Source organism: Tenrec ecaudatus, chromosome 2 (assembly GCF_050624435.1).
Source record: "Tenrec ecaudatus isolate mTenEca1 chromosome 2, mTenEca1.hap1, whole genome shotgun sequence".
Classification (NCBI taxonomy): domain Eukaryota; kingdom Metazoa; phylum Chordata; class Mammalia; order Afrosoricida; family Tenrecidae; genus Tenrec; species Tenrec ecaudatus.
The window spans coordinates 190583999-190654915 of NC_134531.1; the positions used below are offsets into that span (position 1 = coordinate 190583999).

Here is a 70917-nt window from a genome sequence, read left to right on the forward strand (position 1 = left end):
AGAGTTGCCCAATGCAATGCATCCTAGATAGCTTGACTCCTGCTTCCCTGGCCATTGATTGTGAAGCCACACAAAATGAACTTGACAATTTCAGGCTGTTCTCTGCTTTTCATGGTACTGTCTATTTGTCCAGTGGGAGGATTTTTTTTCTTGTTTATGTTGAGGTGTAATCCATTGTGAAGGCTGTCGAGTTGGGGTGTCCCCCCCCCTTCTTCATCAGTAAGTGCTTCAAGTTCACTTTCAGCAAGCAAGGTTGTATCATCTGCATATTGCAAGTTGTTAATGAATCTTCCTCCGGTCCTGATGCCGCGTCCTCCTTCCTATAACCTAGCCCCTGAGTTCATTTGTTCCGTCTATAGATTGAGTAGTATATGGGGGAGCATACAAACCTGGCAGTCTCCCTTCATTTCTGTTCTAGTAAAAGTGCCTGTGGGTCTAGATCCAGGTGCCCCGTGAGCACAATTTGGTGTTCTGGAATTCCCACTCTTCACAATAGTACCCACAATGTTTGACAATCCACACTGTCAAATGCCTTTTCCTAGTCAATAAAACAGATGAACGTCTTCCTGGTATTCTCCTGAACAGCTAGAGGACACAGACCTGGGGCCCAGAGCAGGCTCAGCCTCCGGGAGCTCAACTTCAGCATGCCTTCCCTGGTGTCCGTGTGCATGCTTACCTGCTGGTTGTAGCTAGTCATACTGGTTTCCCCCTTTAATTAGCAATAAGGAGTTCCTTGTTAAAGAAGTGCAAGGAAGGGTTTTATATTTGCAAGTGAGTGAAATTAGGGGGATGTTAAGTAAACAGAATAGGTGTGGAGGACACAGCCACGGATGAGGTGCTACTCCAATGAAGGAAGCCAGGGAAATGCAGGCACCTCACCTCTGAGCCCAGGAGCTGGCACCCCTCATCTGACAACACTGCTGGGAGCTGCTACAACCCCAAGGAACACAGCTCCAAAGTGCCCCTTGGGAAAATCTGTCCCTGACTCTCCCCCTCCTCTTTTGCATTTTTCCCACCACTTATCACAGCCCAGAGCCTCTGGGTGGCACCAAGTTTCACCCGCTCACGGCGAGATGAAAGGTGGGAGGTTCCAGGCACCCCAGAAGAAACATCTGCTGATTGATCTGCTTCATGACGGCAACTGGTTTGGTCTAGAACTCCCGGACTCCACCCTGACTCCCCTCCTTTGGGCACATGCTGGGCATGGGATCCTGTCTGTTTCTGGGCTCCAGCACAGGCTTGCTGATAAACGCATTTCTACTGCCCACTGGGGAGTAAGGGAAGGGTCCTTGAGGTCACTCCGGTCCTGCAAGGGGAAGTTGGGAATCCTAAAAGGCAGTAGTGCAAAGTAAGTAGCTGTCCACACCCGGTCCTTCTTCCATGGCGTCCAAGTTCAACTCCTCCTTGGAAAGACTGATGGTGAAGGAAACGCTCTGGGACCAGAGAACAGGAGCTCAAATGCAGAGCAATCTTGAGTGAGTGGGTGCACTCTCCCGCCCAGTGTCCCCATTGAGGGCGGGATCATAACAGTGCCCCGCTTTGGGGGTGGTTGAGTAGGTTGTATGAGCTCATGCTGGGGAGAGGTCGCAGCAGTCCTGGCACACGGCCCACACTCCATACACAGTTCCTGCTACCTTGGGGCAACACTGGCAAGGTCATTTCAGGCATTTCTTCAAACCTGTCATCAGCCTTGCAAAATGGGCTCAGAGAGGGTCATTGCCCAGTTGCAGGTCACACAGGACGACAGTGGCTGGGCCAGCCAAAGAGCTCAGTTTCTTGTAGTACGTGTCCAGTGTGCCTGCCTCTTCCCTGGCACCTGAGAGTCATGCTCTGTTCTCCTCGCAAATCTTATGCCCTAGACTTCACGGTGAGAACCACTGCCTTTCAGCAGGGGTCTGCCATGCCTATGTCTACAGGGGCAACCCCATGGCTCCCCTCAGCCTGGTGGCTCATCTTGCTGCCTTCCAACCTGGCCTAGCATCCCCCCTGGAAGTCTCTTCAAGAATAAGGACTCTATCGATTGCACGAGACCGGAGGCCCAGCTCAAAGTAGCTAGGCAAACAAGCTTGTGGTTCAGTGCCGCTGAGCCAGTGCCAACTCATAGTGCCCCTGGGCACAACAGAACAACCCTGCCTGGTCCTGTGCCATCCTTACCAGCTTTGCTGTGTTTGAACCCATTGTCGTAGCTACTGTGTCAGCTCCTCTGGAGCGGAGTCAATCCGGGGGCCAGGCTGCTGTGGCTGCGGTTATTAGTTGCCAGGACTCCAGAAAGGCTGTGACCTTCCCAAAGCCAGATGAAATGCTGTCCATTCCTGTGCCATCTTCATGATCAGAAACATACAAACGCAGTTGATGTGAGGATGACATGAAGCAATGGAAGCAAACTGTGATGTCTGTGCTTTGAAGATAAGCAGTGTTGTTATTCGTGTAATTCGTGGTGCTGATATCATTAGTGTGAATTAAGGGATGCGGCCAATCACTACCCCTTCTTAAAGAATTCACTGTCTCCCTAATGCTGTTGGGTTTGCTGCTGCTGTTAGAGGCCCTCCGGTCGGTTCTGACCCGGAGCGGCACCACGCACGACAGAAGGCAACGGCCCGGTCGGTCGTATTTGAGCCGACCCTGAGGCAGCCGCGATGTCAGTTCAACTTGTCGAGGCCCTTCCTCTTGTTTGCTGCCCTGCTACGTTACCCAGCGTGACCCCCTTCTCCAGGAACCAATCTCTCCTGACCACGTGTCCAAAATTTGTCAGACCACGTCTCACCATTCTTGCCTCTAAGGAGCATTCTGGCTGGCCTTCTTCCAGGCAGATGGGCTTGTTCTTCCGGCAGTCCACAGTACTTCCTATATCCCTCGCCAGCATCACAAGTCACATACGTCTCCCTCCCTAACAGGGAGCCATGCGCGAGCTGCCGTGTCATAGATTCTGACACCTAGCCACCCTGGAGTGTCACAGGAGAACTGGGTTCCATCGGGCTTTGGGTTACTGATTGTTTTCAAGGAAGCCACTGGGTCTTTATTCTGGGGCATCTCTGGAGGGATCCAAATCTCCAAACTTCCAGTTAGCACCTGAGCCCAGGAGCCACTTGCACCACCCAGAGACTCCTGTGAAACCACTGCTATGATTGTGAGTTGCCACCAAAGCAATTCTGACACTCGGGGGGCGCACACGTTCAGAGCAGCGCTGCACCCCATCAGCTGTGCAAGGCTGGTCACCAAGCCCTTCTCTGCTTGGACTTGACCCCCAGCCTTCCCATCCATGGCCCAGCACTTAGTCATTTGCATGACCAGACACTCTATAGACCTGGCGTCTGATCCTAGCCCTACCCTACTACCAAGCCTTGAGGCCCTAATCAGTTCCATAGACCTCCTGCAGCCTTGTGGCATGTATCAAAAGGAAGGACCCAGCATGGCAGCCACCCTACCACCCAGTGGAACACAGCTGAGTCCGCAGCCGCAGCTTCACAGCGCCACGACGCTGCAGTCACGCGGGTGTGCAGCCAGCCAGTGCCACGGCGGGAGGGAAGCCCGAGCGCGGTTCAATTTAGTCAGCAAACACGTTCCAGGCGTCCTCCACGGGCCAGGCGTCAGGGCGATGCGAATAGACGGACCATGTCCTCTCTGCCTCCATTCCCCAGACTCCCAGGCAGCAAAGGAGACACACGTGGAGCAAATAACCACTGCTGTACCCCCGGGCTGCCCTAGAAAGACTGTGCGCTGGGGACAGACCCTACTCTGCAGGGGGGCTGGGGCGGGCACCCCGAGGAAGGGAGGTGGGTGCAGGGGGCAGCAGGTGGGTGGGGAGTCAGAGTTACCCACACTAAGTGGGTGGCCAAATAAGAAAGAGTGGTGGCTTGGCCCTGAATCAAGGCTGACAGTTTGATGGAGCTGTTGGCTTCAAGCAGGCGCCTAAAGAAATGTCTTCCTATGGTCTGTTGGCCATTTCAGAACTTGGAAATGTAATGGTCAATTCATTAGAAAGAAACATCTGAAAAAAAAAAAAAAAAGAAAGAGTGGTGGCGGTGTCGTCTGAAGTCAAGAATGCCTGGGATCAAGATGGCCAGTCTCGCAGCACTTCAGTCACCCGGCCTGTGGAACAGGCACAGTGTCCACGGACGGCCTCCCTGGACTAAATGAAACTGCATAAATGACTAGCACACTGCCCGAGACACAGCTCAGGCACTTCACTGCCTTCCTAGTCGGTACCATGTTAGGTGTAGGTGACAAAATCCATCAGAATGGACTCAGGGGAAAATGGAATTGCATTAGTTCATGGCACTGAAAGGGAAAAAAATCAAGTTCATATGTTTGGATTTCAGGAAGAGTTTAATCCAGGAGCCTTCCCCTCTTGAGAAGGTTCCCTCCACACTGTGACCCTGAAGCTCCAAGCTCACACCTTCCCGGCTTAGAGACTCCACCAGAAAGGAAAGTGACTTTTGTCTAGCTAAACCGTCTTGGGCCATGCGCCCATCCCTGAATCCTGGCCTAGGCGGTGGACCACCCCTGGGAGCCTGAGGGAGGAGGATTCAAAGTCCTCGAGACAGCGTGGTCAGAGAAGAGGGAGAAGATGGTTCCCAAAGGAGTATTCAGGAGCCGGACAGAGAAAAAGCTATGAACCACCAGGGTAGTGTGTGCCTGGGACAGCAGTGGTACAGAGACACAGGGTGTGTGGGCTGACACAGCCAGTGGCAGCGTGGTGCAGTGGGGCCAGCACGCACTGACCCTGCTGGAGAATCAGACGGTGCCCCGTCCCCCGGCATCTTTGATGGTGCAGAGTTGTACCACGACTGGTGCCATGTGTCTCTGTGCAATACTCAACACCAACAGTGGTCCAGGAGGTTCACGGGGGTGGGGGGTGGGGGGCGAGCAAAGCAAAGCCATCCCCAGAGTCCCACTGTCTGGGAAGAGCAAACACTTAGCCATCCCAACTCCCCCTGGTCATCCAGGAACAGAGGGCTCACTGGGCAGGCTTCAGGGCCAGACAGCCTAGGCACAAGTCTTTCTTGGCAGCTTCTAGCTTGTGCTGGCATCTCGCCAAGTTTCCTGTCCTCTCGGCCGCTTTTATATTTAAATGAAAAGGATTCACAAGACCCTGATTTTTGCCCCTTCTAAAAAAAAAAGTAAATAAATAAAACAAGCAACTCTATAGGAAACAGACATGTGGGAATGATTGAAGGAAAAGCTGGCTCTGTAAACCTTCATTTGGGTCACAATAAAAGGTTTAAAAAAATTAAAATGAGGAGAACCTTACCCTGTGGGTGGACCTACACTCCCCCAACAAACTCTGCCTCCCCCAACCACTCCCAGTCACCAGCCTGCCATCAGGGCCACCGGCATGGGTAGACACTGCCCACTCCCTCCAAACTGGGGAATGGCACTGATAAGAAGCGGAGAAAAAAAAATTTTTTTGTTTTTAAAATTTTTTTAATTAAAAAATATTTTTTAGTTAAAAAAAAATTTTTAAACAAAAAAATATTTGTTTAAAAAGAAGCGGAGAAAAGAGAGTGGAGGCTGAGGGAAGGAAGACAAAGAAACTCTTCTCACACACACCCCTGTGTTCCGCTCGGATGGAGAATCCCTGGATGGCACAACTGGTGACTGCACCTTGGCTGCTCATTTTAAAGCTTGTAGGCTGGACCGGTGGGGTGCCTCGGAAGAAAGGCATGAAGATCTACTTGCCCAGAAATCAGCCATTGAAATCTCATGGAGGACAGTTCTCCCCTGATACACCGGGGGTCGCTGTGCACCCGGGGTCCACTGGTACTCTAGCCTCATTGAGCACTTAGACAGGGCTGGCATCTCCTTCGTGGGTTTAAGTGATGACACGTCTGATCTTCCAGAGCAGAAGGGACTTGCCTAAGGTCTCCTAAGGAGTGAAAGGCGGGCCTTCACCAAGCCCAGTCTCCTCGTCGTGCCCCTGGCTGAGCCGTGCTGGGAATCTACAGCGCAGGCAGCTCAAGCCACGGAGGAGGAGGGGGAGACCGAGGTGTTGGGAACACACAGCTATTTGCAGGATGCTGTGCTGCTGCGTGTGTTGGTGCGGGAGGGGAGCCAGTCCCGAGGTGAGGAGAGTGTGGGCGATGCTGCGCTTCCATTTCCTGGTCTATCAAGAGAAGCTGGCGCCAACCTGACAGGGAGACCGAGCCAGGGCCCAGCAGGTTTGGGAGTGAGAGTTGGGCGAGTCTTTGTCGGGCTGTTGGGGCCTGCCAATGGACTCCAGTGACTGTGAACCTCGGCTGAGATTCAGAGAGCTGGACAGAGCCTGCATGGATCCAGAATAGAGGTCCTCCGGTCTACAAAAATGATAACGGTACTCAAAAAGTTGACGGGAGAGGGAAGTCAGAAACCTTGGACTTGGGACAGGAGAATTCAGCCCGGGACTCACTGTAGGTTAACCTCCCCCTGGCCCCCACCTCGGCCCAATGATACTCAGGCCTCTCACCAAGGCTGACAAGGTCCCTCTGACCATCCCCTGCCTCTGATCTCCTACCAATGTCCCATGGCCCCATCTGTCCTGGGAACAACCCCCAGTTACCCCTATCTCAGAGCTGTCCTCAGGCTACCCTTCTCCCCCAGGGCTGCACGGTGCTTCTTCAGGTCAAGCTCAAATGTCCCTTCCAGGTGGCCTTCCCAAGACCATGCCTCTGCCCAACCTGACTCCCTCACATCAAAAGGAATAAATAAAAGACACAGAAACGCCTTGTCATGAAGGCCACACAGGTCATGGCCAGCCCCCATCTGTCAGAGCAGGGCTGTGCTTACTCTGAGTCTCAGCTGCCACCCACCAGGCCTTTCTCTGAGGGCGGGGGTGGGTCTGGCACCCCTCGGGGGCTGGGGGTGGGGGCGGGGGCGGGTTGGCACCGCCACCGCTGTGGTAGCAGCTGAGCGCATTAACCATCCACACCACCACTCGGGGCCATACTGTTCCCAAGAACAGCATTGGTGGGAATTATTGCCCCCTGTTAGGAATTGAATAGTTCCCCCCAAAAAACAAAGTCCTAGCCCCCTTGTAACTGGGGACTTAAGCTTGTTAGGAGATGGCATCTTTGAAGATGTTATCAGTTAGCCTGCAGTGATATCAATATTAGTGGTGTTCTTATAAATGAGGGAGAGAGACACACAGGGAAGATGAAGGCTATGTGACGATGGAGCCAGAGAGGGGATTATACTGCCGCTGCCAGCCAAGGAATGCCCGGAGCCACCAGAAACTGGGCAAGACAGGAAGGATCTTCCCTTAGAGCCGTGGTTCTCAACCTGTGGGTGGAGACCCCCTTGGGGGTCGAGTAACCCTTTCACGGGGGTTACCCATTTCATAACAGTAACAAAATTACAGTTAGGAAGTAGCAACGAAAGTAATTTTATAGTTGGGGGGGTCACCACAATGTGAGGAACTGTATGAAAGGGTCAGAGCATGAGGAACTGTATGAAAGGGTCAGAGCATGAGGAAGGTTAAGAACCACTTTCTTAGAGGCTTAGTGAGAACAGCCCTACAGATTCCCCGGACCTGGGAGGCAACAGCTTCCTGCTCTTATAAGTCACCTCACTTGTGGCATTAGGTTATGATGGCCTGGCTGCCTAACGTCCCACTTCTGGGCCTGAAGGACAATAGAGGGAGAGGTCGCCAGCGCTCAAGAGGGTCCTGCAGGGAAAGAGCTGAGCAGCAGGAGCTGTGGCCTTCAGCCGAGGGACACGCTCACCTCATGTTCCTCCCCATCTCCAGGCCCGGCAGGACCTCCCACTAGTAACCCCCAGCTCAAACCCCCAGGGCAAGAAGAGCCTCTGAATGGCCCCTTAGGGTCAGCCTCCTGGACACAGGGCGGGGGACACCAGGAGAGCATTGACATGTCCCTACAAGATCCTTTCCCAGCTGGCTCCCACAGAGAGCCTCAGCAATACTCCAGCCCCCTCACTACCACAGCGACCCTGAACATCACATGCTGACGGGAGGGGGTCACGAGCTGGTGGCATCTCCAAGAGTCCCCCACCTTGCAGCCTCACACAGAGCCTCCTGCTCCAGCCACTCCACAGCATGATCTGAGCATGACATTGAGAAGGGGACCAGAAACAAAGCCACAAGCTAAACAGAGAACTCTGAGAAGCTGTCACGAGAGGGGGTGGGGGGAGGGAGGCATCTCTCAGAATATTTTTAAAAACCAAGGACTGAACATCAGGAGGCCCACCCAGGGCAGTCCAAAGACTCTGAGAAGGTCCCCTTGCCAAGCACTGTGGAGTCAAGAAGTCTTTCAAACCCATCAAATGAAGAGGCCAGAGAAGGAACAGGGAGATGCTTACAGACCATGGGGTGGTGGTGGGGGGGGGGGCGGGTAGCACAAAGATAGAAAAGAGAGATTAGACAGGCCCGGACAGATGAAGAGCTTGGGGGATCCCTGCTCTCAGCTCATGTGTTGGACGTTGAGGTGCCAACGGTACTGCTCTGCTGGGTTCTGCTCTGTCTGCAGTTGACAAACTAGATGCTGACAAATGACCAGGAAGCAATTGCTCCGGCCCAAGAACATGGGTGCCAATCAAGAGTGAAATTGTGGAGCCGTTGGCCAGAAATATGTGCTGCTTTGAGGGGATATAGACACATCTGTAGGTGTGATGTTTGTGGCTTTGGCAGAACGTTGAACGAGGAGCCAGGTCGTGGCTCCTTCTCTAAGTTAATACCCCATGAGGACCACACTGCAGCAGGTGAGGGGGCCGTTTAGAGACAAGGAATGGAAACAAGGAGGAACAACTCCTTTGGTGGATCTTCCTGGAGTCACCCAGGGGTGGCAGAGGTTCTCCTGTCGAATGCTCACCGCCCATGGGGGAGAGCAGGTCGATTCTTGGCCAGTGCACTTCCTGGGCAGCCCCCATCCATCTACCAGTGGAGTCTTGTGTGTTGCTCTGAGGCTGACCAGTGGCGCTTCCAAGCCCAGAGGGAGGAAGAAAGGCCTGGCAAAAATCAGACCGGGGAAACCCTAGTGATGACAATGGGTGGAGCCATAGCTGCTCATGGGACTGGTGCAGGGCCAGGCAGCATTGCGTGCATCGGAGTCCCCAGGAGTTAGAGGCCCACTCGACAACAGCTTACAACTGCAGGGTCAGTGGGTGCTTAGTTAGCAGTTTGATGGAGGAGGAGACAACAGGTCTCCCCCAGATGGCAGAAACCTACTTACATGGGAGGATGACGCTTACCGCTCACCTAACTGAAAGGGCATGGGTAGGTGAAGCTGGAAGGTCCGTCGGGATCTGAGCACGGGAAGTCTGTCTAGAATATGTCTCCCATCCTCCTCTGGGCTCTGAGCTTCTGCGTGGGCACCACCTCTGGGCAGGCTCTGCCCGGGTATTGGCAAAGTATTTACCAGCAATTGACTCGGCAAATCCCTAGGAAAGACAACCTTATTTCCCCCTTGGTTCCTGATACTATCCCAAGGCTGACTTTCAATGGCCAAGCTTGTGTCATCTAACATCCCTGAACCAATTCACTAATGGCCAGTGCTCTGATTAGTGCCTCTAGATGGAATGGCCATCCATAGAAATGGGGCAGCGAGTCAGCCTCACTCAAACCACAAGGACTGAGGGTGGGGGAGGAGAGACTTCAAAGAGGTACTGGGCATTCCAAGAGTGTTTATCACCACAGCAAATGACACCAAATGTGTCCCCATGCCAAAATGCCACAGGGATTGGGCCACACCATGGAAGCCAATCATGGGGGGGGGGTGGTTGTAAGCTGGAGGAAAAAAAGCTCTGGTCCATGGTCAAGAAAGGGCCTAGGGTCCACAAGTCTCCTCCTGCTGCTGGGGACCCTGAGACCCATGGGCCAGAACAAGCTACTTCAAACCCATGCAGGCGGTGCTGGAAATGCCCGTAGGGAACTCACAGTAGAAATGTTCCTGCTTTTGATGTTGGGGATTCGGTGTTGCGCATGACCAACAGCTTAGGAGACAAAGGCAGGCGACAAGCCATGGCTGTGAGTGACACAGGAGTAGCAGAGGTGTGGATGTTCTGCAGCCGGGGGTGCACGTAGGAGCAGAGTCGTAGCAAATGCTCCACGGGCAAAGGAGGCAGATGGCAGCTTATGGGAGGCCCTGGTGGGTTTGGGCTGGTGCTGGAGGCAATGTGAGTCATCAGGCTTTTGAGCCCAGGAGTGGCAGGAGCCAACGAAACTCTGGTGCCTTAATGGAGCCGGCTCAGGCCCAGTGGAGAGTCACAGAGGAGATCAAAGGCCTGTCAAGGGAGCAGGGAGCTTGGGGCTCCTTCATTCTGGGAGGATGAAGGCCAGATGAGCCATGATCAAAGCCAGGCAGGGCTCCCAGACGGCTTAGTACTTCCTACCGCTGGGCCAAGAGGGGCGGGGCCAGGCTGCGCCATCAAGTCAAAGAGGATTTTTCTTTGTTCACCTCCCATCAGGAATGGTGAGTGGTGTGTCTCATACACACACACACACACACACACACACGTCCCACTTATATGACTTACGATTGCCCATCGGCAGGAAATGGGGAGCCATGACTACCAAAGAGGCCCAGGTGGAAGCAAGGGAGACAGTTGTGACAAAAGTCTCAGGGGTACCGCAGTGTTTGGGGTCACTCTTTGGATCAGTCCTTCATTTCCTGAGTCCAGAGACATGAGCAGAGATCTCCTCATCTTACTGGCCCACAGCCCTGTCACCTTCTGAAAGGACCCTGTGCTGGTGAGGGTTTGCTCCAGCAAGGTGGCTCCCCTTACTAGATGTGCAACTTCACCGCTGCAGTCCCAGACCCCAGAAGAGTCCAGGGTCAGGACGTTTCGTTTGAGTGAATCAATGAAGGAACCTCCATCCGCAAAGAGCTCGTCATCTAGAGGGACAGAGGTCATCGTGAAGGAGAAGCCTGAGCGGGTGCCGCAATGAGAGGTCCACACAGGAAGCAGCAAGGCACAGAGGTGACCCTCACTCAGTCCCACCTGTTTGCTGGAAGAGCTTTCTTATGCATCCACCGAGCCATGGTGGCCACAGTCACGCCTGTCAGGTGAACAGAGTCGGAAAGGGCACTCCACTGGGAGCCGCCACCCCATGGGCAACGGCCCTGAACCGTGAGTCCAGGGACAGCAAGAGGCACCTGGTGCTGAAGGAACCCAGGTGGTCGGGCGGGTCTTGAGAGTCATTTCATGTGTTAGGCCTTTACTGCGAAGGTGCTGGGCCCTTCACCAGCGGAGCTCCTTCTGGGGACAAGTAAGAGGTAAAAGCAACGTGGAGTAGCTTTCACAAAAACAAAAAGAAGGAGGGGGAGGGGCGGGGCGTTACTAGATCATAAAAATGGTGAGGTCCTAGGACAGCTTCAGGCACAGCTTCATCCAGCCTTGCGACAATGATGTCGCTAGGTTCGTATTCCCCTCTCCTTTTCTCGGCCCTGCCTGCTCTGAACGGGGTCGGTGCCTGTTCTGTGTGGTGGCTCGAGGGACCCCAACCCTCATCACTATGAAGCCAAGCGAAATCGGGGGAGCTTCTGCCTTCGCTCAAGCAGACATCCCAGAATCCTCTCCCTGCTGCTGCTGGTTTGGGGGATGCGCCTGTCCCTGAGCCAATCGTTGGGGCCAGGGGGGTGGGCGGGGATGACAGAGCCCTTGGTGCACCAGCAGGTCTAAGTCAAACACTCAGTTTGGCTCCTCCCAGCCTCAGGTTGCTGCCCAGGGGAGGAGCGGAGTGAGGTGGCAGAAATAATTGGATGATGCAATCAAGCCTGTGTGTTTGAAAGCAAAGGAGAAGACAGGGATGGAGGCAGGGAAAATCTGATAGATGGCAGGTAGTCAGCCAGGCTGAGCCAACTGAGCAAACATGACAGAGGGCCACCCCGGAGGTAGAAGTTCTGCTTTATTCCTCCGGCCCTGACCTATCGTCCCCTTCCCTGCTGATCACCCCAGGCTGGAGCACTCAGACCCCGTAAGGACCAGTGCATGGCAAAGCCCCCTTACCTGTTCTCATTTCTTCCAGCTGCTAGAAATCTCATTAGTGAGCCAGTGGCTTTACAGAACAGAGATGGCCTTTTCTCACCATTCTGGAAGGTAGACGTCTAACCCCAAGGTGTGGGTCTAGAGGGAGGTCTTTATCTATCTATTTCGCATTCTGGTAGGTGGCAATCTTTGGCGTTCCTGGACTAGTAGGTGCTTCTGTCTCCATCGCTGTCAGAGAGAGTCCTTCTTCCTCTCATGTCTGCTGGCCTCTGTGTCTAAGCTCAGATGTGATGGAGGTTAGGATGTGTCCTACACGGACATGGTTTCTTTAACATAACGGAGAAAATGCTATGACATCCTGTAGGATGACATCCCCAGCGATAAGGGGAAGGATTCCAGCACATTCCTAGCAAGGGCATCCAAGCTTCAAGGGCCAGTTTCCCTGAAGCAATAGACTCCAGAGTGGCTTCTAGAAGCCCACCCACTGCCCCTCTGGGGACTTGGCCACAAGCTGGGTTCAAATGCTGACTCTACTGCTTTTGTGGCTGCATTCCCCTGAACACGGCCCTTCACCTCTCCGAGTCAGACTATCCCGGTCTAGAAAGGACAAGTCATGACATTTAAGGCAATGGAGGTGCTGGTGTGGGAATAAAGTCAGATAAAGATTATAAATCACCTACTGCAGTGAGAGGCTCAGTCAATGGAAAGGTCTCCCCTCTTTAGCCCTTCCAGCTCTTTCCTGACTTTCTCTCCCCAAGACCTCTCGAACCCTTTGCTTGTCTGCCAAATTAAGGTGGGGTTGGGGCGCTTTGTTTTTTCTGTCTGAGAGAAGTAACTGGAGGCTGCATGGCATAGAGCAATCATTTTTAGATTTGTGGGTGGAAAATCCCTCCTGCTCTTGTGTCAGGAAGCTAACCCCCCTGTGGACTCCCTTCAGGCATTTCCCACTTGGGAACATAATATCCCAGTCCTTGGTGTGCTGGGGAGGAAGGAAGGAAGTAAAAAAAGGGGTGGAGGGGGGCAAAGGACTAAGAAAGAAACATCTCCCAAATTTCCTCTAAACTTGGAAAGCTCTCCTCTCTCATTCCAACTAGAACAAGCTCAGGGACACCTCAATGCAGAGTTCTTTGACCCGAAAGGTCACAAAAGGAGGCTTGATCTGTGGGAAACCCTGCTCTAGCCTGCGGAAGCAAAGAGCTAGCCGCCTTGATCAGATGTGAGAGAAAGATCAGTGATTCGTGTTCGCTGAGGCTGGGCCCCGGTTTCCTAGGCAGCCCTGTTGGCATAGTGATTCAACGCTAACTACAAGGTCTGCAGTTTGAAACCACCAGTCGCTCCACAGGAGAACGAGGAGGTTTTCTACTCTACAAAGCGCGGCAGTCTGTTCCACGGGGCAGTTCCACCCTTTCCTACAGGGTCCCTGTGAGTCGGCATCGACTGCTGGCAGGGAGTGTGGTTTTCAGTCACAACCACATGGCCTTGTTTCACTGAGGCAATAGCTGAGTCTCAGAGAAAAGCCACTCGCCCTGGTCACAGAGTCAGGAAGGGGCAGAGGGCTGAGGTTGAAATCGACATGGCCGGGGTCTCTATGTGGTGCAGAGAGTTAACAACCTGGGGTGCTCATCACAAGGTGGGAGGTCCAAGCCTGCCCAGAGGTACCTCAGAGGAGAGACCTGGCCGTCCAGTTGTGACCAATCAGCCACCGAGGACCCTCCGGAGCGTGATTCTATTGTGACACACATGACCAGCCAGAACTCGGGGTCAACTAGCTGGTCGGCAGGCACAGAGTCCACGAGGTCTTCTCCAAGGCAAGGTGCCTCTTCCATGACCTGGGTGGCCCTCATGTGGTCAGCCCTGCCCGCCCCTCCGTGGGGCAGCCAGTCCCACCTGGCTGGCAAGCTTCTCCTCCTCGGCGCTCGCTCGCTCCCTCTTCACTAGGACAGTGTGTGCACAGGGGTGCTGTGTGGTCGTCAGTGGTTTGAAGGCATTGCCCCCCTCCACCCCCCACCCCACTCTCCCACCCCCGCTCGCTGCCACGAGCTCGCTGGCATCTGAGTGATTACTCAGGGCCTTCGTAGACACCCTGATCTGCCTAGCAGAGGGCCTGGCAGGTCATGCCTGATGAACAGATGCCCAAATGAAAGCTGCCGACTGGGTAGACTTGCCGTGTGACCAGAGGGACTGACACCTCCAGCATCCTGAGCATGATTCAGGGGTTCAGAAACTCGCAGTTTCCTGAGGACCACGGTTGAAAGAAGGGTTAACTTGGGGCTGCGGCAATGCCCAGTTCCCTAACTTGCCCTGCCCTGTTCTGAGTCTTGTTTGCATTTGTAACCTGAGGTCATTGGGCTCGGTGGCCAGAAGTCTATCTTACCATTGCTGATCTTTTAACGCCCGTGGCATCTCCTAGCTTCCCTCCAGCCCTCCCCCAATCACATGCACCCGCGCGCGTGCACGTATGCCCATCAATCTCCAAAATAGCGTTCGCTGACCCCAGCTGCTCTCTCGCTTTCATTTTCTTGACCAGAGGCCCCGTGAGCTTATTAGCCTCTGTTGCCCATGTTCCTCAGACCTGCCTGCTTTAGTGAAACAGTAATAATGCCTCCTCGCCTGCATTTTATCAAAGAGAAAGATCTGCTTCGTGGGCCAGCGCATGCTGGTCTCAGATGAAAAAAAGAAGTCGCTTCCGGCTCATTCACACAAAGCTCATAAACCCAGTGTTCCGCCGGCGGCCTCTGCACAAGTGCAGAAAAGCATCTATCTTCGTGAGTGCAGGCAACCTGAGAGGCAGCCCTTCCAGGGACAGGGGCAAAGCTGAGACATAAAAAGTCCTCCTGGATCAGGAACAGACGCCCCGAGGAAGACCTCCAGCCCTCGGGACTCGACAAGCCTGTGGAGCTCTTCTCCTCGGTCTTAGAGAGGAAGCTCCTTGGCAGCAGTGGGTTGGGTTTGGGTTTTATTGACATGAAGAGTCTGAGTCTGTGATTCACTTTAGCTGCAAGACAGAAACACCAGACGGTGGAGTTGAGTCGGATTCATGGAGACCCCGTGTGGGTCAGAATAGAACTGTGCTCCATGGGGCTACCATGGGCTGATTTCTTGGTAGGAGCAAATCACCAGGCCTTTCTTACCAGGCATCTCTGGGTACTCAAAGCTCCAGCCTTTTGGTTAATAGCCGAAGAGGGCAACTGCTTGAACCCCAGCCCCTCCTGTAAGGATCTTATGATTCTCACATCCACTGACCCAAAGGCAGGAGTTCTTCACCTACTGGATCGACCCAAAGCAGCTGGGAGCTTGGTAAAAGGCAAACATTCCTGAGCCCCAAACCTCAGACATGTCTTCCACCAAGAGTCGCTCACCCCAGCCAAGTAGGAGCGGACCGTGTCGTGTTATGGGGAGCCCGTCATTCTAAATTCTGTGGTGTGAAGTGTCCTGTGGTCTATGAGTCTAGGATTCAGAAATGCTACCATTCTCTTTCCATGTGCAGAGGAGACAAGTCTGAAATGAAACAACTATCTTTCTGATGATAGGTGTCACAGGGAGTGGGAAAGGGGACCCAGTGCCATCCAGGATGGAGGGACAGCCAGAAAGGGGAAGGAAGAGGAAGCAAACTCTCCCAAGGGCAGAGGAAGCAAACTTTGATCTGCAGGCATGGAGTTCTAAGGTAGCCCGAAGCTAGGACTCAGAAGTGAGGGGCTGGGCTGGGTGTTTCCCCAGGATGGGTGGGGGCAGGGCATAGTGCCTGGATACACCAGGGGAGAGTCCCTGATGGACAGGACCACATGAGATGGATGGACAGAAGTGGTAGGAAAGAAGGTAACATATGGGTGTGTGGGGGTGGGAAGGAAAACGCTAAAGAAGACCCCGAGACGAGAGGGGAGATGTAGCAGCACGCACACACCCCTTCCTGGCCGGGGAGGGGACTGCAGACATGAACATGGGAGAGACAGGAAAGCTGGAGCTGAGAGGGTTCAAGCTGTGTGGGGATGCCCCAGGGTACCAAGTGTGAGCTAGAAGCGAGCTGCTTGGACGTACTAATGAATGCCTGGATCTGGGAGGGGAGGGCTGGGATGTACAGCGGCAGAGGCCCTTGGAGAAGCTGGTGGGCGGACTCCTGGGCTGGAGAGGGGAGCAGCCAGGGAAGGCTCCGGGATAGAGAGGGGTTCTTCCAGGCATTTCTACACCAATTCATGCACCTCCAGAGAGGCAGGCTTCCGAGGTTGAACCTGGGACCCGTTCTCTAACCATCACAAGCGGAGAGTGGAGGAAGGTCCTGGACTCTCTGCAGCTTCCCAGGCGAGGCAGCAGGCTGGCATGTCCAGGGCCTTGCAGCTTGAAGAAGATGGAAAGTGTGTGGCCAGTCGGTGTCAGTGACACAGTGGTACAGTCCTGCCTGCACCCAACCCCTCCCCCATAATAACCACGACTCATTACATGAGTCCATGGCGACACACTTAGGTCTGCACCGTCAGTCCCCATCCCACACCATTGCAGTTACATACTGACAGTAAACTTCCAGTTCTCTATGGCATCCCCTCAGCAACGACACCACTCAGACACACAACAAGACACGTGCATTGTGACATGACTCCCCCAGGACTCCTAAGTCAGGCTCAGTCCATGGAAATGGCACCCATTGGGTTTGCCTCAAGGTCCCTGGGTAGTGTACCTGGTGGTCTACGACTTACCTAAAGGTTGGTGATTCGAGCCCACCCAGCAATAGTGGAAGAAATGGCTGGTGACCTGCTTTCGTAAAGGTTACAGCCTGGAGCACGGGATGAAGCAGTTCTGCGCTGTAACAAGCACACGGGGCGGCCGTGCGTCAGAACAGACTCCATGGCAACAGGTTTTGTTTGCTGTGTTTGGAGGGGAGGGGAGGGTTGTACCACGCACAACCTTCGCAGCTGCACGCGGTGCCCTAGCCTTCCACCCAAACCAGTGGCAGGTTCCCCTCTACCAGCAGCCCACTGAGGGCCACACCATGCCACACGGATGACACACTCACCCGGGGGACAGTTCACATCAGAAGAGTCACCCCACAGGGCCACACCGGGAGGCGTGTGGTGACAGAGCCTCACCTGTGTGATGGCACATGGAAAATGACACGAAAGCACAGGTTTCCTCTCAATCAATGCTGCCAAACGCCCACCCTCACGGCCACATGCAGGTGGACACACAGACATGCTCCAGGCCACCCGGGTGAGCTTGTCTTTCCGCTGGGCTTGCAGTACACCCTCCCGTTGCACCCTGTCCGTGATGCACAGACATGAGCACCCTGGCCATTGCCGGTGACAGGAGCAAAGGCCCGCCTCAGTGGAGCAAGTGGCTCAGACCTCTTCTCTGCGCACCACCCCCACATTCTGTTTCTGCCTCCTCTCAAACCAAGACCAACTCTGCCCCTGCAGGCTAAAACTAGAATAGCAGGATGTAGACTCAGCTGTCTCCCTGAGCCCACCAGCCTCAGCCTCAGCCTCAGATCTGGACGGGCGGTCTGCTAGATGCCTCCTCCTCCTCCTCCTCCTCCTCCTCCTCCTCCTCCTCCTCCTCCTCCTCCTCCTCCTCCTCCTCCTCCTCCTCCTCCTCCTCCTCCTCCTCCTCCTCCTCCTCCTCCTCCTCCTCCTCCTCCTCCTCCTCCTCCTCCTCCTCCTCCTCCTCCTCCTCCTCCTCCTCCTCCTCCTCCTCCTCGCCAGGCTGGCACACAGAGTGCCCTCTGGAGCAAGGCCATTTCAGGGAGGAAAGAGCCTGGCCCTTGGACAGGTGCCCTGTGTGAGCCTTTCCACTGCATGGATAGTCTATGTCAGTTGTCATGCCTCACGCATTCTTCCTGGAGCCTCACACAAAGCACTGTCATTATCCCTGTTGATTGGCTTCCTAGTGAACATTCAAGGCATGTATCATTTTGAAAAATCTGCTCAGGCCCAGGCCCCTCCCGGAGCCCACAGGCTCATGAACAAGCGAGGAGGCTTGGCAGCAGCCGCATAAAGCACCTTAAGCAGAACCACATCCATATTTTACCAGGTGCCTGTGAGAAGCTGTCCACAGAGGCGGCTCAGCAAGAACCAGAGGCTGGGCCTGTCTGCGCTCACACTCCCTCACGCTCACTTGCAGAGCACTGGATTAGAGGTGCAAAAGATGAAGGAAAAGCTGACAGCCCGCATGACATGAGGACCCCAATCTGGGTGTGAATTCATGGCAGGGTTTTTTGGGTTTTTTTTTTTTTTTTTAGTGAGGAGCTGGAGAATAGGGAAAACTATAAATGTCAATGTCAAAAAATATCTGCAGAGCAAAAGTCACATTTCCATAGGCTGTGTGTAGTCTGTATCAGAAGAGAAGCAGCCCAGTATAGGGGAAGGACCACAGAGCACAGAGACAGGCTGGCTCCTGGCTCTGCCTAAGATCCATTTGTTCCCTCAGGGCCTCAACTTGCCCATCCTTGAAATAGGGTTGCACGTGAAGTAAATGAGAGAATGGACTTTCTACCCATCACCCACCTGGGCATCTTAGACAAGACGGAAGTTTGGCTGTTTCCTGATCATTAGGAAAATGCTTAGAATACAGAACACTTTTTCTGCCATAATCAGTAATTAAGAAGCATTTAGGAACAGAGTCCAGACCGATACCATGAAGGAGTGCGCATCGGTCACCTTTCTCCTGTGGGAAGAACCAGTGGATACAGAGTCACGATTTACCCTGAATCATCCAACAGGACAAAGTCACCAAAAGTTGACCTGTCCCTCTTATTCCCCAATAACGTTTCCTGTGGGTAGATAGGCTTCCTCCCAAACCTTGCCATTTTTTATAGTCTTACAGAAGCGTGGGTCCGGAGGAGGATTTCAAGGTCACCTGGTCGTCCTCGGAGCCAGCCTTGTACGGAGAGCTTCTCACCGCCTCACCTGAAGCAGTTCAGAGTATGGCTAGGCAGCTCCTTCAGTTGGAGGCTCTACCTTGCATAGAGCTTATAGCTGTTTCTCTTTACCTTTCCCCTGTTGCCCTCATTCCGTCTTCCTATAGATAATCATATTCATTCGACAAGCATTCCCTTGGCACTTCCTTTTCCAGGCGCCATCCTAAATGGGTGGATTACAAACGGAGTAAGACGTATCAACTCTTGAAGGGCTAGCCCAGCACCGGGACCCACTCCCCCAGGTGAATATTCCTGAACCTTTCCCTCCTCGGGCCTGATTTCCAAATGCACCCCTCCCCCCACCAAATTACTCTCCCCTCTTCTAAATGTGTTTGTGTTTACCAAACTCCATCTTAAAGTGTGGGGCCCAGAGCTGAGCTTGGTGTTTCTCTGAAGCTGGGTTTCCAGCTTTGCTGCAGCTAAAACCCGCTTGGTTAGTGTCCGATTTGAAGCACAACGCCAGCTGTGGAAAAACCCCAGTCACAACTAGAGGGTTGCCAGCCAGGCCCCGGTCACCGAAGCTCTCTTCACAGAGAGCTGGGAGAAAGGAGGGAGAGAAGAGGGCGGTGGGGCTTGAAATGACAAGATGTCAGATCTCCCTGCCAGAACTCTCTTCGGGCATAAGTGACAAGTCTAAGTCACTAGAATCAAACAACCGCCCGTGTCCCCTCCCTTTAGTGCCTGCCCGAGGAAGGGGAAGAAAAATGTTAAGTGAGCGTCTAGATGGCCCCATACAGTGCTAATCAAAGACCCCAGTCATAGAGGAAGGGTCTTCCCTGTACAAAGTGCCACAGACTATATCTATACAGAGGGGAGAGGAACAAACTTTAGAAGGGGAGGAAGTGGGCCCCCCAGGTGAGAAGGGCATGTCCACCAATGGCCTCGGCCTTTCGAGGTCTCTCTACAACCCTTGCTTTCAGGCAATCTACTGTGACTGACTGTGTGTAAAGAAATAGTCCCCTTTATTAGAACACAAACCTCCCCCTCCCTCTCCCAGGTCCTGCCCTCCTACAGCTCCTGCCTTGGAAGGAAGCCATCCCTTACAAAGCAGGACTCATCTGCTCTCTGACAGAACCTTGATGGATGCACAAACTCCCGCACATCTTTCAAAGGCCTGGTGCAAGGCCCCTCCCCGCCAAAGCCATTTTCCTACACATCAGGCTGGATTAAAGGAAACCGCTTGAAGCCAAAAAGATGGCAGGCAGAATGGAGAGGCTCATTAGGAAGGAGAACAAAAAGAGAGGGGGGGGGGGAGAGGTTGAGGAGACTCATTTTCCCGCCTGTGGAAGTCCCTTTTATTCCCGGGCCAAGAAGGGAGGGAAAGCTTGACCTTCTAGAATAAACTTTGCCAAAGGGAATCCTTGGTCTTCAGTCTTGGGTAGATACCAAATGGAGAAGGAATGGGGAGGGGCTCACCTAAATTTCCACTTAGGCTTGGTTTGGCACTACACTTCTCCCTGGGGTGCAAGAGTGGAGGGGGGCCTGGCCCCCTGTGGGGACAGTGGCACAGGGTCTATCCAAGGTTCCTGAGTGGCACACCGCCAGGCGCCATGCTGACCTTGGCAAGAGACAAGCAGCTACCACAAGGATGGCTGAAAAAGGGGTGCATCCTGGGAGAGGGGGAGGCTGTGGGAACCCTCAGGAGTGGGTGACCAGCTCTGCCTGGAGGAACCAGGAAAGGCTTTCCTGAGGAGGTGACCTTTGAGCCCCTGCTCCCCACCGCTCCTCGGCAAGTGGAAGCAACAAAGCCTGTAGCCCAGGGGACCGTGGCCAGGACGACGTGGCTACAGCGTGGATTGCGGGGGCGTCGCGGGGGGGGGGAGCAGAGGAGGAGGAAGGGAGGGGAAAGAGAAAGGGGAGGGAGAATACGAAAGGGAGAGGGGCATCAGAGAAAGGAAAGGGGGGGGTAAGAGACTCACAGAGGGAGGGAGGGAGGGAGGGAGGGAAGGAGTAGAGGGAGAGAGAGAGAGAGAGGGAGGGAGGGAAGGAGGAGAGGGAGAGAGAGAGAGAGAGAGAGAGAGAGAGAGAGAGAGAGAGAGAGAGAGAGAGAGAGAGAGAGAGAGATTTGAATTTCCCATCTGGAAGGGGAGCCGCACCACGTCAGGGGCAGGCTGAGGGGCGTGATTGGAGGGCGCGTCCAGCCAGCAGCCCAAAGCAGGAGCCGCGGCTGCAGCTCGCCCCGCGGAGTTACAGCGGGCGGCGGCAGGAGCTGGAATCGCAGAAGGAAGCGCCTCGCTGGGTCGCGCCGGAGCCCTGCAGTGGCTCAGACGGTTGCGGGGACCGCCAGGTCGGTGCTGGCCGCGGGCCGGGAGGGCGGAACCGAGCTGTGGGTAGTGAGGTCCCGGTTCTCGCCTCGAGGCCGCAGGACAGCCCTGGAGCTGGGGAGTCCGGCTTTCGGGGACCCAGCTCCCCAAGACTGCTTGGTAGCCTGATTGCGGGGCAGCAGCGGGCTGCCTCCGGGACGCACACTGACGGTGCTGAAAGGAGGGTCCTGAGCGAAGGGGCTGTGGACCTGGGAGACTAGGAAGGAGGGCCAGCCCCCCCCCCCCCCCCGCCCAACCCGGAGTCCAGAGCCTTGGCCAGAAACTGCGATCGGCCCGGCTTCCAGGGACCAGGACCGCCCCGAGGGCGGCGGGAGACTTAAGTCTGGACCTAGAGAACAACTTGGAGTTGGGGGGGGGGGCGGCGGGGGACGGGACGCCGAACTACTTGGGGCCATTGCCAGCCTGGGACCCCTGGGCTCTGAGTCCGGGTGCAGTTTGGATTCTCTGGGTGAGTCACGAGTCGGAGGGCGGCGGCAAGGAGGTGGACAGACAAAAAGTGGAGGAGGGAGAAGAAGCTAAACCCTATGGCTAGTCGGGGTGGGAGCCAAAGAAGCTATCTGTCCCCTCCCGAAAAAGACCCGAGTCCGCTGCGGGCGGGGGTGGGGTGGGGGGGTTGTAGTCAGAGGGATACCAGATCGCTACACTGTTCCCTGCCTCCAGCCCTTCTCTGTCCCTCCCCCAGCAAAGTTTGAGACCCAGTGGCATCTAGGGGTTGGAACTAGATGGCGTGCTGGGGGCGGGGGCGCCCCGGGCAGCTCTGCTGGGTGCTGTGAACTCCGTGACGGACCGCGAGAGGTGCAAGTCCTCTCTTCTGGCCAAGGGACGCGAACCGCCCGTACTTCCGCCTTTGCCACAGGAATCGGCTTCCCGCCTCTCCCCACGCACCCCTCGACCGTTCCCCTCCCGCGTCGGGGTTTCGCCCTCCCCAGGGCGCGAGGGGGGTGTGGGGAGGTGTTGAGGAACGAGCCCTCTCTTGGCAGCCCCCATAGGGGTCAGGCCCTCTGCAACAAGAAAAGGCGGGTCCCTTGAGTTGCGGTAGATGGAAAACGGAAAAACAGCCCCACAGACTAACGCTGCAGGTGTCCAGGTCGGCTTCTCGGATGGCTGGGCTGCTCCCAGGCCGCCGGGGCTGGGACTGCCCAGCCGGCGGAGGCGCCTCCGCTGCCGTGGAAATGGAACCAGCTGGGGTGGGGGGGGGAGCAGGGGGAGTCAGGAGAAGAAGCTGGAGACGCGTCTCGAACTGGAATCCCTGGCGCAGGAGGACGGAAATCTAGCAGCTCTCAGGCACTAACACCGCCCTCCCCCACCCCATCTTTCCTCTCCCCCGCCATGGCTCCCATCCTCCAGCCCAACATCCTCACCCCACCCCCACCCCCCACCCCGCCAACGCCACCCTTCCCGCGCTGGGATACACCGACCCAGGCAGCCTGCAGAACTGCTAAGGAGCTCCTCCTGGCGGCGCGGTCCAAATCCTCTACCTCGCGCGCAACCCGCACGGCCTCCACACTCCAACAGGCTCATGACAAAAGGTCTACACGCAAGCCCGCATGCACGCTCACACAGGCTCGCCCGATGCCAAAGTTCAAAGTCAGATGCGCCGGATCCTATGTGGAACACGTACACTCACTGACAACCACAGTGCAGCCTGCCTAACGCGTCCCTGAGAGACAAGCACATAAATTCCCTGCCCTCGCTCAAGTGGATGTCAGCTCACAGGACAGGGAAGATCTTCCCCAGTGGGTTTCTGAGAGACAGGAACTCTTTTTAAGGGGAGTAGAAAGCCCCGTCTTTCTCCGGTGGTTTCCAACTACCGCGGTTAGCATTCCAATGCAGAAGCACTGTGCGGTGCACCACGATCTATAGAGCAGAAGTGGTAGTGGGCTCTTGGGATGGGAGAAATGCCTAAGATACAGGCGCTGTCCCCTCGGACTCTTTTGAGATGGGAGAAATGAACAAGAGACAGGCGCTGCCCCTCGGAGGAACTCCGAGGTGGAGGAAGAAGGCACGTGCCTGGACACACTTGTGCGGGAGCCAGAGTCGGGCAGCGTTGCCATAGAAAGGGGCCGGATCTGGAGGAAGAAGACCTTGTCACATCTTGGGAGATGGTGGAAATTACAGGGAGGGTATGATGCATAAGATAGGTCTTAGAAGTCAAATGTTACTGTGGTTGATGATGGTGGTGGTGGTGGTGGTGGCCGCGGCGGCTAACCTGTATCAAGTGCCTAAGGAACTCCGATGACACCATTAGGAAGTGTTCCGTTGCTTCTGTTTTGCAGTTGGGAAGGATGAAAGTCTTTGGACAAGAGCCCTTCAGAGGTGCAACCAAGATGTGAGCTGGCAGAGACAGGGTTAAGGGGTTCTAAGGCTGCGAGAATAGCAGACAGATGCCTAGGGTGTTTGGCAAGAATCCTGTTGGGGCTTAGCAGAAGCAGAGCCACGCAGCAAGGGCTGGGGGGATGAGTGTCAAAGCAGGCGAGTGCTAGACTGTGCAAGACTGAAGGTTGGAGCAAGGACTCTGGTTGCTTAACAAGGCCATGGGGAGCCACTGCAGGGTACATTTGCACGAGCAGCTCTGCCCTTTAGGAAGATTAACCAGACGGCTATGCAGAGGATGGATGAGAGCTGGGGGAGGGACAGCCTTAGAGCTTCTGCACAGATCCAGAACCCCAAGGCCCTGGAACCAGCACTAACAGCAATAAGAGCAGAAGCTGTGGCTGCCAGTCTCCAGACTTCCCCCCCAGTCCCTTGCCTGCCACCCCTGTGGACTGTGAGAACAGTTGCAGGGACTCACCTGTTCCCTGTCTCAGACCCAGCACTCAGACAATGCCTGGCACAGAGCAGGTGCTGGAAGGATGTTTGCAGGGGGAGTGAAGTGAGGGAAGGAAGGAAGCCTTCACTGGTTGAGTTCTGAGTTGAGGCAAGTGGTCTTGAAGGCACATAGGAGGGAAAGATGCTTGTGTGGAAGGCGAAGCTGAGACCGCTCTTTGGGGAGACTGGGATTTGAGATGATCTGCGTGACCCCACCCAGCAGCGAATCTGAATGTGCAGTTTTGCAGATTTAGATCAGCTCCCTTGGAATTCCAGATATTAGACTTGCCAGGTGTAAAATATCAAATAAGTAGGTAAAATTGTTAAAGCGATACATATCAGAACAATGAGTACAGAATGAAGCACTGCTACATAGCATGGGGGAAGGTTTGAAAAAGATCAAAACAGAACTAATTACAAAATGTGTTAATGCCCAGGTTTGGAGGGAGAGAGAGCGCGCGAGAGATCCCCACATGTGGCTCAAGAAGGACACCAAACTTATGGGGTAGATTGGATTCCCAAGGGAGGCAGCCGAGGAGGGGGAGTAGTGGGAGGGGGAGCAGGGGAGGGATTGCTCAGGGAACAAGTACATTTCCGAAGCAAGGAACAGAGTCTAATGCAGGAGAGCCAAGCGCTTTCTGAGAAGCAGGGTGAAGACGGCAAGCGGTCTGGGTTGAGGAATCAGAGAGGAGATTCAGGAAGAAGGCTGGACATAGTGGGGAGGTGTCATCCGCAACCTCAGAGGCTGCCAGGAGATGGAGGAGGGGGGGGCTGTGAAGACACTGCAGGGCCTGTCTTCTAGGAGGCCTCTGGTGCCACAGGGAGAGCAGGCTTGGTGGCCAAGCTACCTGAATGGAAGGACTTGCCTGGGAACAGCAAAAAAGGAGGCAACCTCCCCCATTGCCACCCCGTCACAAAGAGGGCAGAAACCGGGAAATGCAGGCTCCAAGGGAGAAGGAGTGGAGAGGAAGCGCTCAGAGGGGTCTGTGGAGAAGAGACTGAAGATGCGAGGAAGAGAGAATGATGAATGGATCGAGGAGGGGTGCGGAGAGGTGGCAGATAGAGTGTCCGCAGCCGGAAAGAGGGAGCCCTCTTCTTCACGAATTAGAAGGAGAGGAGGCTGCAGGAGCTGGCACCCCTCAACTACTGAGCACCCATCATGCATCCAATATATCCCACAGGCTATCTCTACTTATTCAAGGCAGGGTGGTAAAGAAACTGGAAGCAGAGTCTAAGTCAACATTGCCCGGCTACACAGTGGGAGATTGGAGACCAAAGTCAGGTGTGCCTGATCCCAGAGCCCACAGGCCTTCTTCCACTGCACCTCCTGAAGTGGGAAGACCGCCACCCGCTGAGGGTCATGGGTTTGAGGAGACGATGAGTCAGAAGAACCCGGATTTTCCAGGGTGAATGGAGAGATTGCTCAGCAACGGAGACAGACATGCTGCAATTACCCGGTAGGACTTCAGCATAGACCCTCAGATGTGCAGGGACATAATCCCAGCAGGCTAAGAGCACAAGGACTTGAGCTTCACAAGAGTCAGCTCTTGAGTTCTGGGGGCCCAGGGCAGGGTGAACTGGGTGTTTGCTGAATGGATGCATGGAAACAGAGAAGTCTGGAAGGAGATAAAAGGCACCCATGGGACATCGAGGGAAAAAAGGAATGCATGTCCTGACTTAGCTATTGCCTATCCCCACCCTGCACCCTGCCTCCACCAGAATGTAATCTGCATGAGAGCAGGATTTTGTCAGTCTTGTTGACTGTTATATTCCAGTGCCCAGGAAGCCTGCTGGTCTAGTGGTTAACCTGGGGCTGCTAATTGCAAAGTTAGCAGTTGTAAACCACGGGCCACTCCATGGGAGAAAGACAGGGCTTTCTACTTCCATCAAGAGTTAACCTTGGGAGATAGATAGATAGATAGATAGATAGATAGATAGATAGATAGATAGATAAGAGTTAATCTTGGAAACCCACAGGGGCAGCTCTGCCCTTTCCTATAAGAGCTCTGGGTGTGGACAGCAACTCTGTGGCATTGAGTGAGTCCACATTGCCTGGTGTATAGTAGGTGCTCAACCAACACTTGTGAATGAATAACAAGTGGACGGATAAATAGCAAGGTCTGGACCCCAGAAGAGAGGTCTGTGAGAGAGGTCAAGAGGGCTGGGGTCAGAGTTCTGGGGAACAAGTCTATTTAAGAAAGAGAAGGGAAGAGAGGAGCCAGCAGAGGAAGCAAAGAGAGAGAAAGAAGGAAGAGAGCAGCTGGAAGTAGGGGGCGGGGGTGGGGGGAGGAGAGAACTAAGCCGCGGAATCAAGAGGGGTGACTCGTGGGGTCCAGGAGCGGTCAGCAGTCCAACTGCTGCAGAGGCCTCACGTGGAAGCACTGGAGAGGGTTTCAAAGATCATCTGGGCCACGCAAAAGATCTGCCAGAATCACCCAGCAAGCTAAGGACCGGCCGGTCCTTAAGCCCAGGTGTCCTGTCGACCAATTTGAAGGCTTTCAAGTTAGAGTCCTGCATCCTCCACCACCACTTGAAGTTCCTTGCGCTCCATGAAAGCACAGAGTGGGAGCCCAGTGGTTCCTGAAATTATTTGATGATTACATTGTTCCTTTCTTGTATCTTAGAAATACAGTCTTTTCACAATGTTTTCAATCAAGTGAAAACATCTGAGTGGCTAAACTTAGCAACCATCAAGCTCAGAATTCAGCGTCGTGCTGGGTCCCCTCGCATTTCCTGGAAAGCAGAGTTCTTTTGGGGCTCGTCTCTATAGGCATACATTCAGCGATCGCTAAGTTTATGAGGGCCAACTATATCCCAGGCATGTGATCAATACTTCCGCTTCTCCTTCACTCATCTGCACAGGGGTACCCTCAGTTTTGCAAAGCACACTGGTACCCACAGCCAATAAGCACTGGCACAGGGGTTTCAAACCAGCTATGTCTGACACCAAAGCCTGATGCCAACGTCTGAGAGGATTTTCCCCCACTACCTATTGGGTGGTCTGATCACGTGGAGGTCCTTAAAGAAGCTCTTGGGGACCATATCAAGGAAAGATGTCATCAGTCTACTGATATGTTTTCTCATTTTGAAAGAAATGAAGAAAATTCATCATCAATGAACAGCCATCAACCTTAAGCTCAACCTGGTTCTAATATCCGGCCTGGCCTCTGGGACATGTTCCACGATCCCTGGTTTTTCCTAAAATCAAAAACCATCAGTTGATTCTGACTCATCGTGACCTGGAGTGTCACACAGTTGAGATGTTCCCTAAACTTGTCTTGGCTGTCGTCTTTATAGAAACACCGCTGGGTGGGTTAGAACCAGTCATCTTTAGGGTGGTGGTTGAATGCTGTTTGTACCACCCTGGGACCTGTGGTCCCCTGAGCAAGTCATAAAGACCCTCCCTCGTGCTCGGTGGGAGGAAAAGCCTTGTGGAGCAGACCTGGCCGCAGCTGGCCATCAAGTCATGGAACTCTTTGCTTAACTCATGTAGGTCTCCATTCACATCCAGTGATGTAGTGGGTTATGGTTTGCGCTGCTAACAACCAGGTCAACAGTTCAAAACCACTAGCCACTCTGCAGGAGAAAGATGAGGCTTTCTACTCCCCTAAAGAGTTAGAGTCTCAGAAACCCACAGGAGTAGTTCTGCCCTGTCCTGTAGGTTGGCTGAGTCAGAATTGACTCGAATGGCATAGAGTTTGAGAGTCTTTTGCCCAATAAAACAGCCATGAAGCTTAATAGTTAAACTATAAAGATCTGCAAGCGTTAGAGCATCTGAGAGTCTGAATTCTCTGGGGTTTGGGGGAGCATGGGAAGGAGATCAAGGGTAGAGACCACAGCCCCTCCACTTTTACATCTTTTGCATAATAGATTCCTATGAAGATTTTATTTGGAGACCTTCTTCTGAGACCTTTTCCGAAGGGAAGAAACATACTAAAAAGGCCGTGACTTAGGGAGAGGGAAAGGAAGGCTAACGTCAGCTGAGCTTCCACCAGGCCAGTGCCAGACACTTTCAAGACACCAAGGGCCAAACCCACCAACCCTCCACATACACACACACAATAAGAATACCTCCAATACCTCCCCATGTGTAATTCAAATGAAAAATTAACACTGAGCCATAAAGCACTCAATGTTCCTCTATGCTGCGACCATATCCCTGGTTTAATTCCCAATGTCTGAATGCGTTCACTGAAGTGAGGTATTTGTCACCCATCTCTGATGTACTGGTGCCCTGAGCACAGGCCCCGTGACCTTTGGATGGGTCCAATGGCCATCCCAGGCCCAGGCTGGAATCCTCCCCAATCTTCCCAGTGGCCCCGTAAATCCAGGCACTGCCCTGACTGTTTTCTTGTAGAGGAGGAAGCTGGGGTTCAGCGAGAGGACATAACTTACCAGAGGCCGTTTTGCAACAAAAGCAGTGTGGCGGCCTCAGAACCCCAGCTCTTACAGGCTCTTCGGCCACTCCTGGCTCCACTTAGCATCCTATGGTTCAGACGGAGGTCTTAAACGAGGCCTGAGAAGCTACTTGGCCGTACATAGTTGTGCCTCATACACAGCAAAAAGAAACGCGTTGCCAGTCAGGATGATTCTGATTCATAGACACCCCATGTGTTACAAAATAGAAATGCCCCCCACCCTCCAGGGGTTTCTTAGTTCTAACCTGGTGGCATAGTGGGTATTAGGAGTTGGCCTGCTAACCACAAAATCAGCAGTTCAAACCCACCAGCAGCTATTGGGGAGGCTTTCTGCTCCCATAAAGGAAACCAACAGGGCGGCTCTCCTTTCTTATGGGGTTACTCTGTCAGAATGGACTCAACGGTGGTGAGTTTGGATTGGAATCTTTGCAGAAACAGGTCGCCCGGCCTTTCCTCCATGGTGTAGCTGTGTGCGTTCCAACCGCCAATCTTTCAGCTTGTTGTGGTTGTTGTTGTTAGGTGCTGTGCACTCGGCTCTTACCCATAGCGACCCTGTACACAACAGAACTGCGCCGAGGATCCTCACCATCATAGTCAAGTGCAGATCCTTCTTTCCCCTGGGTCCTAAACCCGAGTGTGGTCGCTGGTCAGCCTAGCTCCCCCTCCCTGCACACGCTCGCAGTGGCCTCTCCCATCATCCCCAACTCCTCCTGCGCAGGTTGGGACATCTCCGTTGAACCAGGCCTGCAGCGAGTGCTGCCGGTGAATCCGGTCGTGGGCTAGAACACGTGAACCAGACCCAGCAGTATGGACTTCGTCATGAAGCAGGCCCTCGGAGGTAAGGCCCGCACCTCTGACGCTGGTCCAAGGGGGAGGGATCTCAGGGTATCAAAGCCCTCTGCGCATCCTAGGCCTCCTCTGCTGCACTAACCCCGCCCTGCTTCCTTCCTTGCCTCTCCCTGCTGCAGGGGCCACCAAGGACATGGGGAAGATGTTGGGGGGAGAGGAAGAGAAGGACCCCGATGCCCAGAAGAAAGAGGAGGAACGGCAGGAGGCCCTGAGACAGCAGGAGGAGGAGCGCAAGGCCAAGCATGCACGAATGGAAGCCGAGCGTGAGAAGGTCCGGCAGCAGATCCGAGACAAGGTCAGCGGCCAAAGGCAGGAGTGGGCTTGAGGGGTCAAACCAGCCCTCCCATCCCCCAGCTCCAAAAAAGCCCTGCAAACTCACTGCCATCAAGTGGACGCAGACTCAGAGTGACCATATAGGACAGGTAGAAGTGCCTGTGTCAGTCTTCGGGGACTGTAGCTTTACAGGAGTACAAAGTCCAGTCTTTTGTAGCAGCTCCTGGTTTCAAACTGCTGACCCGGCGGATCGCAACCCAACACGGAACCACTAAACCACCATGGCTCCTCGGCTCAGGCTCCCCTAAATCCCAGCTCTCACCTCAAACCTTAGCCCCTCCAAGTCTCACTCGTCCCACCAGAAAAATGGTTGTCACCAGCACACCATCAGGGAGGCTTGCTGTAGTCCTTGTTAGTGGCCGTCTGGTCACTTCTCACTTCCAGGCACGTGTGCCAGGGTAGACCTGCTCCATAGAGTGCTCTTGGCTGTCATCTTAATGGAAATGCATCCCCAGGCTTTGTCCTCTGTGGTTCCACTGCGAGGATTCGAACCACCGCCTTTAGGTTAGCAGCCCAGCACCAACCGAGGGTCACTCAGATAAGAGTGTGCACTAAGTAAATGGGAGGTCGTGTGTCCTGGCGGGGGCTCACAAGCTCCTCCTGAAACCCTTGAGGAGCAGTAGGCTTGGAATTCAGAATGCAGACAGTTTAGGAAAAATTGCCAGAGGAGCGTGTGTTCCTGTGGCCTTTCATTCCCGAGGCTGCCCCCTAAGGCCGAGCAGTTCAATGCATCCCGTCACAAAGAAGATAGCCCCCATCAGTTTGGGCCAGTTTTGCTCCTAAACTTTGGGCGAATTTTCTGTGTTTAGATCTCTTGGGATTTTGAAATAGTCAATCAGTTATCATATGGGTGACTGTGAATTTCAGAGGAAACCCCAAGCTCGGTCGGCCCTCCAGAAGGAAGGCATCCTTCTCCCCTTTGTATAGATGAGGAAACTGAGGGGCAGGGGGCTCTCAGGGGTCTGCCTGGCCCAGTCCTCTGATAGCGCTATTCACGGCTCTCTCTCCCCTGCCCCTCTCCAGTATGGACTGAAGAAGAAGGAAGAGAAAGAGGCCGAGGAGAAAGCTGCCCTGGAGCAGCCCTGTGAGGGAAGCCTGACCAGGCCCAAGAAGGCCATCCCTGCAGGCTGCGGGGATGAGGAGGAGGAGGAGGAGGAGAGCATCCTGGACACGGTGCTCAAATACCTGCCCGGGCCACTGCAGGACATGTTCAAGAAGTAACGGGCTCTCCTGTCCCCACCCCGCTCCACTGGTTACTTTTTTCTTTTTCTTTGGTTTGCTCTTTTCTGTTTTATTCAGTTCAGTCTCAGTTCTGAAGGGGAAAACCTCCGTTGGCCTCTGCCCCCCTTCCCTGGCCAGGGGCTCCTCCCCCTCAGCACTCCCTGGACCCTCTTCACCCCAGGATACCCCGTCCCACCCACCTCTCAAGAGGCTGCAGACAGGGGAGACAGCTTTTCCCCAGCTGGGCTGCTTGAACCCAGGCCTGAAGGCACTGCCCCTCCCCTGCCCCACCCCCCACCACAGGAGGCCCAGAGTCTTTGTTGGTGTGGTAACTCCCCCCTCCACCCATACATTCCTTCATGCTCCCCACTGCCAGGTGGACCATTGTCCCCAGCCAGCCAAAGTAATGACACATTCCAGCCCTGCCCAGCATGTTGACCTTCGGCCTCTGACCCCCATAGGCCTGCCTCCAGGTCAGGGCAGGGGCGCTGAGGAAGGGAATTGGGGTTAACCTGCCCCATAAGGGGCCAGCCTGGGAGGTTCCACCGAATTCCAGCCAGGCCTGGGTCTGGACAGGAAGCTGGGGCTGTTCTCCCCTCCCCCAGTGGCACCCAGCCCAGAAAGACCCGCGTAGCCCCTGCCCAGAGAGGCACAGCCCCTGCCAAGCCAGTCCTTCCAAATGGATCCTCTTTGGGCTTTAGTGTATCTGTGGAGGGACCCCAAAGTAGGACATCCCTTTGTTTCCCCAACCCCACCTAGGTCCTGGGGCCCCACTGCCAGGCTGGGCCCCGCTTGCCCAGCCAAGGAGCTGCCAGGACCCTTGGAAAACACTCGGAGCCATTGGGCAGCATCAACCCATGCCATGGGGACTCCCCATTCGTGTGGCCAGGCTGCCCCCATTCCTATCTACCCCCTCTCCCCCTTGTCCCAACCATGTGCTTCCAGGGCCAGGGGCCCCAGGAGGACCCTTCCTAGCCAAAGCCCCAAGCCCTTAGGTAGAAGCCAGTTCCCACTGACAGACATCATCTGTCCATCCATGTCACTGGCCAAGAACAAACTTGCCTCTGGGATGTCTGAGATCTCACTGACATGTCCCCACCCCTAAATTGTCAGGATCTCCAGCCCAGTCCCATTTGTGAGAACTGGGGAGCCAAGGATCGGAAGTGTAGGGAGAACCTGTGCCCGTGCATGCCTGAGACTACATCAGCCGGCAATTGTGTGCAGCCAAAGATTATGTGTGCACTTGCGGATATCTGAGTGCGTGTGTGTGCGTGAGCCAAGCCGTGTTAGAAAGCATGTGTGTGCATGTGGGTTGGGAGTGTGGTGCGTGTGTGCTTGCCATCTCATGTGTGTGTCAGAGATTGTCAGGGGAGATTGTGTGTGTGTGTGTGTGTGCACGTGTGTGCGAGCGCATGTGCTGGAGGGAACTATCGGATGTGCTCAGGCATTGCACGCACAGGTGTGGCTCTGAAAAGGTCCTTGTGTGCAGTGGCAAATGTTGGGGAATGGGACATGAGAAGTCCCTTTCCTGCCTGGGGACCATTCCTCCCGGGCGGCCACATCCCAGAGCAGCCCTTGTCCTTGGCCTTGTGTCCTCCTACCCTTGGGGGTTCCTGCCTGAGGTCCTCAGAAGTCCCTGCAACGGGTCCAGGCGGTGCCCCAAGAAGCCATGCTGGGCCCTGCCAGGGCCTATCCCACGAGCAGGGGCCAGGGAAGGGGCGACTTGCCCCAACACCCCTGCTCCATTGACCCCAGTTTGCATCCTGCAGGTTTTCCATTTTAGTGGATTTATGCTTTTCTTTCAGAGAGACGTGTGTCTTCTCTGTCCGTTTCCAATAGTTAAAGCCATATCAGTTAGATTGCAATACTTTCAAGACGAGACAAAACAATCCATATGTTTAGGGGACCAGAAAACTCACTGGTCTGTCCCTTCTCTGGGGAGCAAGGCCTCTAAGGCTTGAACTCCCCAGACTTGCCCGCCTCCTCCCCTTGTGCCCCTGTGTCTGGTCCCCCAGGGGCCTCTGTCTGTGCCTGTGTCTGTGATGGGGAGCTACTTTGCACCCCTGCTGTCTGCTTGTCTGTCTATGTCTGTTATCCTGGGCAGGATGGTCGTTCTGAATAGCCCTGGGGTCAGACCTGGGGCAGAAACCAGCAGGGCCCAGTTCAGAGACCCCAAGTCTCCCAACACTCTGTGCAAGAGTCCTGCCTGGAAACAGGGTAGACCCTCTGCCCAGGCTCTGGGACGTAGAGTGCAGCAGGGAGTCCCAGGTGAGCAGAAACCCAGCCAACAGGGCACTGGAGATGAGTCTGAGCCTGAGGGACACAGTGCTCAGCACACACACACACCCCCAGTGGTCTCCAAAGCTGCCAGAGGGGGTCTCTCACCCCCAGAGAAGGTTAGGGGCTTTTCAACACCCCCACCACACCTGCTTCCAGGCTGGTTTAATCTAGGAGCACAGACAGGACTCCGCCCTCCAGATACCCACCACCTGCTCCTGAACCACAGCCTTGAGGTCCTCCTGGAGGAAGAAGCCAGGGGAAAATACCTGCCAGAGCACCTGGCTCCAGCCACTGCCCAGTGGTCAGGCTCAAGTCAGGGGAGACATGGTGGCTCCTTTTCTGCACCCAGGCCTGCCGTGGGAGGAACGCTGGGCAGACCTGGGGCCCAGGCAGGAGGGTGGCTGAGCAGCACCCAGGCATAGGACACAACACGTGGCAGGGAAGGGATATGACCAGGGTGTGATCCGGGCACATGGTGTGTGGCCCATCACATGGGGGAGACCTGTGTCCTTGACAAATGGGGCTATGTGCAAAGGGCACTGGCAGGCGACAGAGGGAGAGGCCCAGCGATGGACTAGTCCACGCAGGCAAGCGTGGCCCAGCGAGGGGGCAGAAGGAGCATGTGGGCGGAAATAGGGCGAACTGCAAAGAAGGAGGTTCATCCCCACTTTCGTGCATGAGGATGGAGGCAGAGGACCTCACCATGCTGTGTGCCTAGGACCCAGCTCCCCAGCCCCCAGAGAAGAAAAGGGGTCTTCCCTGACTGGGTGCTGGGTCCAGGTTCCCAGGAAGCTTCCAGAACGCGTCCTTCTCAGCAGAGCTGTGTGGGGAGCGCCTCCGTGAGGGAGGGGCTTGTGAAAGAAGAAAGGTGGGAGGTTTCTACCTAGGACCCTCGCGGTCAGGGCAGCTGGTGGGCTAAGCAGCCACCCAAGGGAGTGGCAGTCTTCCTAGCCCCGAGGACCTCTGAGGACCAGCTGGCAGGGTTCCCACCTGCCCGTCTTTCTGGGTCCCCACCCGGAGGCTGGAAGAGGGTCCCCTCCATGGAGGGAATGTTTCCCAGGCCTGAAGACATGCCTCGGGAAATGTGCTGCTGGCCCTGGGCAGGGTCCCTGTGCGACCCGTGAGGACGACCATCCTGCTCCCTCCCACAGGGGCCCCCCTTCCCCAAGTTTGCTGTGTCCTTGTTGCTCTGCTTCTTTTCAATGTGTCAGTGCCTGGGGGGAGGGGAGGGGCACCCCCTCATGCCCCCCTGAACCTGACCAAAAGCCATGGCTGTCGCTCTCCCCCTTTGTATGACGCAATGCTCAGTACAGGTGTACCAAACCAACCACCACAACAAAGAAAAGACCTTGCGCTGCAGCTCTTCTGTCTGTCCGTCCTCTTCTGTCTGTCCACCCGCCATGACCAGAGCTAAAGCCGGGATGGGAACTCACCAATGAAGGGAGGACTCTCGGAGCTCCAGAGCCCTGGTGCCCTGCCATCCCTCCCCCTACCCCTACAAAGAACCTTCAGCTTTACCCTGGCTTCTGGCCTCAATCCCTGAAATCAACCAAGGCCAGTGTCCAGGGCACTCCTCCCTCCTGCCCGTCCCCCTCCCCCACCCCCCTGATCCCACCTCTGACCACCAGCAACGCAGCTCCTCCAGTGAGGCACCCTGAGCTACGGCTGAGTCACAGAGTATGTCAATCATGGGTTCCGTATTGACTGGGTATCCACCCTGGGCCAGGCCAGCACAGAGGCCGGGACCACCAGGACACCACGGGGCTTCCTCCAGGATACAGACTCTTCCCAGGCTCTGGTGAGGAGTCAGGACTGAGCCAGCACCCCCTCCTTACACCCCACATCGTCTCGCCTTACATTCAGCCTCCCTCCCTTCTTCCCCTCTTGGCTGAACCCCCTCACCACCCACACACTGTTTCCCAGGCTCTACCCCTCCCATCCCCCCATCTTTTCCCCACCGCCCCCACCGTCACTCATCACTGCCATCTATTCCATGAGACTCCCAGCGACCCATGGGACAGGACAGGTTTCCGACACTGTGACTCATCACAGGAGTAGAAACCCTCGTGTTTCTCTCTGCCAGTCCAGCACCTAACTGCCACCCCATGAGGGCTCCCCCAGAAGACTCCTCTCAAAGGCAAACTGAACCAAGCTGCTCCCTCAGCCGATACCCTTTACTGTTGTCCCAAGGCAAACAAGAGAGCATCGAAATGGATAAAGGGCTGTGGGTAATGGGACCACAACCTGTTAGCTAGATCAGACCCACTTTGTGCCCCAAGTCCCCTGGGCACCCCCCTCCCCACATCCCACCCCCTACATGCCAGTTTATGCTGTATAGTCATCCCAGCACCCTCAGACTCCTCTGGTTTTGAGACTCAGCCCCAGCATCCCCTGCTCTGAGATGCCCTCGCTGACACGGCCTGCTCTCCCGGGACCATGTAGGGTCTGGTGCCACGCTGCTCCCAAGACTCAGAGCATCAGGACTGAGGCTCAGGTGGGGCCTGTGGAGTCACCCTGAACAAGCTGCTGTGCCCATGGGCCTCTCAGAAACTCAGCCTGAAGGGGGTTCCCAGGAGCCCCAGTGCAGGCTCAGGGCCGGTCCTTTCCGGTCCAGTCAGTGGGGTGTCCAGTCGTGTTCCCTGTAGCACCCTGCACTTACAGGGTAGCAGGGTGCACAGCCTGACGGGAGCCTCCCTCTTCTGTGCCTTGACACCGTCCCTCCTGCAGGCCTTCCCCCCTGCCCGGGACCCTGGGTTCCAGCACTGGAAGCAGCAGCGTGCCTGAGCTCTCCGAGGATCAGAGAGAACTCTGTACAGAGAGATGCTAACCCCTTATATTTTGCTAATTACAAATGGCCACCACCAGCTGCTTCAGAATCACACACACTGTTATCTCACCGTGTCTGGGGACCACGAGCCCACCCACGGCTTAGCTGGGCCCTCTGTTTCAGGATTTCTCACAGGGCTCAAATTAAAGTGCACACTGGGTGGGTGGGGGGTGTCTCATCTGAAGGCTCGACTGAGAAAGAATCGTCTTCCAAGCTCAGATGGTTGCTGGCCAGTTCACTTCCTGTTGGACTGGGAGTCTCCGTTCTTTGAGGGCTGTTAGCTGAAGGCCAGGCGCGCCTCTCCACCGGGCAGCTCACAGTGACAGCTGGCTTCAGGGTGAGGGAGCCAAGAATGCCACAAAGGGATTCACAACAGAAACGGCAAGCTAGAAGCCACAATCTCGGGTTGCCTGATTCCGAACTTTACATCACATCACCTTTGCCACTCTGGTGCTTAGCAGAAGTTTCGGTTGCTGCTCACACTTATGGGGAGAGGATTACAGAAGGGTGTGGATGGCTAAGATGGGTGGGGGAGGTGAGGGAATGGGGGTGGCTTGTGGGATCATTGGGCACATCTTACAGGCTGCCCACCCAGGAGGCTGAGGCGAAACTCCTCCATGCCTACATAGCAGCTGGGACCAAGCGGAACCTCCAAAGGACCACAGCCCCAAACCTCTTCAGTCCCAAGTGGTGAGAGGGGAGCCCCAGATCTTGGGCAGCAGCCAGTGGCAAACTCTCCAGGGCTTCTGCAAACCTGAGGGGATTCACTTCCAAAGGCAAGGAGTTGAGAGAAAGAGCATGCGGCCTCTAGGCCTCCCTGAGAGCCCATCCCAGTGATCCTCCCAGCACCCTGCCATGGTCCTCCCAAGAGCCAACTCCATCCTCACTAATCTTACCCAGAGACTTCGCCCCTTCTCTCCTCTCCGCTCCATGGCATCCACAAATACCAGCCTGGTCCCCCTGGGCCCTGTTCACCACTCCGCAAATATCAGCATCCTGAAGGTCTCCTCTGAAGAGACTTAGCAAGTTAAATAAATTACATTTCCTCTACACTTGACACCAAAGAATGCAAACTGCCCGGCCCCTCCCATGCAGGCATCCGCTTCGAATGGAGCAGACGCACAGCTCAGCAGACCAGTGACCCACCAGAGTTTGCACAACAGGGGCTTAGGGAAAGCTCCTTAGGAGGGGCGACATCTAAAACGAACTTTCGGGGGGGGGGAGAGTCTTCTCTGGGGGAGGACAGCAGAAGGGGAAGAGATTCCACACATGGTGGGAGAGGGGAGGGGAGGCATCGCATCTGTGGGAACGGATGGAGGGCTTATTGAAGAGAGCCTAGAGACCTTGAACAAGAATGTCGACTCCCCACGTCCTCACTTATAGCCTGGGCCCTACCTGTAGGCGATGAGGAGACCCAGCACAGCCCCATGTGCCTATTGACAAGCCTGTGTGGAAACGAAGCTAGGAGCCAGGCACAGCCGGCGCCATGTCAGGGTCACACCTGATGGGGCCTCACCTCACAGGTAATGGCAACGGGAAGCCGGTAGAGTGAAGGAACATGTGATTGTTGTTAAACCAACAAAACCACGCTCCCTGCCATTCAGTCATTGCTGACTCATCGCAACCCCTGTGGGTTTTCGAGACTGTAACTGTCCACAGGAGCAGAAAGCCCAGCCTTTCTCCCACACAGCAGCTGGTGGCTTTGAACTGCCGCCCATGCGGATCGCAGCCCACTGTGGACCCACTAGGCCAACAGGGCTCTTTGGTTGTAGTTAGGTGCCAAGTCTGTTCCAACTCACAGTGACCCCATAGAAACCCAGTCCTGCGCCACCCTCCCAACTGTTCCCATGGGTGAGCCCATTGTTACAGCCACTGTGTCCATCCACCTCGTGGGGTCTGCCTTGTTCCCCAGGACCTTTAACTGCATGGAACACAATGCGCTTTGCTGGGGACCAGCCTCTCCTAATAACATATCCAAAGTGTCTGAGAGGAGATCTCCCTGTCCTTGCCCTAAAGGCACTTTCAAGCTGTACTTCTTTTGAGACAGATGTGTTTGTCCTTTCTCACACCCCGCAGTTCTTCAATATCCTTGGCCAGCTCCACACCATCATTCAACTGCATCAGTTCTTCGGAGGCTTCCTGAGTCCTTGTCCAACTTCCACACGCATAAGCGCATGAAACCAGAAACCCAAACCCCCTGCCGTGGAGCCGATGCTGACTCATAAAGATGCTAGGACAGGGCACAACTGGCCCTGTGTGTTTCGGACACTGTAACTCTTGATGGGATTAGAAAGCCCCATCTTTCTCTGAAAAAAAAAAAGACTGGTTTTGAACTGTTAACCTTGCTGTGAGCAGGGCAGTGCCTAAGAAGGGCAGATCAGCAGAACTTGGCTGGGCATGGGGAGCATGGAGGAGGGAAGGTGCAGGCAGGTTCACACCTGGGCTTCCATGTGGGAAAGTACATTAGCCAAGATCTGGGCGACGGGAGGAGCCGTCTGGGGGAAATGAGTTTGGTTTTGGCTGCTGGGTTTGAGGAGGGAGCTCAGCGGGCAGATTGCTCCCCACGTGGGCTCACCCACGAGCAACACAACCCACACTGCATGAAGCCCCCACGGGAAGTGCTGTCTTGACCACTTCCTGCGCAACAGGGGATCACGGCCCAGGAGATCAAGGCACCCGGAGCAGGAAGGGAATTGAAAGCCACCTTCCACAGAGCTGACTCTTCCCTCTGCAGCATCTGTGTGGGGCCCTCTCTGCTGCCCCACTTCCCAGAGTCAGGCAGCTCATTATACAGAGCCGGACAGGCTCCTGCTCTCTCCTCACCCCGCTGCTGCCAGGAGGCAGGGGGTTAATGAAGGCGCCTCCAGCACCTCTTTAATTGACTCCCATCCCGGCTTCCAGGCTACTCACTTAGCACTTGTAATTAATTGGGGCTTCTTGCTTGATCTGAAAGATGATTTGATACCCCTGAGGACAATGTTTTCTCAGCTGGGATTCTCTGGCTGGAGACAGCTCTAAATGCCCAGCTCTCCACAGGCGAAGAAAGACCTGCCGGAGGAGGATCGAGGAACGCAGACATCACCCCTCCGAGCTCAGGCTGCCCACTTCCCTCTCCAGCGTGGACTTGCCTCGTGGAACAGGCTCAGTCGGTGGGTGAGAGTGGCCTCCTGGACTCCAGAGACAGGGCGCCCGCACGACCCTGGGTCAGGCCCTGCCCTCCCAGTTCTTGGGCACATCCATTCCCTGATATTCTCTCTCTCTCTCTCCCTATCTCTCTCTCCCTATCTCTCTCTCTCTGTCTCTCTCTCTCTCTCTTAAAGTTCATTTTATTGGGCACTCTTAGAGCTCTTATAACAATCCATACATCAATTGCATCAAGCATAGTTGTACATATGTTTCTATCATCATTTTCTAAACCTTTATTTTCTATTTGAACCCTTGGTATCAGCTCCTCTTTTTGCCCTCTCACCTCCCCTTCCACCCTCATGACCCCTTGATAAATTATAAATTATTTTTATTTTCATATCTTACACAGACCACTGCCTCCCTTCCCCCATGGCTTCTATTGTTTGTCCCCCTGGGGTGGTGGTTATGTTTTGATCATTAGGATTGGCTCCCCTTCCTCCCCTCCTCTCCTCCCGTGCCCTCCTGGTATCGCTACTCCCATTTCTGTTTAGCTGACCTGGATTCCATGTGCGGTGAGCTCTTATCTCTGCCAGTGCACATGCCCCAGTCTAGCCAGCCTGAAAGGCAGGACGGGGGTCCTGATAGAGGGGGGTGAGGAAGCCTCAAAGAACCAGAGGAATAGTGTGTGTATTATCACTGTTATACTGCACCCTGATTGACCCATCCATGCCTTGTGACCATTCTGTGAGGGGATGTCCTATTGTCTACAGATGGGTTTTGGGTCTCTGCTCCGCCCCGTCTCATTCTCAACAATATGGTTTTGTTTGTCTGTTTGTTTGGGGTCTTCTGGTACCTGTTACCTGATCCTGTAGACACCTCATGATTACACAGGCTGGTGTACTTCTTCTATGTAGGTTTGTTGTTTCTCAGCTAAATGGCTGCTTGTTTAACTTACACCTTTCACATCCTAGTTGCTATATCTTTTGATAGCCGGGCACCATCCTCTTTCTACACCACATTTGCTTGTGCACACATTTTGTCTTTAGTGATCATGCAGGGAGGTGAGCATCACAGAATGCCAGGTTGCTAGAGCAAAGTGTTCCTGCTTTGAGGCAGGGCTTGAGCTGAGGCCCAAAGTCCATCCACTACCTCAATGTGTTGCCATGTAAATATAGGTACATATGCCAATACCTCTATTTTGATGAATTAATGTTATTTACCCATATGCACTCCCATGTTTACACCTCTATCCATAGTTTTGCAAGGGGAACAGGAGGAAGGTCAAAGGAAACAGAGGAAAGAGCCGATGCTCTCTTTGTGAGAAACAGTTGGCGCAAGAAAGAAGGAGGGAGGACAGGGCAGGGAGCCCCACTTGCTAAGCGCCTGCTATCTGCCAAACCCAATAGCTAATTGCATGGAAGGCACCCCCTCTCTTCATCCTGACAGGACTCTGTGGAGTCAGTACTATCCCCACTTGACACATGAGAAAGCTAGGGCGCACAAGTCAGGGGTTATGATGAAGGAGCACTGTAGATTTGGCCTGGCTATGAATGCCAAGTCTCTCTGTCTGGTCTTCAGCAGAAGGCATCTGCTCTGAGTTTTGGTTTGCTTCTCTGTTCATGACAATGGGAACAATAGTGCCAAGTTCTCCCCACCCCGACATGCACACAGGTCAGTGGTTAAGTGCTCAGGTGTTCACCGAAAGGCTGGCAGTTCAAACCTACAAGCAATTCCCCAGGAGAAAGATGTCCGTCGATGAGGATTAACAGCCTGGGAAGCATTATGGACAATTTTCGGCTGTCCTCTGGGGGGGTCATTATGAGTCTGCATCAATTCTGGAGCAGTGGGTTGGGTTTGGTCAGTACACACACAAACACACACACACATACACACACACACACACACCACGAGCTCAATGGAGGACGGGCTCAGAGCATTAATATATTCATCCTACATAGAGTGTGCACCTCCACACCTGGACAGCAACCCCCCTTGGGCTTCTCCTGCCTCCCCAGAGAAGGCTGGAACCTCGAGCTGGTGCCCCGCTCCTGCCTGTCCTGTCCTCCCCAAGGCCTTCCCTAGCCCGCCTTTGGCTCCAGCAGCCAGAGGCTCCCTGGCTGCCAGCCCTAATCAGCAGCTCCAGCCGAGACCTCAAATTGATTTGCCATCGTTTAGCAGAGAAGCAAGAGCTCTTCTTGACTCGCGGCCAAAATCCATTCTGTGATAGCAAAGTAATCACCTCCGTGGCGGGTGTCGGGGTGCCTGATAGAGATCCAGGACAAAAAGTCTCCATCCGCCCACCCAGGGCCTGGCCACAGCCCACCCTGCCTTCTGCGCATGTGCAGGTGCTGTGCGCGTCCCCCGGAGCCGGCCTGTAACCTCCTGCTCTGTAGGAGGGTGGTCCCCAAACTCTGGTGCCCCTTGGAGTCACTAGTCACACGGCCTGGCTACACCCAAGTGCGTGGACCCTGTGCCTTTCGCACTCAGGTACTCCGCCGCTCTTTATTGAGCACCCACCATGGGCAGGACGGGCGGGGTGGGGGTGTGTGTGTCAGGAGCGAATACGCTCCGCTGCAAGTCCAGCCAGAGGTGCCTCCAGAGAGAGTCCTGGAGATCTACTTGCAGAATTCAGCCTTTGAAACCCACAAGGAGCCGGGCGTCACCACAAGCTGACATCAACCCCAAGTGAGGGTTCCTCCATTTCCTAGTTGCCTGCCGGAGCTCCTACAGAGAGCTAGGTGCCTGCGTGGAATTGACCTTCTATTCCATGTGAGATGACACCATGTGCTTTAGAAGTCACATGTGACCAAAGTCAATTCTGCATGCCACCCTTACAACAATGTGGCCAACCTGCCCCATCTGTTGCTGGCCAGGCGCCAAGCCCCAGGCCACACCCAGACTGCATCTTCTCAGCCATACAATGGCTTCTGCCAAGGTCACACCAGAGCCCCCATCACTGACCACACACTAAGCCAACATCAACCACGGAGTAAACCCAGATGGCACTACGTCTGTCTCTAGTATCCTTGGCCATTGGCTCGGTCCCTAAATTCTCCCACGAACCCAGGGATTTCTGGGCTCCGCTTCCCCCTCAGCACTTCCTGTGGGAGATTAAGCCTCGCTGCAGATCTCAGACTCAGCTCAACTCTCCACAACTTTCCCTACAGAACCCCGCTGGGTTTTCTAAGGATTTTTACTACTAGTATCGAGAAGCACATGAAGACAGATGGGCTAAGCAGATGGGAAAAGCCGCCAGTTGGGAAGGATACTGAAGATGGGGTCCTTAGCAAGCAGCCAACCTCACCCCCTCATTTTACCACAAGGCACAAAACAGCTAAGAAGAAACTCGCTCAAGGTCACATGACAAAATCAGCAGCAGAGCCCTGTGCTCCATCGATGGAGGGTTCTTCCCACCGCGCTGTCCTGCCTCCCTATGACAAAGGAGGAGCGCGGCTGTGGAGCATAAGTAACCACACCCAAAGACTCTGTCTTGGTCTTCAGTTCCAGGCCTCTAGGGTCTTCCATTTCCTCCAACGGTTTACATGCCTTCCACAAGGAGCACAGACCACCCTAACCAACAGGTGATGCTGGTGAAGTAGCTCTTGAATGGCTGATGACCAGACCAGACAGACCCACCTCCTGATGCCACCTCCTAGTGACTGCCTTGTGGTGACGTGGCCCAAATCCTTGGTGAATGCTCTGGGCACTGGGTCTCCATAAGCTGCCTGGTGGTCAGGGGCATTGAGCCAGGTGGGGGGGCAGGTGCATCCCTTTGGGGGACGTGGAAGCTTCGTGTTGGGAGCCCTCCAAGACCTCCTTGCCCCCTGATTCCATGACTCACTGAACTTGTGACTCCAATAACACTGTCATTGTCATTGTCGTTCTTTGCTGAGGGCCGTGAGTGGTTCTTGCAAATGACTGAACCCAAGGGGCGCCTGCAAATCAGGAGTGATTGTCCTGGGTCATCTAGGTGAGTTTGGTGCCAGCACCCACTGCTGCAGAGACCGCTGTAATTCACCGCACCCTAGAGGCGCTTTCCCAGGCTGCCAACCTTCCTGGGAGCAGGTGACCTCGTCTTTCCCCTGAGGAGGAGCTGGAAGCTTTGAACCACCGACAGAGTTTAGCAGTCCAACATTGCCTTAACAGTCGAAGCGGAAGACCCGGAGAGGCAGCCTTGTGCAAAGGGCTTGTCTCAATGTTGCTGACTCTGAGATGGAGGAAGGGAACCATGAACCAAGGAAAGTGGCAACTTCTGAAAGTGGCAAATGGCAGGGAGATAAAGCCTCCCGCAGGAACCCCACTCGGGCCGCCCCCTACCTGTAGTTTAGTGAGACCTGTATGGGGTTCTAAGGCACCGTGGTGGGGCTAGCCACAAGGTCAGCAGTTGGAAACCCCCAGCAGCTCCATGGGAGAAAGACTTGGCTTTCTATTCCTGTAATGGGTTCCCGTCTCAGAAACTCACTGGGTCGCGTGAGTCGGAATAGATTCGGTGGGAGGGAGAAAGAGTGCTGGGCTCTACCCGCTACACGTGTAAGATAACAAGTGGGTGTGACGTCAGTAAGTGTGGGGCAACTTGTTCCAGCAGCCTGAGGAACTAATACACACATCAAAGGATCCTGATACTGGCTCTTGTGGAATGAGTGGACATGCGATAAACAGGACACCCAACCCCAGCCCTCCAGGCTCTCACAGTCCTCTTGGGACAGGGGGCAGATCTGTAGTCAACTCCAATACCATCTTCGATAAGCACCATGACACAGAAGCCTGCGGGATGCTGAGAGGACTTTGGGGGAAGTGGGGAGACGTGTTCAGGGAGTGTTTCCCAAAGGAATCCAAAGCTGAGCTCACTCTTGAGTGAGCTGAGACCTAAAGGCAACAGCAGGAGGAAGGCAAGCAGGCAGAGGGGCCAGCCCGAGCAAAGACTCGGCGGGGCACTGTGGGAACAGGGCTGTGGGGGCTGAGGAGGGCTGGGGCAAGGACGCAGGACCCGTGGATGGAGTTGGGTCAGGCCATGTGGGGAGTGAGAACTTCATCATTGACACTTCTGATAATTTCAAACAGGAGAGAACTGCGAATGGGCAGTGTGGAAGGAACCAATGTGGGGATCATAAATCGGTTCAGGAAAGCAGAGAAGGTATGTGTGGACAAGGGCGGCGGCAGCAGCAGCAGTGGGGGATGGCATGGAAGGGACACCCAAGGGCTCATGAAGAGATAGAGCAGAAGAGGTACCTTGGCTTGCCCCTGGCGGGTCTAGGATAGAGGGGAGTTAAAGAAGCCTATAGCTTTCTGGCCTGGGCTTGTGGGCAGACAGTGGGGCTCTTCTGTGAGATGGAGTGCCTTCAGGGGGAGTAGGTTTGAAGAGAGGTTCGTAAGGAGAGTATGTGGTGCCTGGAAACACCCCCAGAGAACTGTCCAAGAGGCAGCTGGATGGAATTGGGGGCGGGGTATTTCTCTGCCATCTAGTCAATTTTGACTCGCAGTGACCCTCAAGGACAGAGTGCAACTCCCTTGTGGGTTTCTGAAACCATAATCATGGAGTAGAAAGCCTCCTCTTTCTCCCTCAGAGTGGCTGGTGGTTTTGAACTGCTGAACTTGTGGATAGTAGGCCAACATGTAATCCAGTACACCACCACAGCTACTGGAGAGTGTGAACTAGAAGCAGGAATTTGGGTCAATGCTGCTGTGCTTCAAAGTCCTACCAGGCCAATGGCCCAAGGGTTGGGGAAGGGGGGAACTGGAAAGCTGGTTCGCCTCACAGAGTGTTCTGTAGAGAGGGAAAGAGGACTCAGTTCCATCTGCAGCATCACCTCATAACAGAAAGTTGCCCAAGACCCACAGACAATGAGTGGGATTCTCAGTTACAGAGACAAAGTGATATCACAGCCCAGCCACCGTGGTAGCAAGCAGCAGCAGGGTGGGCTGCATGGTGGAGGGGCCCTTGAGACCAGCTGCCTGTACCCCAGGACATCATCCCTGCTGCCACAGCGTGGCTCTCATCACACTGCCTTCAGCCTCCCCCATAAATTGAGGCCAAGGGGTTTCCCCAGTCCAGGCAGAGACAGCTTCCAGCCCCCACAACCCCTACCAGCCGTTTTCCTCCCTCTCTGGGCCACCAAGCTCCGGTCCCAGGGAGCATTTAATAACTGGCTGCCAAGTCCCCTGGGGACAGCCTAATGAAGCTGCCACCCTGCCTCCCACCTCCTCTGTGGCTTTGGTTTCTGTGTCCTGTCCTCCCTGCCTACTCCCACCCCTCCTGTCCCTCTCCTCAACCTCCTACCTTCCCACTGAAACAGTCAGGACTTGGGGCCACCCTGTGGGCCCTAAATTGCTAGGCTGTAGATCGGAACAGGAACACCAGGCTCTAGGAGAAGACGCTAGATGAGGGGGCTGTCAGACCTGGAGACGGGCCAGGAAGGGAAGTCCCTGCCTCCACTTTCAATCAGAGTGTCCTAAAAACATGGGCAGACCGGCTGCTGGAGACACACATGTTTCTGGAGCGCATCGGGCTGTACCTGGCTCCCTCGTGCCCAGACATCCTGGAGCGGAAACAACAAGGGGGATGAATTCCAAGGGACTTAGGGGAATCTTGAGCTCCCAGCCCGGTGAAACTGGGAGAAGTTTCCTAACTTCCTGGCACTTCAGCCCCTCATCCTTCCCCAACCCCCACTCCCAGACAGAGAGGATGAAAGGGGAGCATGTATGTAGAGCATTTGCCATTGGACCCAGTGAACAGAAATGTAAAAAACGACAGGCCGGAACATTGCAAATTGCATTCCTTGGCAAAGAGAGGTGGTCCAATCAAGAGGTGGTGGTTGCCCTGGAAACACGGGTTTCACTGTACAAAGGGTCAGTACATGGCGTAAGGACTGAACTCACCTCTCTGGCTTCCCCTTGGGCTGGTTTTGTCCTTGTTCAAAAAACCCTCTCCCTCTACTGCTTAGGGGATCAATCCCTGGGGGACTTCCTCAGAAATAGGCTCTGTGGGCGTGGGGCCTTGAGGTATAAAAACTCCGGTCTTTCTGTCACATTTCCCCCAAATCACAGGCAGACCCCCTCAGAGGGGTGAAGTCGAGGTAGAGACTCTCCCACGCCAATCCAAGGACCATCCAAGGACCATCTCGGTCACTGCGCCGGGGCTGCTACACTCTTGTTTGCCGCTTCCTCCACAGCATGTCCTTTCCTAGCTCCTCCCTAAGGGCTTTCCAGATAGCTCCCCACCCCACCCGCCTGCCTTAGTGCCCGGTGCCTGCCTCAGCTCGGGCTCACACAGAGCACCTGACAGGCCTCGGGCTCCCGCAGACCAGGCCGTGGGCTCCTCTGGGGTTTTGTAAGGAATGCCTGCTCAACTTGCCAGTCAACCATCTTCCCTTCTCCTGGAAGCAGCACTCCAACATGACTTTGGGGGTCCATTCCTCTCCCACTCTCAGCAATTAACTCTAGATACCCTGGCTTCACGGGTAGCCATGTGACGCGGGCCCAGGACTGAGCAGTTTGAAGGCCCCGTTCCCCTAATCACAATGATTCGCTCACGTGATGGTCATGTGATGTGGGTCTGGCAGTGCATTCAGCAACTGTGCCCTGTGACTCAAGACTGGCCTTGTTTCCCTTACCCACAGTGATTGGCTCAACAATGGCTATGTGATTGAGCCAGGAGCAGTCATATGACTCAAGTCTACCCAGGGACAGCCCTGCCCAGGACTTCAGCTGGGGAATTGCTGAGAAAATGACTTCCATTCACTGCGCTGTAGTGATTGAGGTCCCTGGAGCTGCCGGCTGCCATCTTCCCACTTTGTGGGGTTAACTCACCTAGGAGGGACATTCACACAGAAGAAAGCAGAGCTGGGCCATGGTGAGGGACACCTGAGGGAGCCCTTGAGCACCAGGCCATCATACCTCCTCTAGTTGAGAGGACAATTCAGAATGAGTCCTGAGCGGCAGCATGCATGAGTCTTGGAAGCAGTAATGCTCACATTTTGAGAGGAGAGTCTACAGGTTCAGAGTCAAGACAGGACCAGATGTGAGGCATGGCTCTGCACTCCTGTGTGCTTGACCTTGGGCAGCTCACAGCTTCAGAGATTCCATTTCAATCTCATTAGCGTGAAGTTAATATCTGGAGGCAATGGTAGATCTGGCTAGAGGCCAGGACACTGCATGCTGTTCCAAGAAATATGGATGCATTTGAATTTTGGTACTGGCAAAAAATATTCAAAGTATCATGGACTACAAGAACAACTTCAAAAATGTGTGTCGCCAAAGCCCACATGGAAGAAGCACACCAGCCTGTTTGATCATGAGGTGTTGATGGGATCAGGTATCAGGCAACAAAGACCCAGAACAAAATCATACCCGATGTGAATTGGGGGGTGGGGGAGCATGGAGTGGAGACCTAGTGCCCATCTATAAACAATAGGACAACCCCTCCACGGGGAGGGGATGAGCCAGTCAGGGTGCAGTATAGCACTGATGAAACACAAAACTTTTCTCTAGTTCTTTGGTGCTTCCTTCACCCCACTATCATGACCTCAATTCTACCTTACATATCAGATTAGACCAGAGAATGCACCCTGCTACAGATAAGAGCCCACAACACAGGGAATCCAGGATAGATAAACCCCTCAGGCCCATCCATGAGAGTAGAAATACGAGGAGGATTAGGGGAGTAGAGGGGGGAAAAGGAGGAATCGATCACAAGGATCAATCTAGAACCCCCTCCCAGGGGGACAAATAATGGAAAGTAGGTGAGGGGCGAGAGAGGATGATGTAAGATACGAAAATAATAATCTTTAACTTATCAAGGGTTTGTGAGGGAGGGTTGGTGAGGGAAGAAATGAGGAGCTGATATCAGGGATTCAAGTGGGAAGAGAATGCTTTGAAAATGATGGTGGCATATGTGCAAATGTGCTAGACACAATGGATTGATGGATAGCTTGTTATAAGAGATATAAGAGCCCCAATAACAGTAAAATAAGGAGCTGTAAGAGCCCCCAATAAAAAGATATTTTTAAAAAATGTGTATTGCAAGAAGTATGGCCAGAATGCTCCTTAAAAAGGCCATCAGGAAAGAATCATCCCTGGAGAAGGGCATCATGCTTGGTAGAGGGTCAGCGGACAAAGAGGAAGTCCCTCCGTGAGATGGACTGACACGGTGGCGGCCACAATGAGAGGAGGCATAGCCCTTGTGAGCTGGCAGCACTGGGCAGTTCCGTTCTGCTGTCCACTACATGAGTAGGAAGAATCTCCGTGACCTAACAACAGCAAAACGCCTCTCATTTAGGAGTACCTACTGAGCCTTCCAAACCCAGCTCCACACTATCTCCAGAGAGGCTTCCGCGCTGCACCCTGTCCCCACAGCGAGGAGGCAGATTGAGCACCCAATATAGGCCAAGACTTGTGCTACTGCGTCTAGCCTGCACCAAGCCCTTAGGCAAGGGCTGAAAGATCTCTAGTTGCAAATAAGGGATCAGAATCACAAAGAGCTTGACTTGCTCAAGATCCCATCCTGCACTCTTGCTTCACTTTGCCCTAACCCCCTGGGACTGTGACGGCTCTGGATGGCGGGTGGGACCATGTGTCATCTTCACCTCTGAGCCTTTGCACAGACCAGTGCACTGACTCCCGTGAGAAACTCACAAATAGCTGCTCTCGGACCCACGGCTCTGCCTGGCAGAGTCTCCCCGGGATAAATCAGGGAGGCTGAACTCTAATACTCTCAGGGGCCCTCTGCAAATTCGGGGGAGGCAGCTGGGAGGACCAGTTCATAGTAAACCCTGCTCTGAAAGTTCCTCTCTACCCATTCAGAAATGTCTCTTAGACACGTCATTAAGTGATCGAAGCAGAGGCAGAACTTATTATAAATGAAAGGGGGTTGAAGGAACCCCCATTCATACATGTTTGTGCTTGCATTAAAAAAAACTGGAAGGGGTCACACACAAAAAATAATCAAAGAGTTTGTGGTGGGGCGGGTCAGTCGGATTGGATGGCAGCAGGTCTGGGAGGTGGACGTCTCATTCTGCAGTGTTTTTGTATTGTTTTGATTTTGAACCCTAAGTAGAGTGTATTGTCTACTTAAAAGAAACACAAATTTGCAAATAACCAAAAAGAGAAGCCTCCCTCATCTCCAGGTGATTTTTGTCACACATAGAGAGAGCCCCTTGCGGCTGAGTTTTTTGCAACTATTCAGAGAAAGCGGAGCACAGGAGTTTCCAGTAAAACTCCAAAGAAGGCAGTTTCATCTTTCCCACCCCCAAAGCAGCTGGAGGGCTTGAACCACTGACTTTTTTGTTAGGAGCCCACTGCTAACAGGGCTCTTCCTTGGCCCACCCAGGGAGTCCTGAGGCAAACCCTGCAGAGAGAATGGTTTGGACACAAATCAGAAGCCCAGCCAAAAGGGGAGCTTCCCACCTGCTTAGACGCTCCCTGGGAGCAAGTGGCCAAAGCCCCCCTTCCTGCAGCTGACTTGTCAAAGGGCCCCGCTGCCAAGAAGTCATTCAGGAAGCAGTTTTCATAATGCCTGGGCCAAATGATGGCGATTGTCCTGTGGCCCTCAAGACATCAACAGAAGGAAAACGGCGTTCGCACCGGCAAGCCAGGTCCGGCGCAAGCCACGATGTGAGCCCAGTCGGCTGCGGCCCCTGCCCCTTTGTGCAGAGAAATCCGTGTTTCCAGAGCAACCACACTCTCTCAACTGGCCCCTCTCACTTGCGGCTGGAAATACTCTCTCGGCTAATAGGTTGGGAACATGCAGGGCAGCGGGCCTGGGGCCAAGCGCTTCTCACGCATGCCCTCACCCGTGCCCTCGCCTGGCATTCACAGGGAGAATCCCAGCTGCTCCTCACAGGTGCATGCTGGTGGGCTTCTAAGGCTCAGTGACAGTGGGAAACTTACCCCAAGTTCACAAGTCTGTCTAGCTTCCACAATGCCCCACCCCCACCCTCAATGAAGGAAGAAATAGATCCCATTTACAACCCAGTGGCTCCCAGGGCGGGGATGGGGGTAAATTCAGCTTGTCTCCAGGCAAGCACCCTGGCATTTCCAGATAGACTGGGGACCTGCCCCTGAGTTTAACACAATGTGCCCCACCTAGGTGGCGTCCAGGAGCGGGAGGAAGTGGAGCTGGGGTTTGTTACCAGCGTCAGCTCTCCCCTGCTTTGTCTTCTGCCTCTACAGATTTTCATCAGAGAATCTTCTCTCCAGTCCAGAGGGGCTGACCAGAACCCTGGCCACCCCCAGCCCCCAGCCTCCCTCCCAGAGCTGTAGGGATGGATGTTTGATCGAAGTCCGGCCAGTCTCTGAGCCCTCAGCCCCTGGGGTGGACCTTAGAGCTAGTCAAAGGCCTTTTTTGGCCACTCTCATACTGCAGTGGTGCTGACCCAGCAAGGTGTGGACTGGGGTTGTTGGGGACTTCTTTATCCCCACATTCGGACCCTTAGTCTGAGAGCCGTGCAGGAGGAAATCGGGACTAAAGGATGAAGACCTGGGGTGCTGGGGGAGTCGGCATCCTTTGTGAGTATCTGGGTACATCCTTTCCGGAAGCTAGGATTCCTCATGATGTGAAAACGTGCTTCCATCAAAGTCTTTGAGTTGAGCTTGTTGTGATTTATAAATGCCCTTGAGTAACCACGTGTAAATTGGAGTCCTTATCCGTAGCCAGAGTCGCCGGGTGGTGCAGAAAGTTAAACACGGGGCCACTAACTGAAAGGTCGGCAGCGCGCATCCACCCTTGGAAGAAAGGACTGACAATCTACTTCCAACTGATTATAACCTGGGTTGGCATGCATGGCTTTGCCCCACATGGAAGGTGACCTCATAGCAACTGATTTGGTTTGGTTTTTACCATTAGCCAGACACCAGCTGCTGCCAATCCATCAATTCTGACTCACAGCAACCTATAAAACAGAGTAGAAATGCCGTTCAGATTTTCAAGGCTGTAAATCTGTACAGAAGCACACGGCCATATCTTTCTCCCAAGGAACAGCTGGTGGGTACAAACAGCCTAACTTTCAACTAGGAGATGAACACTTAACCATGAAACTTCCAGGGCTCCTTCGAAGAACTGGAGTTACCCATGATTCACAGAGAAGTGATGGCGACTGTGCTACACTACCCAGACCAGTTCGGGAATAAAGGGCCCATTAGACCAGCTTCCAGCCATACCTTCGGGGACTGCCTCAGCAGAAGAAAGGCACTTCACCCAATGCCCCACCCTATGCTCAATGAAATGGTTCACTCTGCAGTTGTAGATGCTGGCAAGTTCCAAGTCCATGAATCAGCTGTCTGGATGGAGGCTTCTCCCGACTCAAGCGACTGAAGGGGACGATTCACTCGGAATTCGTAGGTCACGTGGCAGTCTGCTGAGTGCAGAGAGGAATGAATGTAAGGGCAGCAGGTCAGACGGAAGGCTGTTGACTCCAATGCTGCAGAGAATGAGCAGGCTGCAGGATCAAATCCAAAGAACTAAAAGTCAAAATACGAGCCAGACACAGTATCCAGATCCAGCAAAAAAGCAGGAGAGCTTTGCCAGAGGAATCTCCCTTTCAGTTAATTCGCTTTTCATAGCAGAGCTCATCAAAAAGGTTATTATGTTCTATGAGATTTCATCATGTGGGTAACTACATCATGACTGCCGAACCACTGGGAGTCACAGCTCAGCCAGGATGATGTACAATCTAACCATCACAGATGAAGGCCTCTAGGTTGAGGCCCCTCCCTTGAACATCAGTATGTCTTCTCCACATTACCTCAGGATCTGCCCTCCATTTCTCCATCTGGCCATTAGGCCAATAAGTAGGTTGAACCCCAAACCAACCCTGCTGTCATCAAGCTGAGTCTATCTCCTACAGACCCTCTAATTGAACTGCCCCGTAGGATGTCCAAGCTTGCAGTCGTTACAGAAACAGACAGCTACATCTTCCTCCCTCCGCCCCACCCACCCCTACCCCCGGTGGGTTTGAAATACCAACCTTTGGGTTAGAGATGGGGTTCTTTAACTACTGCACCAACCGTGCTTCTCAGGAAGAGCTAAGGGACAGCATCCCTGGTGGAGGGGGATGTTGAGATTGATGAAGATGAGGCTACTCCCCAAGGGAGCTGCAAGACCTGTAACATGCCACAGTAGACATGGAACTGGATTCAAAGGGTGTTTGGTTAAAAAATGGAGCCTGGGGGTATAATGGGTAGTGGCTGTACTCAATTGTGTAAGACTGGAAGCTGTCAGGGGGCTACAGTGCACCACATGCGAGGGCCCCGAGGATATGCCAGTCACCTTGGCTGTACATCGTGCACTGGTGAGGGGCCCTAGCATCAGTTAGACATTCAAGGTTGCCTTTGCTCTGTAGGCTGGAGCTGGCAGGAGGAGAAGCCATTACAGAAATGGACTCATTCCAAGCACTGGGGATGATCAAGCACTGGGGATGGTGGGGGCCTAAATAGACAAGCTTACCAGATGCAGCAAGCTATCGTTGTGATGTGTACTAAGGTGAAGAGCTAGCCAGGGGAATTGGCTACAGAAAATTATTAAATTATTAACCTGCACAGAATTATTAAGCTAAGAACACGGATGAGTGATTGTGGTAGTCTGGGTTGACTAGAGAAACAAAATCAGTGACATATATGTGTAAGAAAGAGAGCTTTGGGGGTTTGGTGTCCAGGTAGCCTAGTGGTAGGAGTCTGATGAATGAAATTACCCCCTCCCCACAGCACCCCCCCACCCCACACACTGGTCCTGAGGGGGGGGGCCTCGGTGATCCAGGACCCAATTCATGGGACATCTCGGGTCACTAGGCTGCCCCCGACGGCTGTGACTGGCTATAGCCCCACTCCATCCCCAGACCAGGACCTCATTCCCAGAGTCGCTTGCCTGCTCTGCTGAGACACTCGCAGCGGTGGCGTGACCCCCTACAGCAGCTGCCCACTCGCGGGACCCCACTAGGAGAGAAGCTTCCCTTTCCCCACTGTTCCCCTCTGATCTGCCCTTGGGCCCATGACCCGCCCTCCATTCATCCAAGGCCCTGGTAAGTGACCTGCAATCTACCGGGGACTGCCTGGGTGACCCCCACGAGGACCGTCCACCCCCATTGCTGCCTTGGACCTCTCCACTGGTACCCTGCTTGCCCAGCCGCCTGCCCTGTCAGCTTAGCTCCTGCTCCACTCCCAGCTTGGGAAGCTGCGCTGCGCACTTCCCGCCAGCATGAGCCTGCAGCCAGAGGCCATCCCGCTTCTATCCCCAACACTGCGTTTCCGCCGGAGCCACTTCAGGTTGGCCTGTGCCACCGTGGAGCCCTGTACCCGTGGCCAAGAGCGCTAAACCTGCCTGCCGCAGGACACCCCTTCCAGCGTTGACAATACCCTGCATAAGAGTGGGCGCTACTGCCTATTGGGCTTTGCACTCTTGGCGGTTCCAGGTGCGCTGCGGGGATTCCAGCAGCCCACAGCTCCGAGCTCGGAGCCTGCCATGACACATTTCTCCCAGGGTAGAGGGCAGGTGCCATTGCCCGCTATTTCCTGCCAGAGCCACCGCTGTCCGAACCAGCTCGGACCATGTCACTGAGGAGCCTACGCTGCTCATAGGGGCAGCAGCTCAAGCGATAAGCACCCGCCTGCTAGGGAGCATGGGGCGCAGCTTTGCAGTCCCTGCCAGAGCGTCTGTGTGCTCAGGTCTGTTCTCACCACTGTGCTGCCCGGTGTGGTCCCCAGCGCCAGCTTCTGAGCCTGCCCCAGCCCTTCCAAGCTGGCATAGGAGGCGGGCACTGTGGCCTGTGCCTCCCTCAGTACCCCTTGAGGCCCCAGCCTTTTCCAGCCAGTGTAGGAGGCTCGCCCCTGTGGTGCTGGTCCTGCCTGTGTGGCCCCTGCCCACAGGTTCAACTCTACAGGCATTCAGGGACCTGGGAGGGCTTGCTGTTCTGAAGAGCATTTTCACCCCACATAGCCTGGCTCCGGAGCCCAGATCAGCACCATGTCTGGCGGCAGCGAGGCCTCGCCCACCTCTGCCTTCTATTAGGCATCGCTAGAACTTGGAGGGAAAAAAGGGGGGGGGGTGTTAAATATATATCTTTTATCTCATGCTGGTTTTTCTCTTTTTTACTTTTACTTTCTGTGTTTTCTTCTCTCTCTTCTTTCTTCCTCCTTTCTCATTATTGCTATTACTTCTCTTCTGCCCCTTTTCTACAGATTTTTCTTCTATCTTTTTTTTTCTCCTTCCACTTTCACTATTATCACTTCTTTTCTCTCCTCTTTTATAGTTTCTTCTTCTTTCCCTCTCTCCGTTTTTTCTTTTTCCTCCCCAAATTTTTAATAATTATTTTAAATTTTTAACTTTTTCTTTTTTATTACTAAACAAGAAAAAGGACTGATAAGGGTACCCTGACATACCAGGTAAAAGCAACCTGGGGGCACTCACAGAGGCTCCTGCCCCCACTCAAGTTGCTTAAACATCTCATCACTGCGGGTCACTAAGCCTTTGGGGAACTCTGCCTGCACAGCATTCCCACCCATCCTTATAGTAGGTCCTGGGCAGTTGCCTGAAAGAATCCTTAACAGTAACACAGATAAGGGGCCCCTGGCCTCCCAGAAGCATGGGGCCTATGAAAGGATTGAGGAAAAATCAACAGGCCACATCACTCCCAACAACAACCAAAAAAAAAACAACAGAGACAAAACATGGTAGCAGAGATAATGTCTCTCATAGAAGAAACAGATACAGATCTGCCACAGAGGAAATCTTCAGAAGTCTGCTCACAGTAATACAGGAGCTGAGGGAAGCAACCGAGAATAAGGATGCTATGATAGAGGAGATGAAGTCCACAATAGAGGGGATGAAGTCCACCCACGAAAGGGAACTGCAGGAGCTAACAGAGGAGGTAGCAGAAGCCACACACAAGGTCACAGATTTTATGATTATGCTTGAGGAGGCAGAGAACCATATCAGTGGTCTCAAGGACACTCAAATAGACCTAAGTAAGCGAGAAAGACAGTCAGATAGGAAAATTAAAGAAACAGAAGATAGCCTGAGATGAATGACAGATGCTATGAAGAGGAATAATATTCAAATAATTGGTCTACCAGAGCACAACACAACAAACAAGTCGACAGCCAAGATAGCAAAGGAATTTCTGGAAGAAAACTTTCCCATGCTAACAAGGGAGAACCAGACACTCATACATGAAGCAGAAAGAACGCCAGCTAGACTAGACCCCAAGAAGAACACGCCAAGACATATAATAGTAAAAATATCCAACTTCGAGGAAAAAGAGAAAATTTTATTAGCAGCAAGAGAAAGGAAGACAGTCACATACAAAAGAGTGCAGGTAAGAATATGCTCAGACATATCAACAGATACCACGAGGGAGAGGAGAGAATGGAGCAACATCTTCCAAAAGCTGAAAGAAAAAAACACCTCCACCAGAATCCTGTACCCTGCCAAGTTATCCATTAAGATAGATGGTAAGATAAGGGTCTTCCAGGACAAGGAAAGACTCAAAGAATATGCTGCAAGACACCCGGCCCTGTGGAAGATACTGGCTGACTCGCTATGGCTTGAGGATCAACCTCCACCAAGAACACACAGGAGACCACCTATAGCCCATCTCCATCTAGAAGCCAACATGCCAGCAACAATTACCAGGACAACAGGGTCTCAGATGGAAAAGAGGACAAGCTAGAAACTCTCCACTGAAACACAGCCCACGGATACGGAGTGAGACAGGTAAAGACCCAAAACACAAAACAGGCTATGACAACTAGGAATCCACAGATAGTGATAATAACTCTGAATTCCAAAGGACTCAATTCGTACTTGGAAAGAAAGAGGCTTGAGGACTGGCTCAGAAAACACAATCCATCAATCTGTGGCCTGCAAAAGACACGTCTTAAGCACACAGACAAGAATAAAGGGTTGGCAGAAAGTTTACCAATCAAATTGTAACTCAAAAAGGCAGGGGTGGCTATCTTAATCTCTGACAAAATGGACCTCAAGATCCAAACCATAAAAAGAGACAAAGAGGGACACTACATAATGCTCAAAGGTTCGGTAAACCAAGAAGCACTTGGCATATGAATATTTATGCTCCTAATAATGGTGCAGTGAATTTCATCAAACTATTAAAAAAATGAAATAAGAAATCATGGACTCAACCATCATAGTAGGTGACTTTAACACTCCGCTATCAGAGAAAGACGGATCAGTGGGAAAGAAGCTCAGCAAAGAAGCCATAGAGCTAAACAGTGTAATTAGGCAACAGGACCTGGTAGACATTTATAGAGCTTTCCATCCAAATGCAAAGAATTTCACATTCTTCTTAAGTTCACGTGGATCTTTTACAAGAATTGACCACATACTGGGACACAAGTCCAGCCTGAGAAAATTCAAACATACAGATATTATCTAGACATCTTTCTCGGATCACCGTGCCATAAAGCTGGAGATTAATAAGTGGATGTCCAGCAAAGCAAGGGAAACTAATTGGAGGATGAACAATGATCTCCTGTGACTTGAATGGCTACAGGCCCAGATTAGAGAGGATATTAGGAAGTTTCTAGAAACTAACAAGAATGAGAATACAACACATCAAAACTTATGGGGCACTGCAGAGGTAGCTTGATATCATTAAATGCACATATGAAAAAAGAAGAGAGGCATATGACAGATATGTTAACATAAAACCTCTAACAACTAGAACAGAGTCAGCAGAACAACCCCTCCAATAGCAAGAGAAAAAGAAATAATAAAAATCAGGTCAGAGATAAACCAGTGGGAGGACAAGAGAACAATGCAAAAGATAAATGCAGCTAAAAGCTGGTTCTACAAAAGAATGAACAAAATTGACAGTTCTCTGGCAAAGGTTACCGGGGATAGAAAGGAGCAAACATAAATAGCCAGGATGAGGGATGAAACAGGGGCAATAACAACAGACCCCAGTGAAATTAAAAGGATAATCACAAAGTAAGATGAAGGCCTGTATTCTAATGAATTCAGAAACATGGAAGACATGGATAAATATTTGGGAAAACAGTCTCTCCCTAGATTATCTCAGACAGAGATCAAGAACCTCAACAAATCCATAGCGAAAGGAGAAATAGAGAGGGTCATCAAGAGCCTACCAAGAAAAAAGGCCCCAGGGCCAGATGGATTCACAGCAGTATTCTACCAAGCTTTGAGAACAGTTGACACCGATTCCCCCCAAAGTATTCCATAACATAGAAGAGGATAGCAAACTCCCAAACTCATTTTACGAAGCCAGGATTACTTAGATACCCAAACAGGGCAAATACCCCACAGGTATAGAGAATCACAGACCAATATCTCTAATGAACATAGATGCAAAAAACCTTAACAAAATATTGGCCAATAGAATACAAAAGTATATAAAACATATCATCCACCACGACCATGTAGGATTCATCCCAGGGATGCAGGGATGTTTTAACATCCAAAAATCCATCAATATTATACACCACATCGAGAAGGAAAAGGATAAAAACCATAAGATGATATCCACAGATGCAGAAAAAAATTTTGACAAAATCCAACACCCATTCCTAATCAAGACACTCATGAAGATAGGATTGGAAGGTAAGTTCTTCAAGCTGATACAAGCTATCTATGAAAGGCCAACGGCCAACATCATAGACAATGGAGAAAAGACAAAAACAATCCCACTGATAAAGGGTACAAGACAAGGATGCCCCTTGTACCCACTTCTACTTAATATCATTTTGGAGGTTCTGGCTAACAACATAAGACAATGGAAGGACATCAAAGGGATCCAAATGGGAGAGGAGGAGGTGAAACTATCGCTATTTGCAGACGATATGATCCTGTACATTGAAAATCTCAAAAACTCCACAAGTGGAGTATTTACAGAGATAGAGGAATACAGAAGAGTGGCAGGATACAAGATCATTAAACAGAAGTCCGAAGGTTTTCTATACACATCGGACAGGACCATGGAAGAGGGGATTAAGAAGGAAGCACCCTTCACAGTAGCTAAGAACAAACTGAAATACCTAGGAATATATTTAACAAAAAATACTAAAGACCTATACAAGGAAACTATAAAACCCTACTACAAGAAACCAAAAGCAACCTCCACAAATGGAAGAACATCTCCTGCTCGTGGATTAGAAGGTTTAACATAGTAAAGATGACAATCCTATCTAAAGCACTTTACAAGTTCAATGCTATACCAATACAAATACCATCAACCTTCTCCAAAGAATTGGAAAAACTGACCACCAATTTCATATGGAGAGGGAAGAAACCCAGAATTAGGAGAGAACTCCTCAAGAAGGAGGACACAGTTGGAGGACTCGCCCTACCCAATTTTAATGCCTACTACACAGCTACAGTGGTCAAAACAGCATGGTACTGGCACATGACAGACACTCAGACCAGTGGAAACGAATAGAAAGCTCAAGAATAAAACCATCAATATATAGACAATTGCTCTTTGACAAGGGTCCTCAAACCATCAAGTGGGAAGCAGCTGCCCTTTTCAACAAGTGGTGCTGGAAACAATGGATATACACATGTAGAAAGGTGAAATGATATGCTTACCTCACCCCATGCACAAGAATAAACTCAAGGTGGATCACAGACCTAGAAGTCCAACCCCAAACCATCAGGACCATCAAGGAGGGAATCGGGACTAACCTCAGAGCACTGGCCCAGGGAGCTCATAGGCTCACTGCAACAGGGAAGGGGACACACACAGGTGAACTGGAAATCGACAAATGGGATCTAATAAGAATAAAGCACCTGTGCACCTCGAAAGACTTCAGCAAGAGGGTGACAAAAACCCACAGACTGGGAGAGGATTTTTAGTAATGACACATCGGATAAAGAGCTCATTACTAAAATCTACACCATCATGACCTGCAAAAAGAGGAAAAACGGTTAACCCCCTAAGGAAGTGGGTAAAAATTGAAAAGAACTTTCCCAAGGGAGGAGACCCATATGACCAATAAGCATATGAGAAAGTGTTCCAGGTCATTAGCCATAAGAGAAATGCAAATCAAAACAACCATGAGATACCACCTAACACCCCTGAGGCTAGCCCAAATCAGCAAATCAGAGAGCAACAAGTGTTGGAGGGGCTGTGGTGAAGTAGGAACCCTCCTCCACTGCTGGTGGTCATGTAGATTTGTGGAAAGAAATCCGAAGATACTTAAAGAAAATGGAATTGAACTACCATATGACCCAATCATCCCTCTACTGGGCATATACCTGGGGGAAGAAACAAATAAAACACGACCAGTCATCTGCGCTCCAATGTTTATTGAGACACAATTCACAATTGCAAAGACTTGGAAACAGCCCAAGTTGCCTTGGATAGATGAGTGGATTAGTAAACTCTGGCACATACACACAATGGAGTACTATGCAGCACTGAAAAGCACAGACGATCACATGAAACACGTTGTTTGGTGGGAAGAGCTAGAAGGAATCATGCTAAGCGAGGTAAGCCAAACTCAAAAGGACAGGTATAACATGAGCCCCTGAGGTAAGTACAATCAGCATGCCAGGAATAGAAGAATAGACACCTATCTCGCAATAAACAGGTAGACGCACAGGCCACACCCAGAGAGGTACATGAGAGTCCAACATAAAGAAGGGAAAGGTGGGCAAATGGAGAGAGAAGCGGGGTGGGGAGAAACTGAGTTGATGGCACGGGGGGAACAGGACACTAACCCACCCAAGGGGAGAGTATTGGTTGTGTCCCCACAGAACTGGAACGTGCATACAGACCCCAACATGAAACACCAAACCAGGAGGGTAGCGTAATGCGCAGAGGAATCCACAAAGAGCCTGGACCATACGCCAGCCCTAACCAGAATTAGCCCAACTCCCACCATGGAAGGGAGTACCACAGAAAATGAAACTAGATCATCTGGTGTGGGAAAGGAACTGACCCACCACACCACACCCAGAAGGAAGCTGAAGCAAAGGAAGGAGGAAGAATGGAACAGAGCACACCTGGGCCCACCCAGCTCAGAGGATGATAGCCCGGCTCGGAGGGCCCAATGTACAGAGAGGACCATATAGCCGGCCCCATGGCGAGATGCGACATCCTGCACTGACCCATGGCCCTACACAGGACAGCACCAGAGACACAGTGTGGAATGTGCTACTGAGCCGACCCCACCACACTGAGGCAAAACACTGAGGGCGTGCAATGGAGCAGTGGGGGAAGCAGAGCAAGGAGGTCCTGAGGGAGTATAAAGGATGGACTTTGGGGCCAGGACATGGCACCCCATCAGTCAAAGTGTCTGGGAAGCTGGTCAGGGTCTGGCTGACAGATGGCTTTTCTGGACACCTCCACCTTGGAAATACCAGGAATAGAGACACATTCCCGATAATTATTTGTCTTTTACACCTACAGAGCCTTCATTCAAGTCCACTAACCGAGAGCTTGTGGATCATTTGGTCCATTGGCACGGGCTCTCATGTAACATCACATCAAACTAAGTCACACATTCTACAGCAATGGCAGTGTAAGGAGAGGCAGGTTGGGGATACACTGACAGCATCCCTAAAGTCGTTGAAATGGTTTATTGAAGGCGCAGCTCAAAACTCAGCTCAGAGATTATATTCTTAAGGTTTTAGTGTCATCCTTCATGATAGAGCATCACTTTAAATCAAACTACATAAAACAAAAACATTGTATCGGGGGCTCATACAGCTCTTATCATAATCTATGCATCCATACATTGTGTCAAGCACATCTGTACATTTGTTGCCATCATCATTTTCAAAACATTTTCTTTCTACTTGAGCCCTTGGTATCAGCTTCTAACTTTTCCCCTCCCTCTCTCACGTTCCTTCTCTCATGAACCCTTGATAATTTATAAATTATTATTATTTTTTCATGTCTTACACTGATCAATGTCTCCCTTCACCCTGGGGGACAGACAACAGAAAAGAGTGTAAATCAAACTACTTTTATGGAATTGTGGCCAAAGGAAGGAAAATACATGGGCCTTGGAACCAAAAAGTGGGCAGTGGCATGGTCTTGCTAACTGTCGTTCCCAGGGATTCACCTCAAAACGTGTGCCTTCCAGTCAGTCCCACAGCTCTGTGTCTAGCACGATCACTAGGGTCATGTAATCGAATGCCGTAAGTGCTACTCCCACCCCCGTGTGGACCCCCACCCTCACAGACCACACAGAATTCTCAGTAACATGCACTACCCATTTAATCATGGACGAATGACAGACCACACAGAATTCTCAGTAACGTGCACTACCCATTTAATCATGGATGGTGTAGATTGCTTAATGTCAGATTTCTTAGCTCTTATGAAGACTAGTCACGACATACTTTACAAAATCTTTATTTATTGAGTTATGGTGTTATTAGTTCCAACATTATCAGTAACTGAGCCTTTCTCCTTTTTCTTTAATTGCCACTTCGTTATTTTAAAAAGTTATTGGTATAGGTTCAAAAATATAAACTGTCACAATATTTTAGCTAAAACATCAGAGATTTTGACAAAACCAGTGATGATGCAAGCCCCGGGAGCGTCAAAAACATCAGCACATGTTACAGTGAGAGCAGCCAGAATTCCGTGTTTGGAAGAGTCGGTGTAACTGGGTGATAGTGGCAGCTCTGACAGGATCACATGCTGTTGTTGCCTGTTGTTTGTTGTCAGATGCCATTGAGGCAGCTCCAAGCCCTCGCGACCTTATCCACAGCAGAACGTGGAACCAGGACTGGAGGAGCAGATGTGATACCCAGCGCTGTGCCATCGCCATCCTCACACTGGTTCCTGTGCCCGAGCCATGGATGCAGCCACCGTGGCAGTCCATCTTGTCAGGGGCCTGCCTCTTTGTTGCTGCCCCTTTGCTTTACCAAGCATGGCGTCCTTCTCCACACACTGGTCTCTCCCAGCAATCTGTCTACAATATGTAAGACGAAGTCTTGCCATCCTTGCCTCTAAGGAACACTCTGGCCTTACCTCTTCCAAGACAGAGTGGTTGGTCCTTTTGGCAGTCCATGATTCTTTCAATGTTCTTCTCCAGCTCCACAGTTCAGATGCATTGATTCTTCTACAGTCTCCCTTAATCAATATCCAGCTTTCACATGCGCATGACCGCTGGATATTGACTTGTCTGTCAGTTTGTCATATTGTCGTGGCTTGTGCGTTGCTGTGAGGCTGGAAGCTCTGTCACTGGTATTTCAAAAGCTGGCAGGATCGCCCATCATGCCCAGGGTTCAGCGGAGCTTCTAGACTAAGAACAGACAACAAAGAAGGACTTGGCTCCCACTTTGGAGAAAGAAGCCACTGAAAACCTTATGCGTGGCTCCAGAATGTTTTCAGACATTGAAAGTGTAAACAAAGGAAGCAGAACATTGTCAGAGGAACGGCCGGCGGATGGACGCCCTCTGGTCCAAGAGCACTCAAATTGTGACGGAAGGAGTGGGTCACGTGAGAAAGGTCAAAACGTAAGCAGAGTTCTAGCCTTGTAGGGCTGCTCATAGACCTAAACTGGCATATGTATATTGATACTTGCAGACTAGACTGATTTTGTTCACTCACACAAGAATATTCTTATTAAAACCATACCTTTCTGCTGAAACACTACACCAAAAATGATATACATGCTTATAGGAAATGAAAATGACAAACTTGGCTTGGACAGTTAAAATTTTGCCAGTTGATCCCACTTCTGATGTGCATTGGGCCTGATCTGGTTTTCAATATTTTCTGTGTTTTGTTGTTATTGTTCTTGTTCATATTGGGGTTTATCTCAGAAGTTTTTGCCATTGGGGTAACCCTCTTGAACTTGTGTTCTGTGTTTTTCTAGGGAGGATGGTGCTTGTTTGTTTTTCAGTATATGAAACTCAGGATCAATAAGCCTATAGAGAAAGCAAGCAGAATAAGGTTTCCTAGGGGTGCAGGGGGTGGATAAAGGGGAGCTGATGTCACAGAGCTCAAGAAGGAAAATAATATTTTTTAAATGATTGTGGCGGCAATTGTACAACACTGCTTGATGTGGTTGAACTATGCAATGGTATATCTGTATTAGCTCCCAATAAAATGGTTTTAGAAAAAAATAAAACATACATATATTTTTAAATGGTATAGTCAGTCATTTAGGTATCACCTTCTTTGACAATGTCACCCAGTACAGTCCACTTCCCGACCCCACCCCACACACCCCTAGTGACGCCACTAGTCCAGGTTCTTTAGTTTAGAGGTCTGGAGGACACTTAGTGGGTACAGCAAGCATCTCAAACTAGAAGCTTCCACTGCCGCCTTGGCATTTCAGCCTGCGTGCACGAAAGGGCTAGCAGGCAAATAGCAGAGCCACCAAGCTGGCATCGGGATGGGTCCTGCTCACTAGATGGAGGCAGCGCTGTGGTTCTCTGCTGGGGATGAGAAGAAATATGCTTGGCACCCAGGTGACCCACTTGGGTGCTTCTTGGTACTCCCTTGCCCAGTATCGGTGGTAACTTGACCAGTTCAGCAACCGTGGTTGGAAAAGAGCTTGGCGGCCAGCGCCCAGGCCCTCAAAGATGACGACGGGAGCCACATCCCTCGCTAAGTTCCCAGACCAACAGAGATGTTCCCAGAAAGGGAGGGGTTCTCGACCAGGCAGTAGAGGGAGGAGAGGATGGGTTTCCATTGCAACCATGAGGACACAAACGCGCTGGAGGTGGGGGCTAATCCCACTAAATTCCTCATTTAAGTCTCCCCCAAGAAGAGAAGTCATTACATCTTTGAGGAGCTTGCCCTAGATCTTAGAGGGAGTGGATCCACATGGCCCAGGGGTGGAATCTAGGGGGGGCCATGCAGTGCTGCTCAGAGGTTCTTTGAGCATGAAGAACGGTCACCACTAGCAGTGCAGCTAGAAGGATCCTTAAATGAGAAGATGGTGGAACGCTGCCTCGTGCACTGTGGACATGACATCACAAGGGACAGGTCTCTGGAACAGAAGCTGTGCTTGCTAAAGCAGAAGGTTGGTGAGAAAGAGAAGACCTTCGGGGAGACGGATGGGCACAGTGACTGCACCCAGGACCTCAAACACAGGAAGAGTTGTGAGCATGGCGTAGGACCGCGCGGCGCTTTGTTCTCTTGTGCACAGGGTCGCTGTGAGTTAGACCTGACTGGACAGCACCGAACAGCAACAGGCACATCAATAGCAGACTGTTTCGGCTCATCGTGCTCCAGTGCCAGGGCACCCCACATCCACGGACTGAGCAACACCAGCAGGAATTCCCAGGCCTCTCGCTTCCATGTGGCAGCTCTGACTGCTCCTCCCATGCTCCCACCCCACAGGGCGATAAGGGGCTTCCTTGGCGACTGAGTTTTGGGTTGGCTCCTCTCTTTGCCCAATCCTGCTTCTGCCTGCTTCCCATCTAAGGCACTGGTCTCAATACATGAGACCTCCCCTCTGATCGTGACCAGCAGAGACAAGCTGAGTGGCAGGGACAAACCTCAAACTCACTGTGGTTTGAGTCCAAAGTCCATGCTCCTTCCTGAAGAGCACAAGGCTCCGTTATCGGTGACCCAACAAGTCAGCAGGTACAAGCCCAGAACAAAGAAGCAGAGCAGACCCTTGGAATGGCATTCACAGCAGCCAGCTTTGAGCTCCGTCTAAAGGAAGGACATAGTCCCACCACATAAACCGCCCAGTGGTGGCACTGTGCAGGTCCTGCTCCTGAGATTGGCAGGGGATGGGGGTGTTGAGAAGGTCGATGTAGACCCCTCCCAGGTTGCTTCATAAGGAGAATCCTTGAGCAAAATCACTCTCCCTCCTTGAGCCCCAGCTTTCCTGGCTGTAAACAGGCCCCCAGTGAGGTGCACCTGTGACTCCTGAGCACTGGCAGGAAACCACAAGCCCACAGGTGCGATGCACCCAGCCCATCACAATGCAGGACGCAGGGCTCCAGTTAGCCACCTGCTGATGCAAAGGGAAGTCACAGTGAGGCAAATGGCCTGCTGGTGGAGGATGAGGCTGGGACATCTCATGGTGACAAATGGTTTTTGTTTACCAATGACTGGAAAACAAATGCTCCCCAACGTGCAGCTAATCACCTAAAAATAACATCACATATGCTCCCTCTGCAAGAGTGTTCCTTGCTAACAAGCACAGCCCAGCACCCAGCCCCCGCTGTGGGGTGCTGGGGGATGGGGGTGGGGGTGCTGCATTCCTCGGTGAACAAACACAGCAGTCCTGCTCCCAACCACAGGCCCTCAACACCCAGCTTCCTCTCCCCCTTCTTGGCGAGACCTCATGAGTGCCCACAGGCCATTCTTCTCTCTCAGTCCCCATTCTGTGGTTGCTGCCCTGGGGCAAGTGCCTTGGGCCACCTTAGCCCTGGCTCCCCCTTCACCAGGGTCCAAAGGGACCTCTCCCTCTAACGCGCCAATCTGCCAGAGCTTCCTGGTGACACCAACTGAGCTCTTTCACCAAGGCCGTGGCCTCCTCTGGCACAAGAGGGCTGGATTTGACTACTAGCCTATTTCCTAGTCCCACTGAGAAGAGGCCTGTCCATCTGCTTCCAAAACAAGCACACTTGGGAAAGCCCTATGGGGCAGTTCTACTCGTTACACATGGAGTCGCTGTGAGTCACAATCAACTCCATGGTGTTGGGTTTGGGGGTTTGGTTTGCCCCCACCTTCATCCCTTGAGGCCCCCTGGTAATGTAGTGGATACACAATGGGTTGCTAAGTGCAAGGTCAGCAGTTCAAAGCCACCAGCCGCTCCTCTGGAGAGAGCCAGGACGTTCTACTCCCATAAACAGTTACAGTCTCACAAACTCAAAGAGGGAAGTTCTGTCCAGTCCTAGAGGGTCGCCATGAGTCAGCATTGACTCAATGGCAGCGAGTTTTTTGAGTTATCAGAGCTCGAGATGTCACAGTGTCCCGAGCCCACTGAGGGACCTTCAGGCCTCTGCCGATGCTCCAAGCAGGATGGGACTCCATCTACACCCCTCCTGGGTGCTCTCAGCCTCGCTGCTGGCTTTAAGTTCATCTCTGATGGTGCTCCCAAATGGAGGCCACGCCAGTCTTCTTCCTGAATTCCAGTCCACTTGGTCAACTGCCTGCTCTGGGTCTCCTCTGGGCCCAGTTCACATCTCATACCAATGTGTCCCAATCCCCGCCCCCCCGACACACACACACACTCCTCTGCAACCCCATCAGTGTTCCTTCCGGTTGCTCAGGCTCTCCTTGGCTCCTCTTTCACACCCTGCCTTGAACCCATTAGAAAATGTGACAGTTCTGTCTTCAAAGCCCTCCTTGGCTCTTCCTTCCTGTGTGCTAGCCTGGCACACCCAGCCCATCTCTCCCCTCCACCATTGCAGGAGCGAAACGCTGCTCCGCCTCTACACTTGCCCACCACAGTCTTCTCGTAGACACAAGTTAGCCGCTGGAAAGTCAGAAAAACAAACCCACCGTCATCGGGCCTGTTCTGACTCATAGCCACCCTCTACTCACCAGACCCTGCCCCTCCCCAGTTCACATACCCCACTCCTCCATGTTGGCAGGGGTGTAAAGTGGCATGGCGCTGTGGAACACAACTGGACAGTCCCTCAAAGGATTAAACATAGAAGTACAATGGCCATGTCGTCCAGCAATTCTACTCCTCGGTATATCAAAAGCTAGAACATAGATACTCGTACACTGATGTTTGTTGCAATATTATTCTCAATAGCCAAAGATGGCAACAGCCCAAGTGTTCATCAACAGATGAAAGGACAAATACATACAATCCAATATTATTTAGCCATAAAGCTCTGATCCATGCTACCACCTAGATGCACTTTGAAAGCATTTTGCTAAGTGGGAAAAAAAATCGGTCACCAAAGAATACATACTGAGTGGGCTCACTTACCTGGAACATCTACAGTAGACCAATTGCTGGGAACAGAGTTGGTTAGTGGTTACCAGGGGCAAGAAGAAAGCAGAAGGGAAGTCATTGTTTATTCATGGCTTAGTCATCTCGGAGCTTCTGTTAATAGCAGTAGAAAGATCTGTAAATGAATAGAGGTGATGATTGCACAAGCTAGACATCACTGATGTCACTGCATTGCACGTGGAAGAACGTGCCAAAGTGTTTTGTTAAAAATATAAGGAAGAAAACATTTGCCTTTTGACATATATAAATATCCCACACACACACAAAGAGGCAAACAACAATGCAAAGCCGCCGATGAATGCCAGCTCAGAATATCAGATTAAAGCCAATGTGAAAACGCAGGGCACCCAGTTAACTTTTAATGCCAGAAAAAGGAAGTGTTCATCAGTACGCATGGTACGTTCTCTAGAACAGACTGCATGCCAGGCCTCAGAGCAACCCTAAACAAATTCCGAATCATAGAGATCCTAAATCCATTGTCTCTGATCAGAACACTAAGGAAAATTTGCATGGCACATATTTACTCTTAAGAAAATTGTTTACTTACGTGAAATTCCAATTTAACTAAATTTCCTGTTTGGGATCTGGCAGCCCCTCCTCCCCCCTAGGTTACGAGGCCTACACATCTCTCCCCTCTGACCTCATCTCTTGTCTCCAGCCTCTTCTCAATACTCTTCTGCTCCATGGGCTTTACACCTCTGCTCCCTTCTGCCCGGAAAACATCACCCCCTAAAGAGCCACTCCTTGCTCTCTTCAGGTCTCTGCTCAAAAGGAACCATCTCAGAATTGCAATAAACCCCGCCCCCTCCGCCACCCATGGAATCCTCTCTGATCATAGTGGAGGGATATGAATAGCGCTCTGATTAGACAGATGGCTTTGTAAAGTCAATTATGGAAGACGTAGGTCAAAATGTAATATTTTATCTCCCTTCGACCCATTTTAAAGCCGTTTCATAATTTTAAATTTTTCAAAGGAAGGGGCAATACATGTGCATTAAGCCTCTGGTGAATCTCCTCTGACCATGGACCAGGGATGTGAACAGCCTTGCTAAGATGTAGAATGCACTGTAAAGTGGATTGTACCGATGCAGTCAGGTTAAACCTTAACACCCTATCACTTGATCTCCCTTGTGAGTCATTCAAATTTGTTCTAGTTTTTTTATATCTTCTGCTTTCATTTCAATTGAGGTTTTTATCTGTTTTACTTTGTTGTTGTTGTTAGCTTGGGGTTTTAATGTTGTTCTGTGTATGAAATCCAGGATAGGTAAATCTATAGAGACAGTAACTGGATGAATGGTTCCTTGGGAATATGCCAGGGGAGGCTGAAGGGGAAATAGGGAGCTAATAATGATGGGACAAGAATGAGGAAAATGTCCTAAAACTGATGATGGTGATGTCTGTACAACCCTCTGGATGTGTTTGAATGATTGAGTTGCATGGCATGTGAATTACATGCCAATAAAACTGTAGGGAAAAGAGAACCCCACCACGGCTCTACTTCATTTTCGCCGGAGTACCAGGCCCCTTCCACTGGAACATCCTCTCCATGAGTTCACGCCATCAAGTCAGATCTGCACAGAACAAACTGTGACTCCGTCTTGGGCCATCCCCATGGCTGTTGTTATGTGTGAACCCATGATGGCCCTGCTGGGTCAATCCAAATCCTTGACTGTCTTCCTTCATTTTCAGGGACTAAAGCCTCCCATTCACAGGTTTGATCTGACTCCTGTCACCAATAATTATCAAGTCATCTTGATTATATAAATACATAAATTTCAGACTGAAGAAGTTGACAACAGTCTTCAATTTCTTCATCACTAGCTTGAATAGTTGGTGTGTGTGTTTGAGTAATATTTGCATTCACTGGGTTTCCTTATTGTTATCATTGTTGTCAGGTGCCATGAAGTTGGCTCCAACCCATAGCGACCCCGTGCACAACAGAACAAAACCCTGGACGATCCTGTGTCATCCTCACAACCATTCATTGGCCTGAGCACATTATGCAGATGCTGTGTCAATTCATCTCATTGAAGGCCTTCCTCTTTTTCACTTTCCCAAACACGATGTCTTTCTTCAGGGACTGGTCTCTCCTGACAACATGTCCAAAGTACGTAAGACAAAGTCTCCCCATCCTTGCCTCTAAGGAGCATTCCGGCCTTACTTCTTCGAATCCAGATTGGTCAGTCCATAGTACTTTCCATATTCTCCAACACCCCACTTCAAATGCATCCATTCTTCTATGGTCTTCCTGATTCAATGCCCAACTTCACCTGCTTATGATGCAATGGAGGACACCACGGGTTGGGTCAGGTGCTCCCGAGTTCTCTAAGTAACATCCTAGCTCTTCAATCCACTAAAGAGTCCTCGTGCCACAGACTTACCTAATGCGACCCATCGTTTGATCTCTTTAGTGCTGCTTCCATGAGCACTGATGGTGGAAACAAGTGAAACAGAATTCTTGACATCTTCAACCTTTTCTCCATTTATCGTGATGTTACCTATTGGTCCAATTGTGAGGATTTTGCTGCAACTGTTGATCTTCACCAGCAAATACTTAAAGTCTTCCTCACTTCAGCAATTAAGGTTGTGTCAGCTGCATATCACAAGTTGTTAATACATCTCCCTCAAATCCTGCTGCCACATTCTTCTTCATATAATCCACCTTCTCCATTGATTTGCTCAGCCTACAGATTGAAAAAGTATGGTGATAGGATATACCTATGCTGCACATCTTTAAACCACGCAGTATTGCCTTGTTCTGTTTGCACATCTGCTTCTTGATACATGTCTAAGTTCAGTAAGAACTCCCATTCTTCTCAAAGCTAGTCACAGTTTATTATGGTCCACACAGTCTAATGCCTTTGCAGAGCCAATGAAACACAAGTAAACATCTTTCTGGTATTCTCTGCTTTGAGCCAAGATCCATCTGCCATCAGCAATAATAGCCATTGTTCCATGTCCTTTTCTGAACCTGGCCTAAACTTCTGGCAGTTCCCTGTCAATGTACTGTTGGTCTTAAGCAAAATTTTACTTGTGTAAGATATCATTGATATCATTTTAGAATTTGAGCATTCTATTGGGTCACCTTTCTTTTTTTTTGTTTGTTTTTTTATATTATTTTATTAGGGGCTCATACAACTCTTATCACAATCCATACATACATCAATTGTGTAAAGTACATTTGTACATTCATTGCCCTCATCATTCTCAAAACATTTGCTCTCCACCTAAGCCCCTGGCATCAGCTCCTCAACATTACTCCTCCCTCCCTGCTCCCCCCTCCATCATGAACCCTTGATAATTTCTAAATTATTATTTTGTCATATCTTGACCTGTCCAATATTTCCCTTCACCCACTATTCTGTTGTCTGTCCCCCAGGGAGGAGGGTATATGTAGATATTTGGAATCAGTTCCCCCTTTCCAACCTACCCTCCCAGTATTGCCATTCATGCCACTGGTCCTGAAGGGATCATCCGCCCTAGATTCCCTGTGTTTCCAATTCCTATCTGTACCAGTGTACATCCTCTGGTCTAGCCAGATTTGTAAGGTAGAATTGGGATCATGATAGTGGTGGGGAGGAAGCATTTAGGAACTAGAGGAAATTTGTATGTTTCATCGTTGCTACATCGCTCCCTGAGGTCCTTTTGCCCAGCTGCACCCAGGTTAACACTCCCCAAAGGCTTGTTGAGCAGCTACTGTGAGCCAGACCTTGAGGAAGAGCTGGGAAAACAGGGAACCAAAGCCCGCCAGCCTGTGCCGTGAAGAGCAGCCAGAAAGACAAACATTATCTGCAGGTGTGACCAAGGACCATGCACCTATGGGCACCAGAAGGACTGATGGCTCTGCAGTGGGTGGTCAGGGAGGCTCAGGAGGGTCATGTGAGCGGAGCTTCTAGAGGAGGGAGGGGCGAGCCATCCCAGTAAACAGTTCAGGGGAAGGTTGCCAGGCCTCTGAGCCAGAGCTAACAGGAAAGAGGCTTTAGCCCTAGGCCCTGGCGGGGCATAGCTGCCCGGAAGGCAGGCCTGAGTCCCATGGGGCACAGGCCCTTCCGC

The 70917-nt window shown here is 52.4% G+C and overlaps 1 protein-coding gene and 1 non-coding gene across 2 annotated transcripts; both read left to right on the plus strand.

Annotated features, from left to right (window-relative positions):
• The first annotated feature begins 3854 nt into the window (after positions 1-3854).
• Positions 3855-3990, plus strand: LOC142441539 (small nucleolar RNA SNORA2/SNORA34 family). The gene has a single exon (XR_012782912.1). It is a non-coding gene; the product is annotated as a small nucleolar RNA SNORA2/SNORA34 family (small nucleolar RNA).
• A 16979-nt stretch (positions 3991-20969) lies between these two features.
• CPLX2 (complexin 2) lies at positions 20970-34412 on the plus strand. Its single transcript, XM_075541977.1, has 4 exons — positions 20970-21107; positions 29089-29208; positions 29339-29514; positions 30576-34412. The coding sequence occupies exons 2-4, from the start codon at positions 29178-29180 to the stop codon at positions 30771-30773; spliced, it is 405 nt and encodes a 134-aa protein (XP_075398092.1). The 5' UTR covers positions 20970-21107; positions 29089-29177; the 3' UTR covers positions 30774-34412.
• The last annotated feature ends 36505 nt before the right edge of the window (positions 34413-70917 follow it).

Excerpts from the sequence above, each read along its gene's own strand:
- CPLX2 (XM_075541977.1), top strand. The coding sequence starts at position 29,178 with ATGGACTTCGTCATGAAGCAGGCCCTCGGAG. Across the intron at positions 29,209-29,338 it reads CATGAAGCAGGCCCTCGGAG|GGGCCACCAAGGACATGGGG; the intron begins GTAAGGCCCGCA and ends TCCCTGCTGCAG. Across the intron at positions 29,515-30,575 it reads GGCAGCAGATCCGAGACAAG|TATGGACTGAAGAAGAAGGA; the intron begins GTCAGCGGCCAA and ends GCCCCTCTCCAG.